The following is a 69,953-nucleotide window of genomic DNA, read 5'->3' as shown; positions in this document are numbered from 1 at the left end:
AGCAACAGTTTCAAAGTGATTAAAATGAAGCTGCGAGATTCACTCTGCTTCTTCCAATTGGCCACTTGCTCACCGCTAATAACCAAGCGGGTCCTTGGGCAGTTTGGCCTCCAAGGACCAAGACTAACCCACGTTGACATGGTCAACATCACAAACCAAAAACTAGGCTCTGATCTGCGTGATGTCCAATGCCCACAAAGCTCACCAACGTTATTCCAGTTCAGCCATCTACAAATGGCATGCAATCCCAAGTCCCAAAAAATACGCAGGATCAAGTAAAGAAGATCAGTTAAAGATTAAGAAGAATTCAAAACCTGCATATATAACAACATCAGTCTCAGACTTTCGTTCTATATCTTTGTTCTATTGGCCATAATATCTTAGATCTTTCCGAATCTTTGTAATATCAGAAACAATCTTTTCTTTCAATTTCCGATCTTCATATTCAAACCAAAGTTGACGTGTTGCATGTCCTCGAACCTCCATGATGGCTCACTCTTATGCAGCTAAGCTCATTCAGTTTTATATTACTGAATATTATTCATTCACACACACACACACACACAAAGGAAAAAAGAAAAAGAAAGAATGCAAACCTCAAAAGAAGAAACATACGCTTACAGACATACTATAAGGATTACGCAAGTAATTTGGTGAAAATCTCTATCAATTATTCTGCATTACAAGACATCTTATATAATACAAGAATGTGGCTATTTAAGGAATATACATTCATAAACGAGACAATGGCTATTTACGGAATATACAGCCAAGAAACGAGACAATGGCTATTTACGGAATATACAGCCAAGAAACAGAGTTGCTATACAAAAATTATTGACAGAGAAAAAATCGCGTGATTTATGTGGATTCCTTATACAGACAAGAACTTACCAATTGAAATGGTTTCAAGTATTCATGGAAGCTCGAGTTTCTCTCTTCTTATTACAACGGCAAATTTTGAAATGATTAGATTGATCCCCATTTTCTATTAACTTATAAGCTTTTGAGACTAACATGATAATTCTGCAACATCAATTACCATTTTATATACAGAAATTAACTTACCATTATACCTATGTGCTTATGTCTTGGGTTTAACGGCCCGGACTTGTGCATGAGCTAGCCTTCTGTTCATGACCAACTTATCATTACCATTTTATCTAGGCATAGGTTAATAAAATAGAGTCCATTAAACCGGACTTTCTATGAATTAGTTTTGAAAAAAGTGAATAAAATATGAGACATACGTAAAAAAAAATTAAATTTTTAATAATAGATTTCACTCTTTATCAAAACGATTACGTGATATTTATACACTTCACGATTGTATATAGAATTATTCATATATAAACCCCTCGAATTACCACCTAATTTGCAATAACAGTACCTTAAATCATCAATTTTGACGATCACCCCCAAACTACCAAAAAAATCTCAATGCCCTCCATATAAAGAAATGATATAAATACCAACTTTGAGAAAAATTCAAAAAATTTAAAATACACAAATTATAATATTTTTTATTTTTTTGGAAATTCTTTTTATTTAAGATTTTAAATTTACTAGGATATTTTGTCTTATTTGAGAATATTGAGGAGTACTTTCATCTTTTCAATGAAAGAACTGATATATTATAACGTCAATTAATGTTATTGTCTTATTTGTCAAAGGAAAATAGAATACACTGTAAATACTTAATTAACCAATTAGGTATTTAGAAATAAAAAATTCATTAATTTGTAGATTCATTTTGGATTATTTAATTTATCATATGTTTAATTTTTTTTTAATATAAGAGTGATAATCAAAATTGATAATATAGGAATTAATTATAAATTAAATAGTAATTCGAGAGAATTTGTATATCTTCATCTTGATAATTTGAATTTTGGACCCATAGAACTTATTAAGGTCCCGTTTCATACAGAAATACTCTCAACCTATCTTATCTCATCATTACAAATTTTTTAAATTATCATACAAAATATAATAAATAATTTAACTTTTTTAATTTTAAAATAACAATAATCTTAAAAAATAATATTTTAATAATATTTTATTTAATTTATTTAAAATTATTTTTTCTTATCTTATTTCACTATTCAAACCAGCCCTAAACGAGGTCCAATGAACCGAGCCGGGCCTCACACAGTAGATGGCCGACTTAAAAGCCAGAACTCGCACGGTAACCGCTGCACAGTGAGTTGGGCTTGTTTTAATTTGTGGGATTTCAATAGCAGAGGGAAAAACAGGAGCTCCCGACTTGGGGACCTGGGGTTGGGACTTGGGAGAAGAAGAACAACAGCAGCAGCAACAAGGGTTTAAGCATTTCTCTCTCCTTCTCTCTCACTGGTACGATATTTTACACCAATTCTAAGCCTAAACTACTAAGTTTTCACACGTTTTCTTACTATTTTCCTTGTATAATTCTGCTCCAATTTTTCAAAGACCTTGCAGCCCAAAACCCGTCAATTCTGAAACCATTTGTAGGTCCTAGATATTAGCTTTACCGGCTTTTTCTGTGTTCTTTGCGTATCTTATCCTACCAAGAATAACCCTTTTTGTTCCTCTGTTAATTTTCTGCTTTGTGTTGTATTTGTTCTTCCAGCTAGTTTTTGAGACTTCGAGTGACTTTAATTGAACTGCATGTATTCATCCCTAGTGTAAATAATGACATCAGTACCTTCAAAAAACATATGGATCCGGCGGCAACAATGCCCATGTGGGGATTGGAAATGTTATGTTGCGTATGAGGGTGATGCTGAAGAAACGTCCATTGCATCTCAATTGATAAAGAATGATACGTTGCCATTGGATGCAATGGTTTCTCCTTATGTTGGAATGATATTTAAGAGTGATGATGATGCATTTGAGTATTATGGCAACTTTGCTAGAAAAAATGGGTTTTCGATTAGGAAAGAGCGATCGAGGCTTAGCCCACAACTTGGTATCTATAAACGTGACTTTGTTTGTTACCGTTCTGGATTTGCACCCATGAAGAAAAAGCCTACTGGAGAGCACCACAGGGATAGGAAATCAGTGAGGTGTGGATGTGATGCAAAAATGTATTTGTCGAAGGAGATAGTTGAAGGGGTTTCTCAATGGTTTGTTGTACAGTTCAGTAATGTCCATAACCATGAACTTTTGGAAGATGACCAAGTGCGCCTCCTTCCAGCGTATCGTAAAATTCATGAGGCAGATCAAGAGCGCATATTGTTACTTTCTAAAGCAGGGTTTCCCATTCATCGTATTGTGAAGGTGCTGGAATTGGAAAAGGGGATTCAGGGTGGGCAATTGCCATTTTTGGAGAGGGATGTCAGAAATTTTGTTCAAAACCGTAAGAAGCTTGTTCAGGAAAATGACGCGTTGCTCACTGAAAAGAGAGAAACTGATACGATGGAACTTCTTGAGGCATGCAAGGCCACAAAAGAGACAGATGAAGACTTTGTTTATGATTTTACAGTGGATGAGAATGATAAAGTTGAAAATATTGCCTGGTCCTATGGTGACTCAGTTCATGCATACACCATGTTCGGGGATGTACTTTACTTCGACACTAGTTATCGATCAATCACATATGGAATGCTTTTTGGAGCTTGGCTTGGGATTGACAACCATGGTAGAACCATCTTCTTTGGTTGTGTCCTGTTGCAAGATGAAACACCACGCTCCTTCTCATGGGCTTTGCAGGTTTGCTGCTGATATCCTTTATTATAACGGTTTTAGTTACGCACTATTATATCCTCTTCTGCAATAATATTTTTCCTTGGATGCAGAGTTTTGTCCAATTCATGAGAGGTAGATGTCCACAAACAATTCTAACTGATCTTGACCCTGGGCTTAGAGATGCAATAAGAAGTGAATTGCCTGGCACTAAACACGTCACTTCTATATGGAATATTTTCTCCAAACTACCAAGTTGGTTCTCTCTCCCACTTGGATCTCGCTATGGAGAATTTAAATCTGAGTTTGATGACTTATATAATATGGACAGCGTGGATGGATTTGAACTTAGATGGAATCAAATGGTTTCAATGTTTGGACTTGGTTCAGACAAACACATTGCTTTACTCTTTTCTTTCCGGACATGTTGGGCACTGTCCTATATGAGAGGCTACTTTCTTGCTCAGATGGCAACACAGGCATATTCGAAGTCCGTAGATGCATTCTTGAAAGGGGTTTTTAGTGCACAAACATGTTTACGTAGCTTCTTTGAGCAGGTATATTAGTTAAAGGTTTCCTAAGCTCTTCTGCTTGCAATAATATATGCTCTGTAGTCCTTGCACTAATGTTTCTTCTTTCACTTGGAACTCTTTCAGGTTGGTATTTCTGCCAATTTTCAAAATCATGCACGTCTAGAGTTGCAATATATGCATCTTAAAACATGCATACCCATTGAAGAGAATGCACGAAGTATTCTTACGCCTTTTGCCTTCAATGCTTTACAAAATGAATTGGTTCTGGCCATGCAGTATGCAACCTCTGAAATGGCTAATGGGTCCTATATAGTACGCCACTTCAAGAAGATGGATGTAGAGCGTCTTGTAATATGGATTCCAGAAGATGAACAGGTCCATTGCTCCTGTAAGGAATATGAATCTTCAGGAATTTTGTGCAGGCATGCCCTTAGGGTAGTTATAGTAAAAAACTACTTTCAGCTTCCTGACAAGTATTTTCCAAGTAGATGGCGACGAGAAATCTCTCCAGTTGTTTATGAAAATAACGCTACTCAAAATGGTGAGGATGAATGGTTTCGAGAATATCAATGCCTTAGTGAAACTGTATTCGCAGAATCATCTATTACAAAGGAGCGTTCTGATTATGTTCGTAGCGAACTGACCAAAGAACTTGCAAGGCTTCTTAATGAGGTCAGAAATCTACCAGAGACTGATGTGGTTGCTATGGGTTTGACACTTTCACCGACTTGTTGATTTGAAGTGGTGGGTCTATGTATTCTAGCAAATGCAACCACTGGATGCTTCATCTTTTGGAGGCAACAGACATGTGGAAGAATGTATGAGTAAAAGCTGATGAAGGTGAAAAAGGGACAAAAATATAATGCGTTCTCATTAATACTTCCAATCAAAAGAGGCAATATTCTGGGAATGGCTAACCAGAAGTGTATATTGTGGCTTCCTGTATGAATAGCTTGGCTGAAAAGGATGCAGATGAGGTTAGTTAGATACACATAAGATGGTGTTCTTTGTAAAGTGTTAAGGTCGTTTTTTAATAATGAAGCAAAGTATAGTCTCCATCTTTTAACGCTCTTTTCTTTTCTCACCTTAACTTGGAACAGATTCTAGCTGCCCGATTTAATGAGGTATAGAAAGTGATTTTTCTTCAGTACAGCGGCCATATTTTTATCTGCTTTTATAAGTTGCATTTTCCCTGAATATATTTAGATGCTGAATTTGGAGTAGGTTTCACCATCACGGCCAATTTGTTTGTCGAAAAGGCCGCGTTGATGGAAGTGGTGTGCACCTTTAGGACATGTTTGGGAACACAGTTGTTCTTAGATATTTTAAAATTATTTTATTATTATTTATAAATTTTTTACTACTATTCATAAATTATTCACTACTTTCTCATTACTATTTCACTACTATTCACAAACTATTTCATTAATATTCACAGATATTATGAAATATTCTTAATATCCAAATGACCCATTAGTTTTTATGATTTTACAACGGACAACCTGAAGAATGAGGTGCCCAGTCAGTATTTTCTATGAAGTCTTATTCAAATAAAATTTCTTGATTATCAATATATAGTCTTTACTCATATTTGTCATCCGAAGCTTTGTGTTGACATTTCTTAATACAACTAAAGTTGAGAATACCAATGAGATTCAAGAAGCTTCTTTAACTAGAATTTCGTACCTCTATTTCTTTTTTTGCTAAATACCTAGCTGGCTGCCAATGTAGTTATGAGTCTTTTGTTTACACTAGTGATATAATTGGCTTTTTATGTTGATTGAGATGTATAAACCTATTTGTGATGGACCATGTCTTGAATGAGTGAAGGCATCTTGATCTAAGTTCTTCTGCGGATAAAAAAAATAATCTTAAAATAGATGATAATAGCTATAAACTGAAGATTCCTTTTTAATTGGCTATACAAAGTAGAAATTGTCTCGATTACTGGTGTCCTGAGATGAACTCTAAATTCATGAGTAGAGTATAATGCAGACTCAATGGACACACGTTTAAAACTGTACGACTAAAATGAAAAAAAAAAAAAAAAAGGGAGGGGTATGATTGCAAAGGGCCCCTCGTATTGCAAATGGGTAATAAGCTTCTACAGTAACTGAGTTACTGATCAAGACTGTTGTTTTTCTGGATACACCAGTCCTTGTTGCTTACCTGATCATGGACCCGCATTTGGATGACGACAGGAGGATACAAGTTGAACTCATCTTCATACAATCACAAGGCCTTGTTTCTTTCATACAAATTCATTTGTTGAACTGTACCATATCATCAACAGAACAATTGACAATTACTTGACACCCACATTCTTGTCACTACATGCAGGCAGACTAGGGTGGATTTCTTCCATGCATGTTGCAGTGGCCTTCATCAATCTAATGGCCTTTCTAGATCTAGATCTAGATCTAGATCTTTCCCCCCACCATACCTGATTTTTTGCAGGTAAGAGATTGATATTATTCATTCAATTTGAATCTGAACTTGAAAGAGGGTCCCCTTTGGGTCTCTGGAGAGACCCTGTCCATGATACGTGGCTCTAAAAATATTAATAACAAGAGAATGGACATTATGATTGCTGCAAACTTGTAGCCACGTGTAAGAACCACATCGAAGGGTCGGTTTCTGTACTGTACAACATGGCACATGACTGATAAGGACAAATATCAATTTGCCATAATGAGTGGATTACCCTCTTTATTTTCGAAGTAAAGATTGATCTCAAGACTTACGGCAGGAGGGTAGGTTTGGTAGGTGAGATGAGAATTTTATGTTTTATTTTGAAGTTTAAAATATTAAGTTTTGGTATTATTATTGTTTTGTGATTTGAAAAATGTGTATTGGGATTTGAAAAAGTTGAATTGTTTATTATATTTTGTATGGGGATTTGAAAAAGGTGTAATGATGAGATGAGATGAGATGAGATGAGAATTTTATGTTTTGATTTTGGCCCCAAACCTGCCCGAGTACAAGATAAAACATAAAATTTTTATCTCATCTCATCTCATCATTATATCTTTTTTAAATCTTCATATAAAATATAATAAATAATTTAATTTTTTTAAATCTCAATACATATTTTTCAAAATCTAAAATAATAATAATATTAAAACATAATATTTTAAACTTCAAAACAAAACATAAAATTCTCATCTCACCCCAAACCTCCCCTTATTATTTGAGATCGATATACTTTATGCTTAAATCACTTAAGACAGACCTACATGTTCTTTTTGGAAGGATGGGATTTGAACTGGGGTTCATGTCTTGTTGTAGCTTTGAATCTCTATAGTTCTTAGGTTGCGTTTGGATGTTGAGATAAGTTTAGATAAATTAAGTTTTTTATAAATAGTAGTGAGTTAAGATTGTTGAATGAGTTTGGTGGAATCTATTTAAGATGAGTTTAAAATGTGTTAAAATATTAAGATGAATTTAGATATATTTATAAGAAATTATAAAAAAATATCCCGCCATTAATTTTATACTGTTCATCTGACAGTAAAAATTTTTCTTTTCTCATCTGGCACCGAACACAGCATTGAGGGAGAGAGAGTCAATGGGCTACTAGTCAATGGGTCCCACAAATTAAAGAGAAAGAGAGATAAATAGAGAGAGAGTGTTAGTAGGTCTCACAATTAAAGAGAGAGAAATAGAGAGAGTTAGTGGGTCCCACAATTAAAGAGAAAGAGAGAGAAAGTGTCAGTGAGTCCTATTAAAGAAAGAGAAATAAGAAAGAGTTCCATCAATAAAATTTTAAGAGGAAATAGTTTAAAATGAAGATACATTGTATTTGTACATCGGAAGCACTCTAAGAGCATTGGCATTGGCTTCATCAAAGTCATCTTCAAAATTTGATGAAAATTACATGTTTTGCATAAATCTAAAACTTCCTTAGCCAAAACTCCACATTGGATTAGTCATTTGATTCATCAAAATAATAATATAATATTATTTTTTTAATAATATTATTTTTTAATTTTTTGGAACTACACTAATCATATGTTAATTAATAATTTAATTTATATTTAAATTATTGTTTCCCAACTAATTTTTTTCCTCAACTTAATTATCCAACAAATACATTTTTTCAATCAATTTTTTCTTGAAATAGAAAATCAGTTAGAAAAATCATTAATTCTTATTCAAATAGAAATTTAAAATATATAAAAAAAAAATCATTCGGTTACACTTTACTCCAATGACAAATGGGAGGAAGAGTGTCAAGTCATTTTACTCCAATGGCATTCAACTTGCAAGATTAAAACACAATAAAAAATACATTTGCTTGATGAATAGTAACACTTCAAATTTGAAGGATACTATGAATTTACTGTAGCTCACAACTTCCCATCTATCCTTTTGATGAATCCAATACAGCTAGATTTTGATCAAATTCATCAAATTTTACATTTGGCTAGACTTTTGATGAAACCAATGCCAATGCTCTAAAAATGAGTTCATCATCCAAACAAAACCTTAACGTGTCCATTTATGGTGGTCGCATCGGAGGTGTTTGGCAGAGAGGAAAAAAGTGGCGCGTGGAAAGTTTTGAGTCGGGAGTGAGGAGCATTTTGGTGTCTTTTATATGTCTAATTAAAGTAGAGATTAGATGCTTGAAGTCCGGTTAAAGGCATTCGGTGTCTTTCATTTGTCTAATAAAGGTCGCGCATTAAAGAAGAGATTAGATGCTTGAAGGCCGGTCAAAGGCATCATTTTCCTTCTTTTATCGGCTTCCACGCTGCTTAAAAAGCAGTAAGAAATACAGGTTCGATTGTGGCGACAACACAAAAGTTCGATATAGGTACTGCTTTCAAGTTTCTTGTCACTGTATTGCAGTACGGTGGTATCATATTCTTGGCACTAAATAGTATATATTTCGTCCAAATTCTTCACAGTACTACTGGACTTTACTTTTCTAGTATTTTCCACAAAACTCGCGAAGATAAAGTTATTAATATTTAATAAAAAATTCTTCTCATCAATTATACTATTTATTATGATATATCATACATTTTATAAAAAATATTCTTATAAAAATATCTCTACACTCTATAAAAAAAATTATAAATATAGAATATAAGAGTAAATAGTAATTGATATATAGTAAATTTCTTAAGCTTAATTTGAAGCTTAATTTTCTCAATTTGATGAAGTAAAAGAACAAGGAGAAAACATACAGTCACACAGCTTAAGATTAAAACAAAGAACTTAACGACAGAATTAAGCTAAGTTCTACGTGCATGAATGCAAGATACATGATCAGAAAGAAAAAGAGCTTCGTCATTTTAAAAAGAGACCAAAGCATTTTGGAGCAGGATAATACATCTGATCAGGATATACGTCATGATTAGACGGCAATTAGTTGACGTTGGGCTTCAATCCTGATTTCTTCCTTCATCTTCCTAATGAATTCTTCGAACTTTTTGTTCAATTCATCATTTGCTTCCGGTGGTACTTCTTCTTCTTCTTCTTCTCCTTCTTCTCGCCCAGCTTCATCTTGATGATCTGCAATGAAAGCTTCAATTTCTCTTTGTTCATTTTCTGCACCAGAAGACGACCCATCTTCTTGTACTTGTAGTTTTTCAGCTTGATCTGCTAGATTTTCTTCTTCTTCTTCTTCTCCTCCTCCTTCAGCTACAAGAGCGACATGGTTATCTACAAATCCAATACTTCCGACTTGGACTTCCTCAGCAACTGATGTCTTCGTTGCAAATACATCAGAAGCTGAAAAGTCACGGCCACCAATATCAGTCACAGATGGTGAAGAGCTGCTAGAAAATAAGCTCTTGGCTAGAATAGCAAGAATTGCATTACAAATGAGAAATATGTATCTCCTTTGGAGGGTGTGGGTGAAGAGTGAAAAAAGGAATGCGGAGAAGTAGACAATGAAGGAATGGGGCCGAAAGAAGCAGAAGCCAGAGGAGTAGCAAAGAAACAAAGAAAATAATGAGACTGAGATAACAGACTGCAAAGTCCTTCCCAAGAACTTCTTGTACTTCCTGTTGAACTTGTCAGCATTTTGCAGGAGCTTCTGGTCCCGATCATTTTGCTCCATCTTTAATGGGTTGATCTTGAAATGTTATGCTGGGTGACATGGAGTACCTCTTGATTTATAGTAGTCCTAAAACATAGAGTACTACTATGACTGAATTTACAAAAATGACCATAATAATTGCATAAAAAGGGGGCTTGAATAGGAATTTTCGAAACAATCACAAGTCTGTCCGTTGCCCCATTAGAATGATCTCCGATCTTGCAGAAGGTACCAAATGTTAAAGAAATGGATCGAAGGTGCTGCTACAAATTAAGGGCTTTATTTGAAACTTCTAGCTGACACCATGCAAACAGCAGGGATCCGCATGCAGCACTGCGTACATAACACGGCAAGAAGATTAAAGAGCAGCTTCATCATGTTTACCTACTATATATATACGTACGTATATATGAAGGTCAAGATCTGTGCATGTGTATTGTGCAACAACATGGACCCCATGCAGCAATGAATTAATGATCAAGGCCAGACCGCGGGGATCCACCTTCTTAATTTGTTCAATATTAATGCTACAATTTTCTTCTATTTTTAATAACTTTTCACTCTCAATAATTTGCCAATATTGCCAGCTGGTATATATATGACACATTTATTTTGTTGGATGCGCAAGGAGGTACTACTCTATATCCAACACATCATACGTACCAAATCTAAAGCCTTTTTAACAAGACTCTGTGCCGCACCATCACCGTCCGTTTAGCATCACTTGCCAATATTGCAAACAGTATGGGGGGATCTTCTTAATTTGTGTCATCAATCAGTTGCCCCGGCCATTCTACTCCAGCAAAACTTGTTAAAGAACTCGAACCACTTGATCAAGGGCATTACCCTCAAGTATTATTTTTTGTAAACCCAGAATATGGTTATTGGGTTGATGGAGATGCTTGAAGGAAAGGAGTAGTCTACTACTCCGAGTAGATAGAGTTAGGGGTGAGCACCGATTTAGTCGGAGTTGGATCCCCCTAAATCCGACTTTGACTTTGTTGGAGTTCAAATCTGAATTCCGACTCCGACTTGTGTCGGCTATAATCCGACTCTAACTTTTTGTGCTTCTTTTTTTTTTAACTTCATATTTAGCTCATTTAAAAAAGAACTTTTTGTAAGCTTCCAAATTTCAATTTTTCGAAAAAATTAAACACAAACTAAATCATTCATTGCTAATTTACTTCTATACTAATATCTAGCTTATTTTTATTCTAAACTTATAATATAGTGTCTAATTACATGTTAGCATACTAGCTATAGTATTAGATATTATTTTTAGTGTCTAATTACATGTTATTATATATATTATAATCGTGTCTAACTTATTTATAACTTATTTCTACACTAGACTTATTTCTAGTGTCTAATGACATGTTATTATATTTTAGTAAATTGATATTATGTGTTATTAGCTTATTATACTAGACTTATTAGTTATTTCTATACTAGTGTCTAATTTATTTTTATACAAGACTTATACTATAGTGTTTAATTACATGTTATTATACATTAGTATTACATGTTATTATATTAAGGTCTAACTTATTTCTAAATTAATTATATAATAAACTTTCTAGTGTCTAATTACATGTTATATATTATAGTACTTTAGTAAATTAATATATGTGTTTAATTGCATGTTATTATACATTAGTATTACATGTTATTATATTAATGTCTAACTTATTTCTAAATTAATTATATAATCGACTTTCTAGTGTCTAATTACATGTTATATATTATAGTACTTTAGTAAATTAATATATGTGTTATTAACTTATTATACTATACTCAGTAGCGGAACCAAGAATTTGTTGCGGGGGACCGAGCAAAGTTAAAATTATAATAAAATATTTTTTGTTCTATTTCTAGGTCAAAATAATCTGTAAGATCAAAATAATTTTATAGATGGGGCTAAGATAATTTTTTAGAGAGGGGACCAACACAAGATGAGATTAATCTAATCCTATTAAATCATAAAAAATTAATATATATATATATATATATATATATTTTCAAACCTTTGGGGGGCCATGGCCCCACCCTGCCCTGACTATACTTGTTTAAATTAATACTTGTGTCTAATTTATTTCTATATTTGATTATGTATGGAGTAATACTATGATGTTTATATATACTAAATTATCATTAATTAGTTTATTTATATTATAGTATAAGTAAATATTATTTTATAATAATTAGCTCATACTAGTATATTATTGAATTTAATTATATAAGTTCTAGTTATATAACTGTAATTAACAATATTAGTATATATGATAAATATATAAATAAATACATATTTTTATAACATATGTACCATATCGGAGTCGGATTTTAGAGTCGGAGTCAGAGTCAAAGTCAGTCAAACGACACATTTAACTCTAACTAAAAAATTTTAAAAAAAAAAAATCAATTAGATTCCGTTTTGTCAAAGTCGGATCAGTATAATCGAATTTTTGAATTTTTGAATTTTTGCTCGACCCTAGACAGAGTTTAAGGGAGGAAAAAGCTAAAAATCGCAAAACGTAGCATATATAGAAGAAGTAGTGACTTCGATCGGGAGACCCTCGCAGGACCTCCATGAGCAAGTACCGTACGTACAACGTCGAGCGAAAATCCCAAAAGGCTTGTTAGATTTCATTGGATGTTCACTAGATACTCGTGAAACCTTCGCTTTTTAACTGTATGGTGCCTTACAAACAAACTCTTTTTCTTGTCTTGAAACCTGATCTCCGTGAGCCCAAAATATATTGATCATCTCCATGATCTGGTCTAGATCTATTCTTAAATACTAGCACTAATTTCTTGCTAGCTAGCATGCATATCTGGTAATTAGAGATCGATGGCCAGTAATGGCACTTGATCTCAAGATTTAAATAATTTCTGGAATAACTCATCAACTTTAATTATTTTTCTAGTTGATCACAAGAATTTGTTCTCTTATTTATGTACGTTGTTCTTTGATTGTTGATAGGGTAAAACGCAGACAAAAGAGACTTCGATCGCGTGACATGCATGCATGTGGTCCAATCAAAATTTTACAGGACATTCGAGCCTTTCATACACATCATGAATTTATAAGGGCTCGCTTTCTTTGCAAGATTGAAGATGTTTCTATGAATTATCACGTCTCTTCATGTCCAGCCAGGCATCCCCCAATTTAAGCAACCAGGGGTTGAATTAATTCTATTTAATGCCTCCTTAATTAATTCGTCTAATCTCTCCTCCTGTAACGTACTCCAATTGACAGCCAGACTTGCATTTAACAATTCCCAAGTTTGATGCCAGTTTTATATATGATTCATCAACAATATATATTAATTAAACCTATATATATATTTTTTTATAACAAGAGGCCGCTCACAATCTCTTGGCAATCATTGTCGATCGAGAAGATTGCAACAAATACTACAAATGAGATGAGTGATTATAAGGAAGGATGTCATGTTCTTTTTCTATTCAAATTTAATGCAGCATGCACACTCATCTTATAAACATAAGTACACACAAGCGAAACGCCAGCTATATAAACCAGGAAATCGGTTCAGTTTCTGATTGCAGTTTTTACCAATATTAATGTCATTGATTCATTTCATCGAGCCGTAATTCTCAGCCACAGACATTTTATTTTTCAAGAAATCTTGATCATTAAGGCCTCGTTTGTTTTCATAGATGAGACGATCGAGATGAGTTGTTTTTATACATGAAACGAGATGAGTTGAGATTAATTTTAAATAAAATATTGTTAAAATATATTTTTTTTAATATTATTTTAATTTTAAAATTTGAAAAAATTGATGAATTGTTTTTGTGTGAGAATTTGAAAAAATTATAATGATTAGATGGGATGAGATGAGATGAGTTGAGAGGAATTGTGAGAACAAACTAGGCCTAAATGACCTGATCTCATGATGATGAATTGCAACTGAAGAAGTATATATGTTGTCATTTATTCTAGCACAATGGATAGGATTACAACTTTAAATATAATAATATTTTTTATTAAATTTAAATTCATATTAAAACTAAAAATCAAAAATAAAATTTATAATAATATTATTTTTATTACATAATCGTAAACAAGTAATAATTCTAATATCGTTTCTCCATGCACTTATAATGAAAACCATTCTACTTAGGTTGTACAGCATACGTTTGAAAAACACTACTACAAATTAAACCACAGTAGTTTTTGTAGAGATTGGGATCAGGTCATCCTAGCAGGACATATGCAGGCACATGATGCATGCAGTCCCTTCATTCTGAAACAGAAATATAACAGTCCATGCAGGCATGAAGCCATGCATGCACTAATTCGATTCACTAATATTGATCAGGCCATAAGAATGCACCCATTGCGTATGCCCTCTTTTCATCGAGATTGCCCTTAAACTTGAGCCCGTACTGCTTGAGAAGAAGGTCCACTTTCCACTCCTCCATCTTCTGGTAGTCCGCCTTCTTGTAGCGAGGGTAGTGGAGAGGCATTTGGAATGCTGAAGGATATATATTTCCTTGCACATGACAACGTTCTTCACTGGCGGGGTGGTGATGATCTATAATCTGGTTCCTCTGCATATTATTGTCCTTTGGCGTCCCAGCGAGAACATGGCATGCAGAATGTAGAATCCAGCTCAGGGCCATGTCTCAGCTCTGATCTCTCTCTCTCTCGCTCGCTCACCTTAAGGGAGAGACGAGATTGAAGACTTTGATGCAAGATCGATGTTTGATTGAGTTTTGAAGCAAATTCTTAAAAGGCTGGACTTGTTTATATAATAGAGAGCTAGGCACGTAATGCAAAAGACCCGTGAACGACAAAACTGCGTGTCTTGTGCATTAATACAAGCAAATTTCGACCTCATACGCAATTACAATATAATATTAAATCATGAAAGGGTTTGAAATTAAGTTGATTAGTGTTCCTGGTGATCATGGAGGGTAATCTTGGATCAATGGTTGTTTGGAGCGCCAAGCTGATCATGATGGGCACCTAGCTGATCTTGCTTATATTTTTGATGTAGTGGTTGTAATTAGTCTCTTTTCATATGTAACAATAATGATTGAGTTGCGTGTTTACATATATGCCAAATATTAATCTTGACGTCATTTTCAATAATTTTGATCAATGATGGCAATCCAACATTAATTAATAATATTTTCAGTGGTTGTGTTAAGATAGTGCATGGTTGTGTTAAGATGTTGAGCTAAATTGAATTTTTTTATAAATAATAGTAAATTTTAATAATAGAGTGAGTTTTGCGAGTCCACCTAAGATGAGTTTAGATGTATTTATAAAAAGTTTAAAAAGGTTGTGAGTTGTATGTGTAAAGAGATTTTAAGTTGAGATGAATTTAATAATTTAATAATTGAATATTTAAATGTTAGACTTAATTTAAAATTAGACTGAACTGAATTGAACTCAGATGAGTTTAACAACCAAACAGATCTTAATGTGACCAAAAGGGCTGTCTGTGTTAGATCTGCATATATAGGCTTCGTTAATTTATATTGGCCGGAGAAAACAAGAAATTAAGACCGCCGGGTCAGCTAAGAAGGTCCATCAATAATATTAGTGGCCGGTTAATCTTATTTCTTTCTTAATTTCATATGTACCAAGGAAAATCTGTACGCAGAATTAACCAATTAAGTTTTTTATATATCACATTAATGGTATATACCTTGAGAGAGAAGCTTAGGATTGGATGGGCGTGAAAGAATTATTCACACCAGCCAATAACAAAACGTCACGTAGGCGTTTTAAGACGAGAAATTCAGCACCCGCATATACTCGACGTCCTCTCATTCTTTTTCTCTCCCTCTCCCTCCCCCATCTGTGTTCGTCGTTTCGAAGCCAGCCTTCTCATTTCTTTCCTTTCTCTCCCTCTCAATCCCCATCTTTGTATATAGTTTTGTGAATAAGAGGCCTTTTGGTGCTTTCACCATCTATTTCTTGGTCCAGAAAAAAGAAAAAAGAAAAAAAAGAGGCTCGAAATAGAAATGAACTTGGAAGATTTTCAACCTCAGCCGTCATGTAGAATCTTCTTGAGGTTCTCTGTGGGTGCTTTTGGTCAATAACATCATATCTTTTACATCATCTTTCTAGCTTTCAAGAGTTTCAATCATGCGAACAAAATGTTTTGAAAAAAATAGTCATGCAGGTTCCATGACCACAGACCAAATAGAAGACGATGTTTTGGGGCTTTCACACCCATCCGAAACAGACCAAACAGACCTAAAGAAAAGATTGTCAAGAATGAAGGAAATCGTACAAAGAAGCCAAACATAAATTTTTTTACCTTTCAAACCAATTCGTCGGCGTCGAGTGCTGCTAAAACCAATGCAGATGGGGCTCGGGAGGGAGAGAAATGAGAGGACTGGCTTCTAAATGACAAAGATAGAAGAGGGAGACAAAGAAGGAGACGGCGTCAAGTGCATGCGGGTGCAGAGTTTCTCATCTTAGAATACCTACATGGTGTTTTGTTATCGACCAGTGTTAATAATTCTTTCACACCCATCCAGCTGAAGCTTTTCTCGTACCTAAATTCACCGTGCAACTCTTATTATATGGATTCAAAAGAGGGAAATGCTTTGGGTCCCGAATTCGGGATCCAAAGTGTCTCGAATGTTTTTTTTTTTTTTTTTTTTTAACTGAATGATTAAAAAAATATTTTTTAATAATGTTGTGATTTTTTTATTCTTTTAAAAAATATTTATGATGATTAAAAAAATACATAAAAAAAAAAAATTAAATTAAATAACCTATTCGGGACCAATAGCAGTGCCCACTTCAAAAGATTATCATTTTCTCTTCTTTTTTAGATCAAAAGGTGCAAAACACATTCACAACACAGACATTACGTAAGGATGACAATGTACTTTTAAGTGGATAGCTTGACGAGGTTAACGTCGGAAAAGGGTGGAGCGTGGGACAGACAAGCCAGTAAATTATGCCGCTAATAAAAAGCTAGCCTGGTATGCTGCTCCTGCTTTTGGCGGCTCTTCTGCATAAAAGCCCGAGTCTCTCTGACCCTATGCCTTTATTTCGCTAGACATGACACACCCACTGCAGGCCATATGCACTTTCATTTAATATGTAATTAACTGTAACTGTGAGTCTATAATTATGCAGTACATGAAGAGTCTCTATGTCATTATGGCAAAGAGAGTTAAAACATTGACAGCAACAAGAAAGCTGCATGCGGCACCTCTCTTGATTTGATCCTTTTGTCATACTTAATTCAAAGCCTATTAATTAAAGTGCATGCAACGTCGTCTTGGGAAAACTCGCGACGAGGATTTTATGCCATTAGATTTATGTCAATAATTATACTTCCTGCTGTTTCAACCCTCCTTTCAAATATGCATGCTGAAAAAACTGAAAAACCCGACCGGAATGTATTCACCGAGGACTGCTTTAGTTGATTATGTGACCCATATGAACCGGCCTGTTATAATTGCTCTCGCCTTTATCGTTGGGTTAAACTGCAGTTTTAAATTCAAAGTACTCCTGCTCCTTTAACATAAAAATCATACATCTCCAGACCCCATGTTCCTCTTCGAACGGAAATATTTAACACAAAACATAGATATTTGCATCGATCGCAAATATTTACAAAATATTTAGTGCATCCTTTTCATGTATTGGAACTAGTAAGATTACAAGATTGTTCACAATCCAAGATCGAATGAATACAAAAACTTGTTCTTGCTAGTCAACTTTTATTTGTTTAACTTCAATTTAATCCGGCAATTGGGCTCCAATGTCCGCCCCCCAAAGAGATCGATAACTGAGTCAGAGTACTACCAAAGAAACACTGAAAACCCTGAAAACCTTCTCTATACGTGTTGCAAGCCAGCAGTAAATACACTGGCAGGCTGCACCGTAAAAACATTTACAGGCTTTTGTCGTCTAGTACTAGTTCTCGATCTAGCTAGTGAGCTCGTGCTATAAATGTGGTCACCGCCCCCACATCATTTACGCCCCTTCAATATTAGATTTGCTTGTAGTTGCTCCGTGTGGCCACATCACTCTCCACCTATTTTCCTCTGCGCGAAGTATACAGTCTTTCTAACAAGAAGTTCGTTCAAGAACATCCTCAGCAGAGTCTACACCGGATTCTCCTGAAGGTCCCTACCAAGCTCCCCCTCTCCTCGACCCCTTTGTTCCTCTTGATCTCTTTTTTCTTCGTACTGCTAAAATGATGGGTTAGCTAGATACGTACCTAACTACTCCTAAACACCTATACTAAGCATTGTTAATTTTTCTATCCACTTCTTGAGCATATCTATCTAATGCACATTTCAAACGGGACGTTCTGTTTTCACTGGAATTTTTTGTGTATGCTTCGAACACGCAGAAGGAGGTCGGCCATGATGGGAGGTTTGCCAGGAAGCCTTGGTGTCAGGAGAGTGTGTCTATACTCTGCAGTTATTATCTTCGCTTTTGTTCTTGCTGTGCTTGTTGGTAACATCTCTCTCTCTCTCTCTCATTGTGTGCAACGATGTGAAAACGAACTTATATTTATGTGTGATAATTATGCACTAGTTTTGACCTTGTTTGCAACTTGAAGCGTACGTAATGCAGCCGTTGCATGCTAATTGTTTTTTTCCTGTTTGACCAAAAAATGTAAAAAAGAAATGACTTGAACAAGATTAATTTTACTGATCAGTGATTATGAATATATATATATTTATGTTGCGTTGTATTACATTTGGTGCATGCCCTTTTCCTTCATCATTTCATTGAACCAAAAAAAAAAACCTAGTACTAGTCTTAATATATCCTGTAATATCACCTAAAGATACGACTGAATGATAAAATAACATATTTAAAGAAAAAGTGCAGTGAGAGTAAAATCTTCCCACGTCCGATCCTCCTTTGAATGCTTCGACATTGTTGTCAGCCCAGCATGCAGCTCTAGTCAGTCGTAGCTTAAATGGCAGTGTGCTTTAGTTTTCGATATTGTAAGTATATACGTACTAGACGAGCATCCAAGTATATATGCAATATTGTTCTTTTTAGTTTCTTAAAACTCTTTGTCCAGCCGATGACCATCCATGCATGGGGAAACCAATGTTGGTTTCTCTTCTTATCGTTTTAAGGTGATTCAATCCAACTCTGATATTTTTGGTGAAGGACGTGATCACGTCCTAAATTTAAGTTCTACGGACGGTCTGTTTTTCTATACAGCTAGTTCTTGCTCTACTTAAACCAGAGGCTAGACCTAGCAGCTAGACTTTTTTTTTTTTGTCTGTGCATGTTTGTTCAAAATTTGAAATGGGACAGTGTTTATACAATGCAGTACTGTTTCACACGGAACATGTTGGTGAAGTTGGCATTAGATTGCTGGTCTTTCCCAAGAAGAATAGCACTGCCTTTAGTCGGAAGCTACTCCAATCACCTGGTAAGGGCAACTCTCCACCAAGCTCCTCCATCAGTCATTACTGACTGAAGCCTCTCTTTCTCTTTCACGGGTAGCTAATATATACCTGTAGACCCAGGGATGAAGCCAATCCTTTAGACATACAGCCTGACTGACTAGTATATATACGAGAAAAACTTGAATTTATGACCGGAATTTAGATGAATTATTTTCAATATTAAAAATGATTTAATATACTCATCTTGACAAAAAATACTCATTTTGGCTAGGTTTTTTTTTTTTTTTTTTTTTTTTTGTAGTGGTAGTACTAGACATGCAAGCTTTACATGATTAATTACCCTCTAATTGTGGTTGATAATATTCACTTGTCCATAATATTCTTGATTAGTCTCTCTTTCTCTCTCAATTTATTCTCATCTCTCATTATAAATAATATTTTTCATCATATAATGAGGCAAAAGTAAACCTGCATGCAGTTATATTTAATTAAAAGTATTATTATATACTATATTTATATCCTATTCGATTTTATTATATATATATTGGTGTGGTACTGTTGATGCTTAATTATAAGCTGTTTATTTTTATTCTCTTGAGAAAACAAGAGTTGATTCAATAGTTATGGATAGTATTATACGGTACAAATAAATATAAAAATAGAATAAGAATATAGCATATAGCGTTTTTAATTAATTAAATATGTATATTTATTACATGTCTACGAATACTTTGAAGTGGTGCAATTCAGTTTTTAACCCTCTTTTAAATTTATTTTATTTTATTTTATTTTGGGGGGGGGGGGTTTAAATTAATTTTATGGTTAAATGGTAAATGTAGTCTTTTAAAAAGAAAAATTATTTAAATTATACAAAGGAATAATTTTTAATTGGATGTAGAATATACTAAAAAAATCCCATTCACTAAAATAGATAAAATAATCTTGTATAGCTACTTTAAATAAAAATATACGTAATATATATATATATATATATAGTGGCAGTGGTCTCAGAGCCAGAATTCCACCCGGGCTTAGCATTTCTATATTTTTTTCTTGTTTGGGTCCATTAGGCCAACTTACATATACAATAAGGGCAGGAATAGTATGGGCTTAGGTCCGTAAGTTGGAAGGCCTTTTTAAGAGTCGAAGTTTAACTTCGCGTGGGTCTAGAAAGTATCCTTCGGGACAATGCACAGCAATCCTAAAGCATAACATCCATCATCTCAATCCTTGAGCTGAGCATGGCATGGGAGTGTGAGGTTGACTAATTAGCACGCTTTGGCTGCAGACGGAGGTGACATGAACCGGATCGGCACAGCATGCTCCAAGGATGACATTGCCATATTTCAAGGCCAAACAGCCCCACTTCCAGATGGAATCCCAGGCTACACTGTTCAGATTCTTAATGTATGCGCCTCTGGTTGCGGCATCTCCAACATTCACGTCCGTTGTGGGTGGTTCAGCTCGGCCAGGCTGATAAATCCTCTAGTTTTCAGGCGAATTTATTACGACGATTGTCTTGTCAACGACGGGGAGGTTCTTGGTCCTGGAGAAAGCCTCTCCTTCCAGTATGCCAATAGTTTCCGTTACCCTCTCTCAGTTTCATCTGTTGCTTGTTGCTGAAGCACACAAAGGCCGGCCACCTTGATCCCAATGGTACCTATTTTATTTTCTCTGATAAATATTGTGCTATGTAAATGGGAAAAGAAAAAGGACTCGGAACTCCGAGGGACCTTGGTTGTATTTGTGTTTAATGCTCATGTACTTATCTTTCTGTCCTCTAATTCTGTCATTTAAAATTTCTTTTTTGATTGTATTCTCTTTTAACTCATCTTCTATATATTAGATATTTAATAAGAAAACAAAATATAATATATAGTTTATAAAAATAATGAATAGAGTTTTTCTTTTGAGGAAAGATGACTTGAGTGAAAGGCCTCAACTCTGAACTCTCTCTTACGCTTTCGTCCGTATTCAACTCAAGATAAGTCTGATATATAAAGTGGGTTGTATTTATTATTGTTGGTATTTATTTCGAGGGCATTAAATAAGTTATAAATGTTATATTTTAACTTATTTTATATTTCTATTTCTCGAAGGCTTGATACCCAACTTGGGAAGATTTTTTCCAAACGGAAGGCATTGCTCCCTGTGGCTATATAATTAATTTTTGGGAACTTGGAAAGGTTTAAACATGAAATAAACAACTCCATTTCCCACAATTTGTTTCTGCTGAGGGAACAAACAAAAGGAACGTGGCATAATCAAGGCAAAGAAACCTTTTGAGGTACAAATTAACTTACAATCTAATATCCATAATCATAAGTGAAATCAGAAACACCAACCATGGCAGAAAGCACTTGGGAAACAATGAAAATACCTCCCCCTAAGATGGTTAGAACGAGAATTGCTGATATGGGGTTCTTAAGCAACTCCACTATGGGTAGGAAGATCGTGTAAATAGCTCCCGTACTGACTGTGAGAGCGTAAAGAGCATATCTTCTGACATTGTCCCAAAACTCTTCCATCAGAGGCCCCTCTGGACCAAGAGCCAACGCCATCTGGTCATCCATTCCCACAAGAAACAGCACCAATCCGAAAGAAACAGCTCCTAGTATCACCAACCTTGAATACCGATTGGGAGAACCTTTTAGAGGTTCCAGCTCTCTCGAGGGAATTTGGCATTTTGGCACGAGTTCTAAGATTAGGGGCTTGTTTTTCTGATTGGATTTTGTCGGGTGTCTTGGGATGGTTCTAGTTTTTGAAGGTAGGGTTGCTGTGGGAGAATTGATGGAGTACTGTTTCAGGTATGTTGTGGTTTTGATGGGAATGAGAGATGGAGGATGTGAATATGAATTGGTGAAACTGGAGCAATGAGGCAGGTAGAACTGGGATCTCAGGAAAATTGTATTCATTTCCTTGAGTTGTAGCATATCTAAACCTCCATAGAAGTGGTAAAGTTATGTGAATCATGGGTAAGAAGCCGTACATGATGCCACCTTATCTTTTATTGCGGAGATGAAGCTTGAAAGAAGTTCATTTGTGGTGAGGAAATGACCACGTTTCCACCCATAGATCTCCAAGAAAAGACTTCACCAACTGGCTGAAAAGTGGACAATTGTAGTCTATTTGTCTTTTATGCAATATTTATAATTTAAAGTCAATGACCAACAAAAGTTGCTTCGTCCTTAATCACTAACAGCAATTTATCTAAAACGACTTCTTAAATTAGTTTTTGTTTGGATAATGATATATTTTTTAAGTATTTTATAGATAATAATTAAAAAATATTAAATAATAATAAATAATAGTAAAAAATAATAAATAATAATGAAGTATATTGAAAAATATCTCACTACCAAATTTACAGTACATCGGTCTTAATATATAGCAACCTCAAACAATATGCCAAAACAATGGCAATACAACAGGCCCTGGTGCATAACACTCATGATATCTCAGCAAATCATGTGTTTATTCTGTATCCCAGACTTAGAGAAAAAGGCAAAAAACATCTTTCCTTTATGATTGCTGCTAGTCCTAGATTATGCAGAGAGGAGCCATCAATATCGAGTTTTAAGCTGACCATTTTCTTTTGAAGGCTAGCTAGGCTGCCAAGAGACGAGAAACGGCTTTGAAAATTTTAATAAAACATGATGCAATCTTAAATCAGTAAGAACCTTCAATGAACACCATTTCAAATGGCTTGGAAGGTTTTATGAGAGAAATTCAATTTATTGAGCCATTATTGCTTTATTTTACCAATGACTTGCAGTTGCAGCAGCTTCTGAAAACCCAGCATTCTCGATAACTGCTGCATTTTTCTGGGTTGCCACACTTCCCACAAAGATTAACAACCACTTCATTTATTCATTTTGGCAGCATTTGGACTTTAAAATCATAATATATTATGTATTTTCTTTTTATTTTTTTATTTGTGAAAATGAGATTGAAAATGTAGTATGTGTACAATGCTATTCGAAGTTTTGAAGTTACGTTCCAGGTTACAAGGATATCCCTACACGCTTCTCATAATTCCCTTTCTGCCCTCCTCCCCTTTGCCTCCGCCTCACCGTCACCACCTAATGTATCGGCCTGCCTACTCCACAACCTCTGTAAACCAGCCATTCTCTCTCTCTCGGTCGACGTTTTTCACAAATTTTACGAACAGATGTCTCTTCTCGGAACTTTCATTTCATAGAGATTACTGAGAGACGGTGAAACTCTTCAGCCAAACTGTACTCAGTTTTTTATTTCCGGTCCGGTTGCCCAATCATTGAAGCCCTCTTTTGTTCGTTTGTCTTCTCTGCTTCGTTCCAAGAACTAGAACAGCCTAACCCTTTTCCGTTTCTGGCGCCTATCTTCCTGTTTATGCTGCTCGAGTCCTCTGCTCAGGCTCTAGTCCTCTGAGTTCTTTTCACTTTGGCTAAACCCCAGTCCAAAGCGGCTGTTTGTTAGAGACATGGAGAACGCAGTGTTCTAAAAATAGATTGTGTTTTTGGTCATAGATATTGAGTGGGAGTAAGCTTTGCTCAACTGGGTTTTGTCTGTCTTTTTAGTTTTCTTGAACGGGGTTTGAGTTTTGTGATCATCTAGGTGCCATCTGAGGGTTTTGTGAACTGAGTTTTTTTGCCGTATATCAGAGGTTTTATTGCTGGAATTGGGGGTTTTCAGCTGAATGTGTTAAAAAAAGGGGCTCCTTGAACTTGTGGCTCTCTAAGTAGCGGGATGTCTGTGAATAATCCTAGTTTTGTGGAATGGGAGGAGCAAATTATATGCCATGAGCGTGGTAACCGTATGATTTATTTTTATCTAAAGGATGTGACTGGAGATTCAGTCCTTGCTGTTATAGGGACTGAGAGGAGTGTAAGGCACATGACATATGAAGTCTCGGATGAGTTTATGCAGTTGTCCCGTTTTGGAAAATCCGACAATGTGTGCATGAAATGGCGGGCGAGAAGAGAAGTCGTTGAATGGCTGACATCATTGGTCTCAAGGCATCGTGTTCCATACTCAGACATTTCAAGTATGTATTCAAGGAACTGCAATTCCATGTTCCTTAATTAGAACTTTATGTTTTAGGATTTAGCTTGAATGGATTAAATGAATAGCGTAATCCTTTATTCGATCAACTCTGAACTTACCATGAAAGCTGACAAAAATATTCCCTTGAGATGTTTTTTACACATAAATTTCAATATTTAATACGACTACCATATAGATGTGGGGCTTAGGACAGTAATTTGGATGTGATTTACGATTTAGTGGTTGGATGCAATTTCCTATGATGGTGAAATTTGAAAATCATGTGGTTTTGCCTTACATTTTGCTAATGTTGGCCCGGTATTATCCATCTTTGGGGATATTTGGAGTTTGTTCCACCTACATATTTATTATTAGATTCCTATGTAGAATGAATGACATTGATTCATTAATATTCCCGAACTCAATGTCGGTGTTGTCGCAAAAAAATTGCACCAAAAATATTTTCAATGTCAAAGAAGACTCATATTCAGGAATACAAAGCGCATGCAAGAATGTGTTCTACAGTAGGTAACAGTTCTCAGAATTATAATTTTTCTTACCCCTCAAATTTAGACAGCGTCCTTTATGTAAGTGTCTACTCTTGCATGAAAGCAACAATTGCACATAGTTGTTACTTGAAAGAATTGGTCTTACTGAAGTTGTGTTTGGTTCAGTTTTTTATAACCCCAATAGGTGTAGAATTTCATTAACGAAACATTTTCATTAAAGTTTGTCTGAAACCTTCAGATACATACCATGTATGTAGTCGTGGCAAATTATTTAAGTTTTTTGGCAATGTCTTGGTGCATAATTCATCAACAATATTTGGTATCTGATTTTCTTTTTATAAGTAAAATTTTATTGATAGGAGAAGGTATAGCCCAAGTACACAGGGAGTATACACCGAATATGCGTAATTATCACTAAACACTAGTGAGAGATACAAGCAAATTATGAAAATTGTCCTCATTACAAGTAATGACCAAAGCCCAAGAAAATAAAGTATTATAAAAGAATCTCTTCAGCTCATCCAAAGAATACTCCAGTCTTCAAAGCACCTCTTATTTTTCTCCATCCACAAACATCACATAATACAATGAGGGATCATTCTCCACACAGCAGCAATGTGAACATTTCCCCTAATACCTGTCCAGCGCTGAAAAATATCCATAACTCTTCAGGCATAACCCATGTCACACCTGTCCGATTAAGGATCTCATTCCTCAAACACCAGGCCGCTTCACAATGTAACAAAAGACAATCCACAGATTCCCCATCTTTCTTGTATAAGAAGCACCGTAATGATGAGACCACATTTCCTCAAATTGTTAGAGGTGGGAATTCTCCCAAGAGATACAGTTCATATAAAGAAAGCAATCTTAGGGGGTACCATACAATTCTAAATAGCCTTCCAAGGAAAATAATGATCATTAGAGAATCCTGAGAGGGCCTTATAAAAGGAATGCACCGAGAACCTTTTATTCCCACCAGGAGTCCAAATCATCCTATCCTCCAACACATTGCCAAACAACATAGCATACAATGAGTCAAAAAAATCTGCAAACATTCCCAATTCCCAATCATGAGCCGCTCTCGAAAAACTAACATTCCAATGGAAAGAACTATTGGAACACACCAACAAGTCACCCATCACGGCCTCTGTCACTAGAAAGTAGAGCATGAAAAAACATGCTTAAGAGTCCTTTCACCACACCAAACATCATGCCAATAATAAACTCCATGACCTCTTCCAACCGCAAATCTGAAACAATTGGAGAATCTCTCCCATCCAGAGCAAATATTTTTCCACAACCCCACACCACATGTCCCTAACTTCATTGGAACACCAGCCCCCCTAATACTCCCATATTTTGAATCTATGACTTCTCTCCACAAACACTCCCCTTCCCGATGATATCTCCACAACCATTTCCCCAAAAGTGCTTTGTTGAAGACCCTCAAGTTACGCACCCCCAAACCACCACAAGGTACCAGGGAACAAACTTTATTTATTTATTGATAAGTAGGAACAAACTTTATCCCAACCAACAAGATGAAACTTTGCTTCCTCCCCAACACTTTCCCAAAGAAAATTACGAAAAATTTTCTCAATATGAGAGGCCACACCTGTAGGTGACAAAAATAAAGAAATAAAGTATATAGGGAGGTTAGATAAATTGCTATTGATAAGAGTTAAACATAAAGTGCTGTTGATAAGAGTTAATCATAATGTGCTATTCGTAAGAGTTAATCTGCCACCCTTTGAAAAATAGATTCGTTTCCAACCTGCCAATCTAGTAACAATTTTTTCTAACACGCCCTCCCAAATAGATTTCGCCTTGAAAGCAGCCCCCAACTGAGGACCAATTCATCAAAGTTGTCAGAATGTATCTATTTCATCACAGTTGTCACAAAAGTTGTTTGCCCATTAGCAATGTATGCTGGCATTGTTTTCTTCTTTCTTTCATTCACTAAATAATGCATGTTGGCAATTTTTTCTTTTAATTCCACCGGAGAAGATTTTATCCACATTTCTTGTGTGCATGTGCAAGTGTGCACAATTATATGTATCTATTGGCGTAGTAAGTCTTTTAGAATTGATAACTCATCATTTTCCATGACTAAATGTTTGCGGTAGCACTTTTGTTGTCGGTCTTAAGGTTTGTACTGTAACGGATGGTGACTGATCAGATTGGAAGGTTTATAATTATAGACCAATATGGTAACTCGGCCTTTCATTAAGATTCTTCTGAATTCTTTTTAGATTTCGGTTTAGAGTATAGAAATTAACCTCATTAATTGACTTGGAATCATCTGGTAGAAATTTTTATTTTAAGAGCTTTATGTCATGTTTCTTTGTTCCAAGGGTTAGAGTCTAAGAAAGTATTTTTCCAATAAAAAAGTAATTTCTCACGATTGCGAAAATCTTATCAAATATACAATAGAGATTTTGGTATCTATCTATATTCCTGTCTTTTTCTTTTTTTGATAAGTACATGTCTGGATTTTGATGCAATCATAACCGCTGTCTGCCACATCATCTTCTTCTTAACTTCATTTATATTTAAAATTCCCATTTTACCCAGCCCGCTAGAGAGAGAGAGAGCTCAGCCTGTTATATTTCACCACATTTCCATGCAAGAGAGGTTGTTGTTACGTGTTCGTCTATTTTCATAAGCTCTTTCTGCCACATCCTCCTGCTATTTTTCGATATTTACAAACCACTGCATCCACTTGACAGAGAGATGCTATGAGTTTGTCAATATGATCTTGGGGACAATGACTAGGAAGAAGGTATTGTATTAAACCTGAAACCTATTATCTACCAATTTTATTTTCTTCACGCTTTGCGTTGTTTCTTTTTAGTTGTCTATGGATGTTACAGATTCTACCTATTCTTCCTAAATTTATAACCCCAATCCTTTTTTTTTTTTTTTGCCTTATTAAAGCCTTCACTTATCGCGCCTTTCTTCTTTTGTGATGCTCAGTATGAACTGAAGAATTCTCTTCCACAGCTTCTGTTCACAGGGTGGGCATACAATTCTTTGATTTCATTTCTCACCTGTTGCACTGTGTGATAACCAATTTCATTAATTTTCTGATTCGATCAGAAAGGTAGGGCATTTTCTTGTCCCATCTGGCAAGGAATTAGGTTCCAATAATTGTTCTGGCATTTTTCCCACCTGTTAAATCTATGGAATTTTAGCTCATGTCAACTGTGAATTTCTGAGTTCTGACCACACATATGAATAGACATTTCATCTGTGGTTTCCATAAATTCGTTTAACAGAGTCTGTAAGGTGCATGCCACTTATCTAGAATCTAGTATGATGGGGGTTAGCATGCTTCATTCATGTCTGTTAGGATTTGGTTCTCTCTTGTTTCAATTAGTCTAGATTAGCAGGTGCAATTACCAAGTAGGAGAAAGGCAGGAATTCAAATTAGTCCAGTTGTCAGGCTTGGTTTATTTGTTAGTGGAGCATAACAGGATAGTCTTTCTTTAATTCTGCCGAGTTCAGATATTGTTTATGGTAATCGCTTTCCCTTTACCCGGGAGACCTGGGTTTGATTCCCGGCAACAGAATAAAATTATTTTTACTGATAAAAAAAATTGCTTTCCCAATAAAAAACCACTGATAGCCTCCATTTAAAATCGGTTGTCTTAAATGGAACCAATTAACTTTGGGCTGTCATTAAAAGAAATTATGGTAAGTTTTTGCGAGCATTTAACTCGCAATTGCCCTATATATGTTATCTAGTTCGCCTAAGGTGTCATTATGGGATACCATACTGGAACTTTGTTTTCATTCCCCATGTTTCAGGTATAATTAGAATGAGAATGACAGGATATTTCCAAAGTGTTGAGCTACCCGTGCTTATCTAAAACTATGATTTATAGAGGGTTTAGTCCTGAGTGGGTTCAGTTACTGTGAGCATTTAAACCAGGCTGCTTATTCATTATTCAAACCTGCTGAAACCAAACAAAAAACAATTGAGGGGTTCAAATTGGCACATTTCGATCTTGGTCTGCACCTACACCCCTTTACATTGTCACTTGCCAGCAATGAATGGATTAGCATTTGATGGTTAATCTTTTATAACTTTATATGTTTAATTCTGCTTTTAGTCATCACACTTATTTTTGCATGGTCTTCTTGTCAACATCTTCTTTTTCATATTCCTCAAATTGATTTCATGAATTTAGTCTGGCCCGTTTGGATTCAGAGTTGATCTCAACTCATCTCATCTCATCTCATCTAATCATTACAACTTTCCCAAATTCCCACACGAAATATAATAAACAATTCAACTTTTTCAAATCCCAAAACAATAATAATATTTAAAAATAATATTCTAACAATATTTTATTCAACTTTTATCTCATCTCAACCCACTATTCAAACCTCACCTAGGTATATTATGCTGTAATGAAACTTGCCTTGTAGTAATGAAGTGTGTTTCCTTCCAAAGAAATCTCATCATGTGTGTTAACAGATTCACCAATGATTGACTCACGACAAACTTTAGGACCTCTCGAAGTATCAATGACTGGATCCTGTGCTCGTCAACCTTTCTTTCCGGATGATATGGTATCAGTTTACTGAAGTTTATTTTCTACTTCCTAGATTTAGTTTTTTTCCCTATCTTATCAAAATTTTGTATTCTTCATTTTAAATCCAGGTTGTAAGAAAATTGAGAGCTCAAAATTCTGACATTCTATGGTCTGGCGATGCTTGTATCTGTGCCAAACAGCTCAAGCACTACCCAGCTTTTTGCAGGAACAGAACAACCATAGCTGTAAGCATCAATGCATTGATTATTTATCCTATATCTAGTAGTGGTCTCGCCTATGTTCATATCCTCCAGATTATATTCTTCTTTTTGCTTTTGTTTTCCTTGGCGTTCAGGTTCATTCATTTGTATATATTATGGCTGAAGAAGGAAGTCAGTATCTTGGTTACTTGGAAGATATGTATGAAGACAAGAAAGGACTCAAAAAGGTTAAAGTGCGGTGGTTTCACCACAATAAGGAAGTTGAGCGTGTAATCCCTCAACTGGATTCCCACCCAAGAGAAGTTTTCATCACACCTCATGTTCAGGTGATCAGTGCTGAGTGTGTTGATGGTCCTGCGACAGTTTTGACTCCTAAACATTATGAAAAATGTGTGGCTACTGGTGCACCTAGTTCTTCATCAGGAATCCACATATGCTTTAGGCAGTTTAAGAACAATAAGATCAAGCCCTTTACTCTTCCTAAACTGTCTGGGTATTCTAATCAAGCTATCCTCTCTTCCATAGATGGTTTGCTCATCACCAAGCAAAAAGTTAAGTGCCATAAATTGAACATGGAAGATGAAGAAGAGTTTGCACAAGATGATCCTTTGAGGGTGGGTACTAAGAGGAAGAGAAGTTGCAAGGGTTATCAAGGACTTGAAACTGGTTCTGGTATTGGACATTCATTCCCTAGGAATCAGATAACAGAGTGTGAACCAAAGCTCCCAAAGTTGAAATTGAGATTTTCAAGGAGAACAAAGGGAATGAAGATTGTTGAACCCAAATGTCCTGTTTCTTTTAAGGTTGATGACAAGATAGAATTGCTCTGTCAAGATAGTGGCATTCGTGGCTGCTGGTTTAGGTGTAAGGTCTTGCGGGCATCTCAGAAGCTTCTGAAAGTTCAATATGATGACGTGCAGGATGCAGACGGATGTGGCAATCTAGAGGTATGCAAGTGGTTCAGAAAGTTATGTTTTGAGTTTTCCTTGGCTGTGTTTTGGAATGAGACATAGGTTGTGGCAGAGACAAATATCAGGTAGAGTAGTTTTTTCCTTTTGGGCACTGCCTCCATGATGCATCACACAGAAGTTTTGATTATTTAAATGAGTGGTAAATAGTTAACTTGGCAATCTTCTCTGCTTCATGGATGAGTTCTGTAATTCGTGTAATGACTGAAATATAATTGATAGTAGTTGTTGGGTATACAACCTGGGAGAGGGGGTCCGTCATCCCCTTGATTGGTATCAACATGTGCATATACATTGTACACTAAATGTTTCCTTTGTTGTAAAGAACTGGCCAGGAAAGAAATTCGAATTTTGATGGTTCTGTTTATATGTAGGAATGGGTCCCTGCTGCTAGAGTTGCAGCTCCCGATATGTTAGGCATGAGATGCTCAGGCCGCCTGACAATTCGGCCAAGCCCTCCAGAAGATTTTACCAACCTTGCATTGGAGGTTGGTACCCCAGTTGATGCATGGTGGAGTGATGGCTGGTGGGAAGGTGTTATAACTGGAGTTGACACCTCTGGAAATGACACTTGGCATGTTTACTTCCCCGGTATGTTCTAATGCAACAGTATCTGGCGCACTTAAGTTAGTTATTCTTGTGACAATTTAATGGGAGCACATGGCTCATTGAGCTGCTCTAATAAGTTGATGAACAATATTGTGTTTGGGTTCTGCCCATCAGTTACAGTAAATGATGTAACTTACTCTTTGATCTTAGGGGAAGACAAGGTTCTGCAGCTCCACAGAAAGAATTTTCGACCTTCCAGAGATTGGGTATGGGACAGATGGGTTGATATAAAGGAGAAGCCTGACATTCACAGTTTATGTGAAAATGCCAGTCGTAACTTGAAGCATTCAGTGTGTTCTGCTATGGCTAAAGCATCTGGGTGTGGTGGCTCTACACTCATGGAACCCGAAGTTTATGCAACACCCAAGCTTGAAGCAGTTGAAGAACAGCAAGAAATACCAGATTTAACCATTTCCAAGGAAGTCCTGGACAGAGTTGAGGTTCGTGGGGATGAAAATGGTGATAATAATGCCAATGGTGATCTTGGTTCTGACGAAGATGTGAACAGCTGAAGCCTGAGAACGGATAGCCTAGCGGTTTGTCTAATGTGAAGATTTTTGACTTTGATGATAGATGTTTAAAGTTGGGCTCCATCGAGTAAATTAGGTGCATGACTGCTGATCTAGGAAAACGTAAGAATTTCAAAGTCCCGAGTATCTAACATCAGGAGCATTGGCGGGGTGTACAGCAATACCTGTGGCAGGTTTTAACATTGCGGCATGAAGAGTAGCATTTTATTTGCAATCTAAGTTCAAGATAATTATGTCAGGCTAGACAGTAGCCACTCAATTTAGCTTTTAGAAGTCACCTGGTGTATTTTGTGCTAGCAAGTTCTGGCATAGTGCTCTTCAACATATAGTTTCAATATGTCAAGTATAGTCTTGAGTTTTCAACTGTAAAGCTTATTTTACATTAGGAGGAAATTATGGATGTGCATTGTTGCCAATGTTGCTCTCTCTCTCTCTCTCTCAATAAATATTACTGAGATGCTTTGTGGCCATAACCCATTTGGTACCCCTTCACGTTCATGTCCAAGAATCTGCAAATTCTGCTTTACGTTGTTCACAAAAAATTTCGGGTCTAGAAAACTCTTAACAAGGATCGTGATTTGAAATTGAACCCCAGGTTGGAGCAAAGCGGATCAACCCCTAGGAATCCTGGGGGACAGAGACGCACGTCGAACTTGCCCTAACCATGTTCTTGTTTGGAGATTTTAGTCACATTACTTTGCTGTGCACAAAAAAATAAATTGAAATTAAAAATGCCGCAAAAACGTATTAAATTTATGTCCTAAAGGTTGTCATGCAGGCACTTGCTGTAAACACAGTAGACAACTGAGTTGGAATGTACAAGGAAATTGCAGGTTCTGGACGCTAGTCTCCCTTTCAGTGAGCACACTATCTCGTGTGTTTGCAATTATTTCTGGTAGAATTGGAGTTCAAATTTCACTCTAAAGTATGTGGGGAGAGAGAGAGGTACACACAAACATGATAACTTGTACCAGCTACACCTTAGCTTTTGAGCCACATTGGTGAAGAAACGGATCTTCCCTTCACTAATAGAAGTCAACTCATTCCGAATGCGTTGAATATATACCCATTAACTATTAATAATTAAAAAAAGGCAAAGCAAAGATAGAGCATGTTCTTAATTTCCATGGAAAAACTGAGATAAATGAAATAATTTACCATTAAGATCAATAAAAATGTAAAGCACGGGATGGGATGGTTTCATGGTTGTGCAATCCCCTTTTTCACAAGCATATCATAAACCGTGTCAATTTTGCTAGGTTCAAGCTTGAACAAGTTATGGGCATCGGATTTCTTTGCGACATTACCCCTGATGATTTCGATTGACATAACCTCTTGCATCTTAAGATAAAGAGGTGGGGGTACCTGAATCTCGCTGCACAGCCGTTTCTCCTGTCAACACATGGAAGCAGAGTGATGTCAAGGATGTTTACTAAGCAGGCAGTCAATTTTAGGAACACGGCAAACAAACAGAAAGGTGCCCATATGTTTTCTTGTTAAGAATTAGGAATTAGGAAGTTGGAACTAGATACTTACACTCTCAGACAATAGATCTGCCCTATAACTGCCCATTATATCTAAATCATTCACAGAGCTTGGAGTAGCCTGTCCTGCTGGCCTGGAATTTAACTCCTTGCCAGCAGATTCTGAAGCCATGATCACATTTGGACCAGCCTGAGTGCTTGGACCAACCTGAGCGCTTTCTTTTGCTCTACAAGCATTTTCTTCAGATTCCCTTTTCCTTTTCTGTTCAAGGTATCTATCTGCCTCAGCTGATGTGCGGCAACCAGCAGCTCGAGCTTCCTGAAAATATTCTTTCGAGTTTCTTGAAAAGAACGTAAAATAAAAGTAATGCAAGGAAGACATTAGTTTCACAGAATGAAGCATTCTTTTAGTGTCCAGCGTTAGCGTGTGCGTGGATGGCATAGAATATGATATCATGGATGGCAACTTTCAAGAATAAAAGCCAATGCGGTATGCTTGTTTTATACAAAAGACTTTGGATGCAACATATAACTGATTTCAGGCACAGCCACGTTTATTTTCTAGTGGGGCAAGCCATGTATTATACCTTAAGTTCTTGAATTCTCTTAAGTGTCCGATGCTCTGCAATAACAGTCTGAAGCAGATCCTCATGCTCTTCTTTGGTATGAAAACGCATGAAGACATCATATTGCCGACAGATTGCCTTCTCTTCAGGTGAAAAGTCCTTCTCAAAAGAATTTGGATATAACAAGTTTCTTTCTAATATGAAATCCTTCCTACGCTTCCTCTCATCAAGCCTGCCAAAAAGTTTATACTAACCATAGTGAAGATAGAGGTGACTGAGTACACATTTTATAAGTATGAACCAGCAGGATTATGCCATATTATTAAATTGTCTAAACAAAACCTCCATACAATGAAAGCAAGCAGAAAAGAAAAACACTCGATGACCAGATGAAGAACATTATAGAAATTATGCAGAAAAATTTTCATCCTGTCTTCATAATGATTTTGTGATAGTAACGCCCCAATTTCAGTTCTCCTTTATTCTTTTTCATCTGTACCATTATGCAAAGTTGGTGTAAAACTTAAATTCCGTGTTATAAGTTTCAAAACTTTCTTCTTATAAGTTCTTAAATTATTTACTCCACAAACAACACTTTTTTATAAGTATTTACTTCACAACTTTTTTTTTTAAGTGTTTACTCCACACACAATATATATTGCTTGCACTATACGTGTAAATAAAAACCAATATGTGAAACTTATAACAAATTTATTTAAAAATTTTATTATATAAATCTGCCAATAAGAATTAAAATCAAATTATTTTTTTGATACGTAAAGGGAAAAGTAATATTAAAGAGAATTAAAATCAAATTATTAAGAACATTAACCTCTTTGAATAGATTCGTAGCACTCTCAACTTCAGCTCACGTTCATCCTCTGTGTCTGTTTCCTTAAATTCCATCTCAGCCAATAATTGTTCAGCGTCATTATCATATTCAGGATCAAACTCCTGCCTTTTGGGGTTATAGCCACTCAACTCAAATAAAGGACCCTCATTCACCGAAGTGTTCCGTTTCTTCCCACTAAAGCTCCTGTCTGCATGGGGATCTGCCAAGAGCATGAACGAACATAATTTAATATCCCATGGCTTTATCATAACCATATATAGACTATGAATGCAAAACCAATCTTTCAACCTTTTGGTACATGCAAAAAGAAAAGTGATGCATAGAAGGTATCAATCAGATACAACAAACAAACAAATTGCAATATTGCCTGTCGCATTCATTCAAGAAAATCCTTCAGCTACATGAATAGTGATATTTATATAAATTAACACAACAAAATCCATAACTACCAATAAACATATGCCATCTGTAGATTATGTGTCACACCTTCCACTCTAATAACACCAGCGCCATCTTTGACCTGGGCTATGTTTGATGCCTTCTTGTTAGCAGCTGTTGATGCTGCACTTGAGCCACTAGAGCGGACCCCAGATTCAACCTCTGAAGCACAAGAAACAAAGGCACAGAATCAAAAGATCATATACCCAACCTTTAATAGAATAAATCATTTGATAAAGCATTCAAAACTAGTCGGTTATATTTTGGCTCACCAGAAATTAAGCTTGACAATAAGCGTCCAGAGGAACCACCTTTATGTGAATCTTCAACTCTGAGTGAATCGATAAAAATCATATAAAACGGCATCTCAACTAAATTGCATAAAGCATCCATGGAAGAGAACGAGAGCATACTTGACTCTTGAAGGAGAAAAAGGAGATTCTTCCTTCAAATGAAGCTCCCCTATCATAGGAAATCCTGAATAGTCACAGGCAATTACCCATCACTAAAATGAATAATAGTCCCAATCATGCAAAATGTGCAGACTAACAACCAAGTATTGGCAACCTAATTGCTTCCCAAGTCCCCCCACCCCCAGAGTTACAAATATCTTATAATCACAAGGGACTATTCTATAAAGTGTGGCCTATGGCTATGACCCTAATTGGCCAGAGGGTCACGTACTGATTAGCATCTAGGACATGATAATAACTTTTCTTGCGTAGGACTCTTGCATAAATATGATAAACACCAGTTAAGCAAGATTAAGAAATGATAAACACAACAAAAAAGGATTAATGAATTGACGTAAACATGGTTACACACCTTTCTTGTCCTCACTATGTCCTTTAGCCATAGCAAGAAGCTCCTTTCTATTTTTTCCGACAACATGAGACATGTCCTAAAAAGATATGTTCCACAACTTACTCTTCTAAAAATTTGCAATTCTGAAGAGAATTCATTTTTACAAGATTTTCAAGATGTCATACCGGAAGAGGGAAGTATGGAGAGCTCATATATACATTTGTATAGTGTTCTATGCATTCTTCTTTGCTCTTCGTCCCTACATGCTCAGCAATTTCTGCCCAGTTACCCATTCCATACATTTCAATCCCCTGAAATAAAAATGTTGTTGCCACAAGTCAAAATTGACTCCTCCATGTACAAAATACAGTGCTGAAAAAATAACTGGGATCAGTCAAACCAAGATAGAAAGTACCTCTAGGAGCAGTATTTCATCATCTGCATTCCAGTCAGCGCAAATAAGAGGGAAAGATAAATTGTCCTGTTGAAATGAAAATACATAAAAGCTAAAGCACAAATCTACATCCTCATCATGACAAAATGGATACAAGTCTATATTAATAACTTAACACCAAGCAAAACTCGGTCTTCAAGGTATCATCAGGAGGAGATTTTTAATGATATCATTACTAACCATAACCCTGTAAGGGTGATTGTTCTTATGAGGTGTCATCTCAGCTCCAACAGAAAAACACTCAATACATAGGTCAAAATCAGGGCACATGACGCACTTGATTCGGATCTTTCCTGTAATGTCTTTGTTGCAATAATTGCAGTGGTATAAAGCTCTTTTCCCTTCACTTGTTCCTTGACCTGAGTCAAAAAGGGGGCCCAGGAGAAGAAAAGGAATTATCAGAAAGGATTGAAGTAAACAAAAAAAAAAAAAAAAGAATTAAAGAAATGAACTAAAAAGCATATGGACAGCAACAATCAGCACCTAGTCACTAAAAATGATGAATTGATTAGAAAACCATCAGCACCATCATATTGTCATGGCAGCTTCTACAATATACAAGTTTCAAAAGCAAGCCCTGTTCCTTTGCCATTGGAGCTGAAGCCTTGAGGCCAAGTACTCTAACTACTTATAGGAATATCAACAAGGACTCAAAACAAATGAGAAAAACCCGTGCCTGGGCAGAACCTCAATTGACTCTAACAATAAGTCAGTTGAGTTTTTGGCTGGCCTTCCACACATACTTTTAATAAAATGCTTACTACCAGATAAATGACATAGACATGAAGCGTGTAGGTATGCATGTAAGTGCTGTGGGACAAAAATGTGGGGGGGGGGCATCAAGAAAACCATGCCATCGGAGTTAACTTCTAAAAAGACTACATTTCAAGTTATGTAATGGTAGAAAAGTACCTGCAGCTGAAGATTCTGAATTTTCACCACTGGAGGCATTCTTTTTTCTCCTTGATCTGCATGGCAAAAAATTTCTGTTCAAAATAAAAAAACTACACCAATGTGCCAAATGTAAAATAAAATCAATGAACAAGTAATATGACACACTCATACAAACATACAAAGTGATGCAGAGGGATCCGGGCCTGATGATGCACAGTTAACAGATTTTATGTTGATAGCACTGGACTACCTCGAGAGGCAGATCAACAGAAATTTGCCAAGAAATGGTGAAGATTCCGAGGATTGGAGCAATATTGCGCACGTGTCATTATTTGGGCCATGACTTTGGCTATGGGAATCAGAATCTTTCATAAGACCCCCCAATTTGGAAAGCTCTTTTTGGAGCACTCGCTGTGGTCACCATGCCATGCCTGGTGGTCCATGTTTCAGCCTTGAAATTAGCCGTTTTCTCCATCAAATCGCAATTTTAAGTTACTTTTTGCCTTTCATGGAAATATTTCAGTTTCACTTTTAAAGATGAATTTTGTTCCGATTTGGGCCACAATTTTTGCAAAATCCTAATTTTATTACATATTTTATTTTTATGCAACAATTAGGATTTTGCCTTTTCGGGCAAAATTCTCATAATTTTGGATTTCCATAACTATTTGAGTCTGGTTTGTGGTCTATATAACTTGATTTCAAGTTTTATCAATAAGTTCTACTCTCACAGTTTTTTTCTCTGTTTTGAATATTTTCTCAATTTCAATCCCTAAGTTTCTATTAATTAACTAAAATAATCTTAATTTTGTCCTGCATCACAAAGCTTCAAAAAATGGTAATTTGGATCAGATAGACAATGCTCTTTGGTATCCTCCTGAGTCAGATTGGATCAAGATAAATTGGGATATTGCAACAAGGGAACAAGGCCATAGAGTTGGAGCTGGGATTGCAGTTAGAGACTCTGAAGGGGATCTATTGGTTTCATGCATGCAACCAATAATTTTCTGTACAGAAGCTACCATGGCAGAGGCTAGAGGACTAATCTCAGCTGTGAAGCTATGTAAAGAACTCGATTTACAGAAAGTTGTTTTTCAAGGAAATTCACTTCAGGTTGTTAATGCAGTTAGACATTATCAACAAGAGAATGGAATGCTCCAATGCCTTGTGCAAGATGTTACTCCATCATGGCAGATACAAGATGGGAAATTAGACATGTACGAAGGAGGGCCAACCAAGTAGCTCATCAGCTAGCTCAGCAAGCACTCCATCAAAGCTCTGAGGTTATCGATATTGAGTTTATCAACCCTTGTATTCGTGCTCTAGTTATGGCTGATAGAATTAGATCTGGTTTTTGTCCAAGTTTAGTAGATGTAGAACAATCTACTGTAAATAGTGAAGGTCTTGTAGTGTTTGATCATGTCATGAACAATGTAATGGCTGAATGCCACAGTGGTGGTTTTTGAAATGAAGTTTGAGGTTTCAAAAAAAAATGTAGCAGAGTTGATAAATCAAACTACTTCAGAATCTTGTGACGCCTGTTACTGCAACGACTAAATGTCCAATTGAGTGAAACAACAGTGGATAAAACTAAGTACCAAAATTTGTAGGAGAAAAGTATGAGAGAGAGACAGAGAGCTTATAAATCTTTTCATTATGAAGGCTGTCAAGCAGGCTCCCCTCCCCAACCCCCAAAAAAAAAACTAAGAACACGGAATGTATAATCAAATTTACGAAAAGAACAAACAAAACCAACTAACAATGCAAGCTCAAATGTGAATTAAACTTTGGAAAAATTGGAATTATTAGAAAACACATCAGAACCTTTGGGTGGGGTCCTCATCAGCAGAGTGGAAATTTCCACGTGAGCGGCCCATTGAATTCCGAAGCTGAAGAGCTCAAGAACACTAGTGTAATATAACACTGCCGGCTTCAATCGAAAGGCGCACGGAAGGATGAGCAGGAGACTAGCATCAATAGGGCCCAGTAAAACCCTAAATTCCTCAGGCACCGTGACTTCGTTTTGATCCTATAAAAAATGGGTAATCATGGGTCGAGCTCAAAATAACACATTTCTGAGATTTTTGCTGCTTTTTGAGAATTTTGGATTTGGGTTATCTCATAAAAGCTCAGATATTGTTGTTTCCTATTTTGGTGGGCCGGTGGCTGCAAAGAAAGCGCTAGCAAGTTACAAAACTGAGTTTCGTTACATTGTTCTAAAGTCACAGGTAAAGTCAATCTGAGTTTTGACTTATGAGTTATGCACTTTCTGCCTTCTGGGACCCGAACTCAACAACTAGGAAGAAAAACGATGTTTGTGTGGAAAGAAAGTAAATTGCAACAGCCATGAAAACTTTCAAATGGGCCACAAACAAAAACAGTTGGAGTTGATTTGGGCTTTGGGTGATAATCATTGTTTTGGGTAATTAAGATGGGGAGTTAATTTGGTATCTGATCCGCATTACAATTAGGGTTGGGCGGCCAGGCTATGAAATTCAACATGCCCCTCCAATTCGCCTTGTCAAGAAGACAAGAACAATGGTATTAGCTTAGCCATTTATCTATCAGTAATGAAATATTTAACTAATTTGAGAAAATAATTGTTTGCATTGGATTAGAAATCAGTAAATCATTTTAATTATTAGCTACAATAACTCAAAGAGATATAGCTTTAGGCATATTTTTTTTAATCTTTTCTCCTCTCCCTAACAGTAAGCTGATCCTCTCTTTCTACCACTCACTCTATCTTCAAGCATTTTGATCAGGGTCTTGTTTGGAAAGTGAGATAGATTTCATCTCATATCAAAATTTTTCATAATTTTCTTTCCAAACATCACTTAAATATAAATATTTTTTTATTTCAAAATTTTAATTTTTTCATCTAATTATTACCACTTTTCTAAACTTCCAAATAAAACACAAAAAATAATACTACTTTTTCAAATTTTAAAATAAAAATAATATTAAAAACTTATATTCTAATAATATTTTTATTCAATTTTATTTTTTTTCCTTTCTTAAAACTCAATAAAACATCTAAATTTAAATTATTTTATTACTATTTATAAACTATTTCACTATTATTTATAATATTCTTATATAATCTCACTTTCCAAAGGAATCCTAAGGAAATGACTAAAAAAATAATTTTTTAATAATATAAATAAAAGAATGACTTATTTTAAATAAATCTGGCTATAACTTTGCCCAATCCAATACCAATGATAAGGATATGAGACGAAAAGATTTAGATCTCGTTTAGTTATACAGATGAAATGAGTACTGTGATAATTTTTTAATAATAGTAAAATAGTTTGAGTTAAGATTTTTATGGAGTTTTAAGAAATAAAATAAAATGTTGAATACAAAAACTATAAAATTAAAAGAGGGTTAGAATATAATTTTTAATATTATTCTTGTTTTGGGATTTGAAAACGTTAAATTATTTTTTGTATTTTGTTTGAAAGTTTTGGAAAAATATAATGATTAGATGAAAATTTTAAAAATTTGAAATTAAAAAATATTTGTGTTTAAATTGATATTTGAATGTTGAGATGAGATCATATGATGAAATGATTTTAAAAGTTTGTGAAACCAAGTTAGTAGATGGGTGATATTATGTTTAGAGTTTTGCTACTCATCATCCTCACACACCACACTTACTTTTATTTTTTATTTTTTTTTATTTTATCATTCTTAACTTAATTGATTTCTTCTATCCATCATTCATACACCACACATTTGAAAAGATAAAAAAAAATTTGATGTGTGGTGTGAGGATGATGAGTATAATTTTTATTAAGATATCTCGTATTATCATTTCCACGCAATGCGAAAGTCAACGACTAGTTATTAATATAGCATTGATACCTAGACCCCCGACTTTGTTAATTTGGTCACTCAAAGAAGTTGATTTGTAACTATGGCTTAAAGTTCTTGGCGATTAAAAGACAATTTCAAGGATTCTGTCCATGTTACATACAATATTCTATACGCCAACATATTAACTTAATTACCCTATATCTAAATGATAAAAAGAAGCAAGTTTTTTTTTTTTTTAAAGAGAAAAGGCAAGTTTTGAAACTGAGCTTCGGTTTTCTTACCCTTTGTATATATTAAGAGCAGTGCTAAGTTGCTATCGAACATTGATTGTTGAACGGCACAATTCATATTTATATTTTTTTTAATTTTTTATTCATATTTTTTATCATTTTAAAATATTTTTAAAAAATATAAAAAAATATTAATATATTAATAGTTACTTATTACTAATAAGTAAATAAGAAAATTAAAATATATAAGGTGTAAAAGTAATATTTTTCATATATTAATATATCCTGATAAGGTTGTCATCTACACGGTGGAGTACTCGGCACGCATGGGTTACGCTTTGAACTTTTGACCAAAATAAAATTTATTACAACGATGATGAAACCAGTCGTCATACCAACGTCACTCTTCAAGGTCATGTGGCACGACCAAAATTTAATTGTTCTTCTCCTCTAGCTATTGTAATATTTTCTTGAATCTTCGGATCTCAATTACAATACAAGCACTACGTTGTTACCCAGAAATTTCTTGTTCTTTGCATGGTCAATCACTTCTTCACCTTGTATTTACTATATAGATCCCATACTTCGGCTTCCCATGGCATCCCAACCCTTCATTTCCTTATCTTTCAGCCACATTTTTTTTTTTTTTTTTTTCTGTGGTGTCTTCTTCTGATATATGTTCGTTTAATCAATTCTAGCCTCCATAACACACTGCAGAAAGTAATTGAGAGCTCCCTCAAACAATAATGGCGGCTTGTGCTGTTAATTCAAGAAGTGAAACTTCGATCAGTTCTTTTTCTTTGGACTCCAATCACTGCCAGGTGAGTAATACTTGTTGCCGGCCCCGATTTTGCAGACCCAATTCCTCAAATATTGTTTCATGTAAAGCCAGCAACCGGACCGCCGGGAATAAACTGTCAAATGCCTCGAAAATCGTTCTGCACAATGAGGATGAAGAAGAACAGGACGTGCTTTGGTTGAAAATTAGAGAGGAAGCTTTGCATGATATTGAACAAGAGCATGTATTGCATGAATACTATTACTCATCTATACTGTCACATGTTTCACTTGAGAGCGCGTTGGCGGATCACCTGGGGATGAAGTTGGGAAATGCACATATTGCTAGTGATACGCTTAAGGGAATTCTCTTGAGCGTTTTTGCTGAAGATCAGGAGATCAGGAGAGCCATCAGGGATGATCTCAGAGCTGTAAGAGAACGAGACCCGGCCTGCCTCGGTTATGCGCATTGCTTGTTGAATTTTAAAGGTTTTCTTGCATGCCAAGTGCATAGGGCGGCACATAAACTGTGGTCAAAAGGTAGGAAAGCCATGGCAGTTCTGCTTCAGAGTCGGACATCTGAGGTTTTTACCGTGGATATTCATCCTGGAGCTAGAATTGGAGGGGGGGTGTTACTTGATCATGCCACAGGAATTGTGATTGGAGAGACAGCAATCATAGGAGACAATGTCACAATTCTGCATAATGTGACATTAGGTGGGACTGGGAAACTTTCCGGGGACAGGCATCCTAAGATAGGCGATGGGGTTTTCATTGGTGCAGGAGCTAAAGTTTTGGGTAACATAGTAATTGGAGAGGGTGCTAAAATTGGAGCAGGGGCAGTGGTTCTAAAGGATGTGCCTCCTAAGGCTACTAGTGTTGGAAACCCAGCTAGATTGATTGGAGGGAAACAGAAACCCATTAAGCTCCATCACTTCTTGGAGGATTCGGTTTTCTGAGATATTATTGTTGAAAGCCTCTTTCACTTTCTTGGTGTAGACTACCTACACGACACTCTGTTTGAAGATGGCTGTTAATATTAGAGGGATTGAGTTAATAATGTATTGTAATGGATAATTTTTTGTCTTAAATCATGTGGTGATCATGTCTACTTTCCAAAATAATAGACGAGAAACTTACAAAGAAGTGATAACTTATCACTCTTCCTCGAATATGTTTCTCAAGTTTTGTGTATATATTAAAACAATGAGGATTCCAATGTCTTATGTACTATTATCTTTTCTTTTCTGTTTTGGGTTAAATTATCACTTGTTTGAGAGTTTAGTTGGTGGAAATAGGTGAATTCAATTATTTAATTTATATTCTAACACTTCAATGAGTATGCAGAATATTTAATTGAACAAGGGGTAGTGTGTATCTACACATATTATGTAAGGCCCAGTTTTTTTCTTTCTTTTTTTTTTTTCTTTTTATTTGTGAGGCCCGGATCATGCTCGAGGGCCCAGCCCTTTTCCTTGGAGGTGTGCGAACGGCGCCGTTTTGGGGGTATGTATCTTCTTCCTTAGCTCCCTAATTCTTTCTCCTTCTCTTTCGCTTTCGATTTTCTTTTTTCTGGGTTTCCCTCATTCAAACGCCTCTCTCACACGTAACCCACACCCACTTCCCGATTTCATCTCTTTCTTTTCATTTGGTTGGTTTCGTGAGTCCAAATCGCATGCCCTTAATTTCCTCCATTTTGTTTCCTTTTCCCTCATTTTGATTTCTCACCCTGTTGCATTCCACCATCTTTGCAGATTAACGTGCCTCGCGTGTACCTCTATTTTATTTTCTGCAACTAGTTTTTTTATCTTCAAGACGCGGCTCTTCCTCTTCCTTTTGGTGATATTTTTGCTACCTACAGGTATCTCCTTCTCCCTCTCTCTTACTCTATTTTTTTTTTCTTCTCTGCATTTTGCTTGGAGATTGCACGTAGGGCAAATGCGTTTAGTGGTTTTTTTTTTTCTTGCTTTCACTGTGTTCCTCTTAGTCACTCACTCATGCTCAATTCTCTTTTGCTCTCTCCCATCTGTGAAGTGTAAAATCTCAGTGAGTGACGCCGAGCCGTGTTGCGCGAAGGGAGATCCTCTTGGTTTCACAAACGCCACACACATATTCTGAGTTTATTCTCTCTTTTCCAGTTATCACACTCACTCACCTGCGTGATGTTCTAGCTAATTTCTAGTGCTACGTTTTTGGGTGGAAAACAAATATTTGACTGGTTGCTGAGAGCTACTTCAGTGGTCCCGCATTTTGGTGGTTTTTCATTCAGTGCACCTTGTGTTGGTCGTAGTGCTGTGAGTTCGAAGTTCTACTCGGTTTCACATAAACATTGAGCCTTCATCGTGAGTTTTTCACTTCGTTGTGTATTTTATAAATTTTGGTTTGTTGGTTTGGTGTTTTAGAAATAATTAGAAGGGAGTTTGTTTGTTGGGTGCCGATTAACATCTAGAAGTGTTACGATTTTTCTGTTGTGGAGTTGTGAACGGAGAGAAATGTGCATGTGTAGCGTCGTCTTGGTTAAATTGTTGGCGATTGCTTGGGATTATGAGCTACTGAAATAAGTGTGATTTATTGATGAATTGAGTTGACATTCGTTTTCATGGTTGTATTGGACAATATTAAGAATAGTATATTGTACTTTGGGTTGAAATGCGGGCTGTCCAATTTACTATATGGTTGTCTTGGTGAGTTGTTGTTGCTATTATATGGTTTGGGATTTTGGGTTTTAATTATTAGATGGAAGTTATGTCATTTGTCATTTAATACTCGGTGTATATATTTTGTTTCTATCAATAGGCGACAAGATTTTTAGAGGTCGAATTCAAGACATGGATAATACGTTGCAGAAGTCAGGTAAGCGGGGTTCCTATGCTAGGTTTTACACGAATTATTGAAACTGAGATTGATTTTCTGAAAACTTTGCATATTTTATGATGAAATGAGAATTTGGAAAAACAAAACCAACATCAGTCGTTTATTTGCATACTCATGAAATTTGTGTGGAAAAGGAAAATTATTTTCTGACATGCATTATGTAGACATGAGCTAAATTTTGTTATGATGTCTCTGAAATCTAAAAAAGAGCGATATTTGAGAATTCTGAAAAATTGTGCATTTATTTAGAAAGATGCTCCGACTTTTGTTTTCAGTATGTAAGAATGACCTGATTATGTTCTGGTATTATGTTCTGTTTTGATATGGCATCTGAAAACCTTTGGCATGATGTACTGATTTTGTATCTAACTTTGTCTCTGCTCTGCTCTGTTATGCTCTGCTCTGTTTGGGTTGGTACCAACTTCTCTGTCTCTGAGTGCATCCACTTTGGAAACAAAGTGGTTTTATTGTGGTCTTTCATGTGTGCACACTCGGGGCTCCGAGAAGAATAAGGGAAAGATTTCACCTCTGTCTCTGCCTGGTTTGACCACCGGGGATAGCACAACCCTACCATGGGAGTGAAACATGATCTCTGCTCTGTAAGATGCTCTGTTTTGATTTGATGATGATGCTCAGTTTATGTTATGCCAAAGTACTATGGGTTTTACTTGTCTTAAAATCATCGCTCTGTTATATTTGAAAATATGTTCTGTTCTGCATGATAACTCTGGAAAATATTTTGTTCTGCATGCTATACTTTGTAAATGCTCATGTTTGCACGCTAGCATATGTCCTCTGCTTACTGAGTTGTTGATAACTCACTCCCTATCATTATGATATTTTTCAGATGACGTGGAGAGTCCAACTGAGGACCTGGATTAGATTGGTGAGCATGATTAAGCTGAGGAGATGATGTTAGAAGAATGAATTCTGATGTCCTTTAGTTTTAATGTCTTTTAGATTTAATTATATCTTAGGTTTAAGAAGACTTATGAAATTATTAGTTTGGTTTGTTATGACTACAGGGAGATTGTGGACTCTTTAGTTTATTTTGCTGCGGAAATGATTTTGTGGAGTTTTTAATGTGGTTATTTAGAATATATGAAATTGAGTTTTGCTAATAAAGTTTTTGGAGTTTTATTTTAGTTATGTTGGAAAACATGTTCTTAAGTGACAGGTAGTAATTCTCCAGGCCACCCGAGTTTGGGGCGTTACATATTAAATCATCACTTATTCCAAAAATTTCAATTAATGGGAATATGTGAATCTGATTATTTAACTTATATTCTAACATTTATTAGTATATTTTATTTTCTCAAGGTTCCAGTGACTTTCAAAGCTGTTGCCTTCTAGCTTTTGATAAACTGCTAATAACAGCAATTGAAGTTCAAAATTTATCAAAGAACCTTTTAGAACAGTCACTGGTTTCTCTTCTATATTTCATAGGGCTCCACTATTTCTATGCTTTCATCACTTTGCTTCTTGTCCTCTCTTTGGTTTAGCAATTAGAAGGTGTGCAGAAGATCTAAAGTTCATAAATTGCCCCCAAGGCTATGGAGGTTGCCACCAATAGGAAACTTGCACAATTTCATAGGCTCACTACTGCTCTGTGCTCTTCAAGTACTAGCAAGGAAAATGGACCCCTCATGCACATACAAGATACAGCAGGATGAACTTTCTGCAGCTGTTATATCATCCCCTACGATGGCCACAGAGGTCACGAAGACCCATGATCCTACCATTGTGCAGTGACCAGAAAGCTTTGCCCCTAAAGTTGTGACCTATGATGGAACAAACATTGCCTTTTTCTCCATGTGGTGATTACTGGAGGCAAATGCAAAAAATATGTACATTGGAGCTCCTAATTGCAAAGATGGTCCAGTACTCTTCTGTTTAAGAAAAAGAGGTTTGTAATCTTGCAAATCTTCGGGTATCGAACGGCAACAAATGCAAAGATCAAGAGACATTACTATTGTTGACCAATGAAGTAGAATTCTATGACAGGAGTTTTTGATTATTCCCTTCACTCGTATTTCACCACATGATTAACTGGATGAGAGATTGATTAGAGGAGGTTTTTATCGAAACTGACAAGATCTTTAGAAGACATCATCAACAATCATCGAGAGAAGCAGACAAGTGCAAAGACTGGGAAGGGTAACCATGAGTTCACCATTACAACCAACATCGAAGCGGTCATTTGGATTTGTATTTCTTCTCCAAATCAATTTTTTAAGTAAAAAGAACTAAATCTCAATTACTTAGTTACTTGGCATTATAACCAACTTCGGGTATATCCCTTTTAAGGTAGAAAGGAGGATGTGTCCAAGAACATTGATAGGTGCAGCCAACGTTCCACTTCCCCTTTCTTGATCTCTCACTACAAATACCATTTCAACTCGCAACTCCTAGACAGAAACAAAGCCAGAGAATCTTGATACGACTCACAAAGCCGTTGGTGCAACTGTAGGAAGGAAGAACAACTTGTAGATAGCTACTCTTTGAGATCCTTCAATTGCCTGGGTGACACACAGATATATAAAGATTGCATAAGTGAAGGAAATATCATAGCAGAGAATCAATTTAGATCCCCCTAGATTCTCACCTCTCTCAGTGAATATTTATTTTCCAAAAAGCCTATTCTGGCAGTACAATATCTTCCTTCACATGCAGGGTACATATATACTAAAGCTATTTGAGAAGAACAAAGTGTTATTATTTCTTTCAGTTCAGAAGATATTACTATTGGCTTGATCTTTACTTGGCAACACCAGAACTGGCATAGATACTTCATATTAGACTGCAAGTTTAATTTTTACATATTTTATCAAATTGCAAGTAGTCACAACACAAATAGGAAATTGCTCTATTCTATACAATCCATTTGTTTGATTAATTATGTGATGGTAACTAATTATCTACTTATGCATAACTCAATAAAACATCACCAGTGTGAGATAAGATGAGAGATATAATAGATGATGTTTCTCTCAGTTGCATTAATATCCTGCAAAAATGTCGTAAATACCAGCATTCTCAATGTTCTAATTAACACCCTTAGAGCATTCTTTTTTTTTTTTTTAAAGGTAGAACAAACTTCATTTGTTCATAACGAGACATTATAACTTTGACTTGAGACATACAGAATACAAGCCAACTACTGCTTTTAAGGTTCCCCAATGTACAAATTTCTTTGTAGTTGACAGGATTTAGTCCATTAATGAACTCTATAGAAAAATCATCTGAGAGACAACACTCTGTCCTAAGACAGATTTAACAAACCCTACATTTTGTCCTAAGACAGAATTGAACAACCCCACACTCTGTCTAAGACGGAGTAGATGACACACTCTATGGACAAAATCCAATAGACTATGTGTATATATATATTAACCTAAAATAAAGGAAATAACAAAAAAACATAAAAAAATACATGAGAAAATAATGAATTACAACTTGAAAAGCTGTAGATCCTCATTTTCAACCTTAGAGGAAATAAAAAATGCAAACACTGAGACTATGGTGGCGTGTAAGAAACACACGCCACCTTGAAAGTATGGCGGAACGTCCGGTCTAAAGAAATCAATGACACTAGTCCTTGAAAAGCTGTACATGGTGGCAATAGAGCTCCTTGGCGCGTGGATGTCACGTGCGCACTTTGGGCCGCTTGCGTGACTCACGCGTTGCTTCGTTCGATGAGATTCTTTGTTTGTCTGAATGATCAACGCCTTGAAAATCTTGTGGTGGTCGCCTGGTTTCAGAGAACAATAAATCTACATTTCGCCCTACTATGAAAAAAAAAAAACTAACTAGAGGGAGGAGGGAGGGAGGAACCAAAGCTTCAACCCCCCTCCTCTGGTCTGAGATTTTTAAGGGGGAAGGGGTTGGGGCCGGTTGTGTAGAGAAAAAAAATGAGAGAGCAAAAGGGTTTTTTTCCTTATTTTACCCTAAAAGAATCATTTTACAAACATTCATGAGCACTGCTACATTATTGAAGACTAGGGTTGAATGCGAGCTATTTGGTTTTGATTTTTCTTGTTGGCTCTGCATCTCCAGGACCAGTGAGAGCATTCTCATTGGCTTGACCAAAGTTGAAAGATGACTAAAATTTAGATAATCTGTGCCAAAAAGATCTCACATTGGATTGAGCATCTTTAAAATAATTTAGATTTCAACTACAATATTTCACCAAATATAGCTAACTACAGTTGCTTCATCAAATATTAAAATACTAGTTTCTCATTCCAAGCAAATAAATTAAATTAATTAGAATATAATTAACATTTAACATTTAGAATATAATTATTATTAACATTTAATTGGTAGAAGTATAAAATGTGATAAAAATAAATTATTAAATTAATAATATTTTATTATTATATAGTGAGTAAATGGATAATCCAATAGGAGAATTTCTCTACCGAACACTACAAATCTTTTTTTTATTTTTTTTACTTTTATTTTCATCATTTTTTTAAACTATTTACATATTTTTTAAAAATAAAAAAATCACATATTCATTTAAAAACACTTACTTAATCACTAAATAAAAAAAATTAAAAAAAATTTGGTGGCCACCATTAGTGACAACTTTCTGTGAGAAAAGCATTTTCTAATTTAATATAGAGATTGAATTTAAATAAAATATGTAAATATAAATTCATATGATATTAATTAAAGTTTAAAGATGTATTTGATTAATCCAACAAGAATACTTCGCAATTGATCTTCACTAGATGGTTTTGGAATAATTTTTCTAATGGAGGTATTCTATTTTTAAATAGATTAACCAAGGTTCTTGGTCAATGTTGTACCAACCGCTGTTACGATAATATGTAAACTAATCAATCAATCATCGGAATGCAATAAGTGTTAATCCAGTGTATTATATTCTTCTCCCATCGTCCGTCTGTGTCACTGACAACTGCATTGATCATTGCATAAAACAAAAATAAAAAAGTTAACATTTCTCCACCGTCACTAAAAAACTAAAGAACAATTATATTATAATGATTGAAGTTAAATGTTGATAAAAGTTGTAGAGAAAATCCGGAAACTTATAGAGTTGCCTTTTCAGAATTGTTTGGGAGCTGACACGAATAATGCTGCCAAACTAAGGGCACTTTCCAGAGACATGACTGTTTGCAAAGAATTCGGATTTTTCCGAGTACAGATTGAATGTGATTCATCATTACTTGTTTATTGGTTGGTTTTGAAGGCATGTAATGTATGGTATTTATGGAATTTTTAGGAATAGCCACTTGAAGGTATGTGTTATTCTATTTCACATATTTATAGAAATGGTAATAAAATTGTCGATTTCTTTGTCTGTCAAGGGGAAGTCGGGATCATCAGGACTAATAGAGGTGGCATGTGTTTACCACAGAAGGTGCGAGGCATGATTCGACTAAAAAAGATTGGTCTTTCGTTTTTAAGAGATTAACTTTATTTTGGTTTTGATGGTCTGGGTTTAGGTTGGCTTGGCTATGATTTTTTATTTGTTTGATGTATGGAGTTTTTTATATACAACTTGGTGTCTTTTTGCTATCACGGTATTCTTTTATTACAAGTAATGAATTTTTAATAAATTTGAGACGGAGTTACTATTCAGGTGGCTACCGATTTTTTTTTTCTTTTAAATAACTGTAATGCAATAATTGTAGTAATCCAGTGTATTTTATTCTTCTCCCACCTTCTGCATGGTTGGCTATCAACTGTATCGATCTTTGCATAAAACAAAAATAAAAAAGTCATTTCACCAACCGGCTCGTGGAGAAACTGCATGTTTGGGACCATAGTGAAAGAAATCAGAAGAAAAATCACTTTCTTTCTAACCTTTCTTCCATGATGCTCCAATATTATTCCTTGGCTCTCATCACTTCCCTCTTTCTCCTTCCTTTGATTTGGCTCTTAAAGAGATTCATAAGATCAGCCAAAGTTCAGAAATTGCCGCCGGGTCCCAGGAAATTACCACTTATTGGGAACTTGCACAACTTGGCTGGATCCCTACCACACCATGCTCTACGAGAACTGGCTAGAAAATATGGACCGCTCATGCACCTGCAACTGGGTGAAGTATCTGCAGTTGTGGCGTCATCCCCCAGGATAGCCAGAGAGTTCTTAAAGACTCACGACCTCGCCTTGGGGAAGAGGCAAGAAGGTTTTGCTGTTAAGACATTTACCTATGATGGCTCAGACATTGTCCTTTCTCCGTTCGGTGATTATTGGAGGCAAATGCGAAAAGTTTGCGTCATGGAACTCCTGAGTGTCAAGAGGGTCCAATCCTTTTCTTCTCTACGAGAAGATGAGGTTTCTAATCTCATCGAGTCTATCCGCTTATCTTCAGGATCAACGATCAATTTTACAGAAAAGATTTATTCTTTAACAAGTACCATCGTATCCAAGGCAGCTTTTGGTAGCAAATGCAAAGATTTTGATGTATTTATATCGTTGACTAGGGAAGCAATATCCGCAGCAGGAGGCTTTGACTTGGCCGATTTCTTTCCTTCACAGAAATTTCTTCGTGTGATTACTGGAACGAGAACTAAAGTAGAGGAGATACATCGGAAGCTTGACAAGATCTTGGAGAACATCATCCATGAGCACAAGGAGAACCAGAAGAGTGCAGCTATCAGCGAGGTTGAACCGGGGCAGGAAGATCTTGTTGACTATCTTTTGCGCCTTCAGCAAAGTAGCGGCCTTGAGGTCCCCATTACAGCTAAGAACATAAAGGCTGTCATCTGGGTTAGTGTGTATATCTGCTATCATTTTTATACTTTTTTTTTTTTTTTGTGAAGAGGATCCAATTTTTATACTTTTTATACTTATAATAGAAAAACATCGTTATTACAATCGGATATCTGGAATTGCATATAATCATAAAATTCAAACCCATTCATCAAAATAAAATATAGAATAACTTTTTTTTTTTTAAACATGACAATCTAAAATACGGCAAACCCAAATAATCCATTCTCAACAAACCTCTCACCGCCAGCGGCAACTCCATGATGTTATCCCAAGATCTCGGCACCCATACGTGCCGAATAATCCGCCGGGCTATTCCCTTAGCGATAAACATGTTGCACACGATAAACGATCAGATTTAACATAGCCATGATTTCGTCCTGCACTAATCTTCTACACACCAGAGATTACAAGGTGCTCCTTTGATCCAGTTAACCACAACCAAAGAATCAAGCTCCAATATCACACGAGATGCTCCCAGTCTTTTAACCTGTCGAAGCCCATGCAATAGACCCATCATTTCTGCATAATTATTCGAATCTGTCCCCACTGAAACTGCAAAAGCACAAAACAGTTTTGCACCATTGTTCCTCAGCACACCACCTGCACCTGCACAACCAGGGTTCCCATGACTGCAGCCATCCATATTGAGCTTAATCCAACCTTCCTCCGGCTTCTTCCAGTACACCAGTTTTGGAGGCTTCCGCTTCGTCTGTTTAAAAGGGATATTCAAAGCTACAAAAATTTCTTCATCTCTACGGGAAAGACATCGTCCAGCACTTAACTTCTCCCCAATTCGAGCAGCCCAGAACAAAATATATCTCCATACCTTATCAACGGAATCTGCAATGACTTCCATACGAGCTCTACATCTCCTCATCCATAAACACCAAATGATTATTTCCGGCAACAGGCCAAGCAGCTGACTCGCTTGAGACTTCCGAGATGCTCTACGAAACCATACTTCCACCATATCCTTACAGCTCCTCCCTTCCACGACCCCCTTTAAAGAAACCTTTGGATACACTATTCATTTCCACAGAATACCAAGGCGTTGTGACACATTGTCGAAACAAATTGCACACCACCTCAGAGAAACAGAAACCTGCCAGCACATGAAACAAAAACTCTCAATCCACCACGCACTGGTTTATTGATGCAATGAACAATATTCTGGGTAAGACTAATATTTTCAACTATGCTCCTCCCCTTAATTCTTGAGTATATCTGCTATCATGCTAGAGTTGAATCCTAAGTAATTCTTGGGTTCATTCACACTTGTTGTCATTAACATTTCTCTTTTCTTAAGAACAATCTGTGAATATTTCCAACTTCATTCCAGGACATGTTTGCTGCCGGAACTGATACTTCATCAACCACAGTTGTTTGGGGTATGTTAGAAATGATGAGGAACCCTACAGTTCTGGAGAAGGCACAAGCTGAGATAAGAAAAGCCTTCAGAGGAAAGGAAAAGATCCATGAGAAAGACTTTGGGAATCTAAGTTACTTAAAATTAGTGATTCAAGAAACTCTGAGGTTACACCCACCTTTTCCCGTGTTAATCCCAAGAGAATGCACAGAGCCATGCGAAATTGATGGATATGAGATACCCGTCAAAACTAAAGTCATCATAAATGCATGGGCAATTGCAAGAGATCCTGTATATTGGAATCGTGCTGAGAGTTTCATGCCAGAGAGGTTTGCTGGTAGTTCAACTGATTTCAGAGGGAATAGCTTTGAATATATCCCTTTTGGTGCAGGAAGGAGGATTTGCCCGGGAATATCATTTGGTCTTGCCAATGTTGAACTTCCTCTTGCTCAACTGCTGTATCATTTCGATTGGGAACTCCCAGGCAGGACGAAACCAGAGGATCTGGACATGAGTGAAACCATTGGTGCTGTTGCCGCGAGGAAAAAGCCCTTGTATTTGATTGCAACTGCATTTACTCCTTCACTTGACGAATCCCGCGGCTGACTTCCAGGCTCACTACACGATCTGGAAAATGAAGGAGGTATTATATCACATAATCCGTTTATATCGAACTCCCAGGATTTTACCCTTCACCACGTTTAATTAATCGCTGTACTAGAAGTTAAAAGTGTATTCCAGAGTGTATTTTCTTGAAGAATCTCTAGTGTTGATTGCTGGAAAAATTCATCTTTCATGAAGGATTGTAAAAGTGAATAATGTATCTGCATGCCCTGGCAAGGTTTTAATCTTACGTGATCTTTTGAGATTCATGGTAATTGGTTGCCTTCACGTTAGTTCCCAACTCCAAATCTCTTCTGGCCTCCTATGATCTGATTGTGTAATATTAGCAGGGCGCCTCTGTAAAGATCTGACAGCATGTGCAACTAGTCACAAAACAAACAGGAAATTGCTCTATGGACCTTTGAATTTGGTTTTCTATACAACAACGTATAGAAGATAATGATCACCAATTAATTATTGGATAAGGCTCAAGATGATCCCTGGAGTAGTTTTTGGAACACGACTCAATATCTCAATAATTAGACCTAGTGCCGGACTCCATTAAAACAGAGTAGTATTTAGTGTAACTTAAACTCTGTTCTCTGTTATATATATATATATATATATATGAATGGAGAAATTTAGTAAGCATATTTAAGAATCATACTATCATTTTCTGTTTGATTAATTATGTGATGGTGACTAATCATCTACTTTGTTGTTATATCTGAACTTATTATGCATAACTTAATAAACCATCACAAGTATGAGATAAGATGAGAGACATAATAGATGAAGTTTCTCTCAGTTGCATTAATGTCCTGCAATAGTGTCATAAATACCTATGCATTCTCAACGTTCTAATTTACCCTAAAAGAATCATTTAGAAACATTCATGAATCATGAGCACTGCTGCATTATTGAAGAGCAGGGCTGAGTGCGAGCTATTTGGTTTTGATGAAGTCCTCTGCCAGTTCCGCTGAGCAGAGGGCCCGTTTAGTCTGATTGAAGTCCCCACGGTGAATGGTGAGTTCCAAACTTCAATGCCATACTGCCGACAATCTTTGGTATACTCTCAAGAATTGCACAATGAAATACAAAGGAGGCCCACGACTTCCCCTGAACCACCTTCCTAAAGAATTTTTAGTTTCCTTCAACAATCAGACCTGTAATGCCTTGAGTAGGCAAGACTTTGATGTATGGGACCTTAGACTTGGACATTTTTCTAAGCAAATGATGAATTTAATTCCTTCTCATTGTCCAGATGTAATAGGCCATGACCATACTCATTGTACCGTCTGTTTCTTTAGCTAAACAGAAGAGATTGCAATTTCAATCAAGTATTACTTCAACAAATTCTGTGTTTGACCTTGTTCATTGCAATATTTGGAGCCATATTCTCAAGCTTCTTTGCATGGGCACCATTATTTTTTTACCATTGTAGATGATCACAACTGGACCACATGGGTCTATCTCATGAAATTCAAATCTGAAGCAAAATCTCTTTTCCAGTCCTTCATTCTTATGATACACTCAATTTGATTCTAAGGTCAAACAAATTAGAACTAACAATGTTTAGAGTTTCACATACCCGAATTCTACAATTCTCATGGAATTCGTCACCAAAAATCTTGTGTATACAGACCCCAACAAAATGGAGTGGTTGCAAGAAAACAACAGCACCTCATTACCGTGGCCATGGCACTTCTTCTTCAAGCTTCTCTTCCAACAAAATTCTAGGGAGATACTGTTTTGACAGCACCCCACTTAATCAACAGAATTCCTTCCTCACTTCTTGACAATAAACCCCCTTATGAAGTGATTATCTCATCTAAACCGTCTTATCTCCTACTAAGAGTATTTGGTTATCCTTGTTTTTTGTCTACAATCAAATGTGATAGAACAAAACTTGATCCTAGATCTAAGAGGTGCATCTTTGTCGGGTATCATGTAGGGATTAAGGGATACAAGGTATATGATCTCACTAATCATATAATCTTTGTCTCCCGAGATGTAGTCTTCATAGAGTCTGAATTTCCCTTTACAAATTCAACTCATGGTTCTTCCTCCTCACCCACTCCTGCTCTCACCCTGCCTCCTATCATTCCTGACATAGTTTCTTATCCCACATCTTCTCCATCAAACAGAACAGAATTTAACTCTCCTTCATCTGATCCTTCTTCTACTTCACCAGCCCCTTCATCCTCTAATATTGCTCCATCTCCCTTTGTCCCTATCTCACCGCCATCTTTTCTTGCATCAAACAACCAAGATTCCACTACACCAATACCACTAGCTCCACTTCAACCTTCTCAAACCATACAGGTTAGGAGATCTGAACAAGTCAAACACACACCCTAATACTTGCATGATTATCACTGCCAGCTTATTTTCTCTCTCCCTCATCCTTCTTTTCTTACACACTCCACTGCTCACCCTTTAAACCACACTCTTTCTTATTCACACCTCTCTCCTTCTCACCAAGCATACGCACTATCTCTCACACTCACATCTATACCTAAAAGTTATGAAGAGGCTGCTTTGTATGACCATTGGCGCGGTGCTATTGTTGATGAACTTAAGGCTCTTGAGAAGAATGGCACTTGGTCAATTGCTCATCCCCTTGCTCGTAAGAAAGCAATTGGCTGCAAGTATGTGTTTAAAGTGAAGTTGAAATCAAATGGTACTGTAGATAAGAATAAGGCAAGGCTGGTGGCTAAAGGGTATACTCAATAAGAGAGCTTCGATTATTAAGAGGCTTCCAGCCCTGTACCAAAAATTACTACTGTCAAGTTGTTTCTTGCTCTTGCTACTATTTATCATTGGCATTTAGAAGAATTGGATGTTCATAATGCATTCCTCCATAGTGATCTCAATGAGGAGATTTACATGGAGCTTCCACCTGGTTTTCAGCTCAAGGGGTCCCAATCTGAGGGAAAGAAACTGATATGCAAGCTTCACAAATCCTTATATGGCTTGAAATAAGCCTCAAGGCAATGGAATGAAAAATTCACTGCCTCACTTGTTGTTGCTTGTTTTTGTCAATCAAAATCAGATTATTTATTGTTCACTAGGAGTGACAAGGATGGTTTTCTAGGAGTGACAAGGATGGTTTTGTGGTCCTTCTAGTATATGTTGATGACATCATCTTAGGAAGTAGTAGTTTGGTTGCCATTAACTTCGTGAAAGCTTACTTGCGTGATCAGTTTAAAATCTGAGACTTCGGGATCCTTAAATAGTTTTTGGGATTAGAGGTTGCAAGATCAATGGATGGCATACATATATGTCAAAGGAAATATGCTTTGAAGATTATTGAGAGTGTTGGGTTACTTGTTTATTGGTTGGTTTTAAAGGCATGTAATGTATGGTATTTATGGAATTTTTAGGAATAGCCACTTGAAGGTATGTGTTATTCTATTTCACATATTTATAGAAATGGTAATAAAATTGTCGATTTCTTTGTCTGTCAAGGGGAAGTCGGGATCATCAGGACTAATAGAGGTGGCATGTGTTTACCACAGAAGGTGCGAGGCATGATTCGACTAAAAAAGATTGGTCTTTCGTTTTTAAGAGATTAGCTTTATTTTGGTTTTGATGGTCTGGGTTTAGGTTGGCTTGGCTATGATTTTTTATTTGTTTGATGTATGGAGTTTTTTATATACAACTTGGTGTCTTTTTGCTATCACGGTATTCTTTTATTACAAGTAATGAATTTTTAATAAATTTGAGATGGAGTTACTATTCAGGTGGCTACCGATTTTTTTTTTCTTTTAAATAACTGTAATGCAATAATCGTAGTAATCCAGTGTATTTTATTCTTCTCCCACCTTCTGCATGGTTGGCTATCAACTGTATCGATCTTTGCATAAAACAAAAATAAAAAAGTCATTTCACCAACCGGCTCGGGGAGAAACTGCATGTTTGGGACCATAGTGAAAGAATTCAGAAGAAAAATCACTTTCTTTCTAACCTTTCTTCCATGATGCTCCAATATTATTCCTTGGCTCTCATCACTTCCCTCTTTCTCCTTCCTTTGATTTGGCTCTTAAAGAGATTCATAAGATCAGCCAAAGTTCAGAAATTGCCGCCGGGTCCCAGGAAATTACCACTTATTGGGAACTTGCACAACTTGGCTGGATCCCTACCACACCATGCTCTACGAGAACTGGCTAGAAAATATGGACCGCTCATGCACCTGCAACTGGGTGAAGTATCTGCAGTTGTGGCGTCATCCCCAAGGATAGCCAGAGAGTTCTTAAAGACTCATGACCTCGCCTTGGGGAAGAGGCAAGAAATCTTTGCATCTAAGACTTTGACCTATGATGGCTCAGACATTATCTTTTCTCCGTTCGGTGATTATTGGAGGCAAATGCGAAAAGTTTGCGTCATGGAACTCCTGAGTGCCAAGAGGGTCCAATCCTTTTCTTCTCTTCGAGAAGATGAGGTTTTTAATCTCATCGAGTCCATCCGCTCATCTTCAGGATCATCGATCAATTTTACAGAAAAGATTTATTCTTTAACAAGTACCATCGTATGCAAGGCAGCTTTTGGTAGCAAATGCAAAGATTCTGATGTATTTATATCGTTGACTAGGGAAGCAGTATCCGCAGCAGGAGGCTTTGACTTGGCCGATTTCTTTCCTTCACAGAAATTTCTTCGTGTGATTACTGGAACGGGAACTAAATTAGAGGAGATGCATCGGAAGTTTGACAAGATCTTGGAGAACATCATCCATGAGCACAAGGAGAACCAGAAGAGTGCAGCAATTAGCGAGGTTGAACCGGGGCAGGAAGATCTTGTTGACTATCTTCTGCGCCTTCAGCAAAGTAGCGGCCTTGAGGTCCCCATTACAGCAAAGAACATAAAGGCTGTCATCTGGGTTAGTGTGTATATCTGCCATCATTTTTTTGTTCTTTTCAAGGAAGAGGACCCAATTTGATTGATAGTCTCACTTGTAAAAAAATATCGTGATTTAGACATCTAGAATTACCTATAATCATAAAATTCAAACCCATTCATCAAAATAAAATATATAATATCTCTTTTTTTTTTTAAACATGACAATCTAAAAACGGCAAACCCAAGTAATCAGATTTAAATTCCATCGGCACCCAAGATCCAGCGGCAACTCCATTATGTTATCCCAAGATCTCGAAATCCCATCGGCAGCCATACGTGCCAAATAATCCGCCGGGCTATTCCCGTAGCGATAAACATGTAGCACACGATAAACGATCAGATTTAACATATCCATGATTTCGTCCCAATAATCTTCTACATACCAGAGATTATAACGTGCTCCTTTGATCCAGTTAACCACAACCAAAGAATCAAGCTCCAATATCACACGAGATCTCCCAGTCTTTTAACCTGTCGAAGCCCATGCAATGGACCCATCATTTCTGCATAATTATTCGAACCTGTCCCCACTGAAACTGCAAAAGAACATAACAGTTTTGCTTCCTTGTTCCTCAGCACACCACCTGCACCTGCACCTTCACAACCAGGGTTCCCATGACTGCAGCCATCCATATTGAGCTTAATCCAACCTTCCTCCGGCTTCCTCAGTTTTGGAGGCTTCCGCTTCGTCTGTTTAAAAGGCATATTCAAAGCTACAAAATTTTTTTCATCTCTACGGGAAAGACACCGTCCAGCACTAAACTTCTCCCCAATTCGAGCAGCCCAGAAAAAAATATATCTCCATACCTTATCAACGGAATCTGCAATGCCTTCCATACGAGCTCTACATCTCCTCATCCATAAACACCAAATGATTATTTCCGGCAACAGGCCAAGCAGCTGACTCGCTTGAGACTTCCGAGATGCTCTACGAAACCATACTTCCACCATATCCTTACAGCTCCTCCCTTCTACGACGCCCTTTAAAGAAACCTTTGGATACACTATTCATCACCACAGAATACCGAGGCGTTGTGACACATTGTCGAAACAAATTACACACCACCTCAGAGAAACAGAAACCTGCCAGCACATGAAACAAAAACTCTCAATCCACACTATGATAAGCTTTCGCCATATCAATTTTGAGAATAACGTTTCCACCACGCACTGGTTTATTGATGCAATGAACCATCTTCTTGGTAAGACTAATATTCTCTACTATACTCCTCCCCTTAATTCTTGAGTATATCTGCTATCATGCTAGAGTTGAATCCTAAGTAATTCTTGGGTTCATTCACACTTGTTATCATTAACATCTCTCTTTTCTTAAGAACAATCTGTGAATATTTCCAACTTCATTCCAGGACATGTTTGCTGCCGGAACTGATACTTCATCAACCACAGTTGTTTGGGGTATGTCAGAAATGATGAGGAACCCAACAGTTCTGGAGAAGGCACAGGCTGAGATAAGAAAAGCCTTCAGAGGAAAGGAAAAGATCCATGAGAAAGACGTTGGGAATCTATGTTACTTAAAATTAGTGATTCAAGAAACTCTGAGGTTACACCCACCTCTTCCCGTGTTAATCCCAAGAGAATGCACAGAGCCATGCGCAATTGATGGATATGAGATACCCGTCAAAACTAAAGTCATCATAAATGCATGGGCAATTGCAAGAGATCCTGTATATTGGAATCGTGCTGAGAGTTTCATGCCAGAGAGGTTTGCTGGTAGTTCAACTGATTTCAGAGGGAATAGCTTTGAATATATCCCTTTTGGTGCAGGGAGGAGGATTTGCCCGGGAATATCATTTGGTCTTGCCTATGTTGAACTTCCTCTTGCTCAACTGCTGTATCATTTCGATTGGGAACTCCCAGGCAGGACGAAACCAGAGGATCTGGACATGATTGAAACCGTTGGTGCTGTTGCCACGAGGAAAAAGCCCTTGTATTTGATTGCAACTGCATTTACTCCTTCACTTGACGAATCCCGCGGCTGACTACCAGGCTCACTACACAATCTGGAAAATGAAGGAGATATTATATCACATAATCCGTTTATATCGAACTCCCAGGATTTTACCCTTCACCACGTTTAATTAATCGCTGTACTAGAAGTTAAAAGTGTATTCCAGAGAGTATTTTCTTGAAGAATCTTTAGTGTTGATTGCTGGAAAAATTCATCTTTCATGAAGGATTGTAAAAGTGAATAATGTATCTGCATGCCCAGGCAAGGTTTTAATCTTAAATCTTTTGAGATTCATGGTAATTGGTTGCCTTCACGTTAGTTCCCAACTCCAAATCTCGCCTGGCCTCCTATGATCTGATTGTGTAATATTAGCAGGGCGCCTCTGTAAAGATCTGACAGCATGTGCAACTAGTCACAAAACAAACAGGAAATTGCTCTATGGACCTTTGAATTTGGTTTTCTATACAACAACGTATAGAAGATAATGATCACCAATTAATTATTGGATAAGGCTCAAGATCTCAATAACTAGACCTAGTGCCGGACTCCATTAAAACAGAGTAGTATTTAGTGTAACTTAAACTCTGTTCTCTGTTATATATATATATATATATATATATATATATTTATATGAATGGAGAAATTTAGTAAGCATATTTAAGAATCATACTATCATTTTCTGTTTGATTAATTATGTGATGGTGACTAATCATCTACTTTGTTGTTATATCTGAACTCATTATGCATAACTTAATAAACCATCACAAGTATAAGATAAGATGAGAGATATAATAGATGAAGTTTCTCTCAGTTGCATTAATGTCCTGCAATAGTGTCATAAATACCTATGCATTCTCAACGTTCTAATTTACCCTAAAAGAATCATTTAGAAACATTCATGAATCATGAGCACTGCTGCATTATTGAAGAGCAGGGCTGAATGCGAGCTATTTGGTTTTGATGAAGTCCTCTTGACAGTTCCGCTGAGCAGAGGGCCCGTTAAGTCTGATTGAAGTCACCACGGTGAATGGTGAGTTCCAAACTTCCAATGCCATACTGCCGACAATCTTTGGTATTCTCCATGAACTTGGATCTACCATTTTCTGTCAAGAAATTTCAAAACAAAACAAAATATTTGAAAAGCATGTCTACTCTCAAGAATTGCACAATGAAATACAAAGGAGGCCCATGATTTCCCCTGAACCACCTTCCTAAAGAATTTTTAGTTTCCTTCAACAATCAGACCTGTAATGCCTTGAGAAGGCAAGACTTTGATGTATGGCACCTTAGACTTGTACATTTGTCTAAGCTAATGATGAATTTAATTCGTTCGTATTGTCCAGATGTAATAGGCAATTTCCATACTCATTGTACCGTCTGTTTCTTAGCTAAATAGAAGAGATTGCAATTTCAATCAAGTATTACTTCAACAAATTCTGTGTTTGACCTTGTTCATTGCGATATTTGGAGCCTATATTCTCAAGCTTCTTTGCATACCATTATTTGTTTTTACCATTGTAGATGATCACAACTGGACCACATGGATCATTCTCATGAAATTCAAATCTGAAGCAAAATCTCTTTTACAGTCCATCATTCTTATGATACACTCAATTTGATTCTAAGGTCAAACAAATTAGAACTAACAATGGTTTAGAGTTTCACATGCCCGAATTCTACAATTCTCATGGAATTTGTCACCAAAAATCTTGTGTATACACACCCCAACAAAATGGAGTGGTTGAAAGAAAACAACAGCACCTCATTACCGTGGCCAGGGGACTTCTTCTTCAAGCTTCTCTTCCAACAAAATTCTGGGGTGATACTATTTTGTTAGCAACCCACTTAATCAACATAATTCCTTCACCACTTCTTGACAATAAATTCCCTTATGAAGTGATTTTCATCTAAACCGTATTATCTCCATCTAAAAGTATTTGGTTATCTTTGTTTTGTGTCTACAATCAAACGTGATAGAACACAACTTGATCCTAGATCTAAGAGGTGCGTTTTTGTCGGGTATCATCTAGGGATTAAGGGATACAAGGTATATGATCTCACTAATCATATAACTTTTGTCTCCCGGGATGTAGTCTTCATAGAGTCTGAATTTCCCTTTACAAATTCAACTCATGGTTCTTTCTCCTCACCCACTCCTGCTCTCACCCTACCTCCTGCCATTCCTAACATAGTTTCTTATCCCTCATCTTCTCCATCAAACAGAGCATAATTTAACTCTCCTTCATCTGATCCTTCTTCTACTTCACCAGCCTCTTCATCCTCTAATATTGCTCCATTTCCATCTGTCCCTATCTCACCGCCATCTCTTCTTGCATCAAACAACCAAGATTCCACTACACCAATACCACCAGCTCCACTTGAACCTTTTCAAACCATACAGGTTAGGAGATCTGAACAAGTCAAACACACATCCTCATACTTGCATGATTATCACTGCCAGCTTATTTTCTCTCTCCCTCATCCTTCTTTTCTTACATACTCCATTGCTCATGTGATATATCTAATTTTTGCTTGTTTTTTAAATCCATATTATTTTTAAATTGAGGTGTTATTTTGTTATTTTAATTAAATGTGTTATTTTATTGTTATTATAATTTATTTTGGCATGTTTTTATTTCCTTAATATTTATTTATTTATGTTGTTTATGTTATTTTTTGAGGTGTTTTATTTTATTTTTATTAGTGGGCCGTGGGTGTGTGAGTTGGGAGAACCATATCTGGCCCAACCCGTGTGCTGAACCCAGCCCAAACCTTTTAGTTAACCTAGCCCGTATAACACTTGGAGCCCAGCCCGTGCGGCTTTTGGTACCCAGCTCCCCCTTAGTAGAACGGCGCCGTTTTGGATGGAACTTAGGGTTCCATCGTTTCCTTCCTCCTACGCTGCACGTCTCTTCTTCTTCTCCTTCCTTCTTCTTCTTCTTTCTTCTTCTTTCCTTCTACTTTCTTCTAGTTCCTTCTTCCTCTTGCTGCTTTCAATGCCGAATACTTCCTCCAATCATGGCTCGGCATCACAGAAAATTACTCACCCCCATCACCGGCCACCTCCTTCTCCCACTTTCGTCTCGGTGTCGTTCGGCTAGGGACTCCGAAAAGCTCACTGTCGACCTGCCGCTACTCACGGCCACCACCACCTTCCACCTTTTTTGTAAGTAGCTCCATGTTGTACTGGTGGAGCACTCTGTGTTGCGCTGTCAATCGCTGCGCCACGCCCGGCTTGAGCTGCCATTTTTCTTCTTCCACCCGTGCGACACGCAAAGCTCCTCAACCGCCATTTTTAGTCTATAAATAAGCACGGGTTCTGCTATGAAACATATCGAGTTCATCTTTTCCCTCTCTGATTTTAGGCATCTTCTATTTTTGTTGTTGGTTCTGTATTTTTGTTGGTGAAACTGTAAGCTTGTGTAGTTTGGCCGAGTGTTATTTTGTTTCTGAAATTGTGAAATTTTGATGTTAAATCCGAGAGCTCTTAGAGTTGTGCCGTGCTCGGTTTGTTCTTAAAATTTGAAAATTCTACTCGGCTTCTTGGTGAATTTTTGTACTTGCCGTGAGCTCCACCGTGTGCCGCCACTTTTGGCAACACCTTATTTTGCACGATCTTCCAGAATTTTTCCTATCTTCGTGTGTATGTAATTTTCCAATTTTATAATATAATTGTTGTAATTGTATTTTGTAAACTGTAGTTTCTGTTGTAACTATTGATTGTACTGATCTGTTGGATTTGGGCCATGGGCTGTTGAAGCGTTGGGTTGTAACTGTTGGTGTGTTGGAAATTGGGCCTTGGGCCGTTAAAATGTTGGGTTGTGGTTATGGTTGGATTTGGTGTTGGGCATTGGGCCGGATTGGAGGACGGGATACGCGTGTAGATGTGAAACTGTATTTCTGTATTTGTTAAGATTTTGTAAAAGAAATATTTAAATGTGTATTCCAATAAATTGTGAAATGTATATTTATCATTTTTATTAAATTGTGCGGTGATGTCACGTTGTCTGTTGGAAATTGAAACTGTTGTTATTAATTGTGTGGGTGCGTGTGTATCACGACCCCAAGTCGAGATGAGGCATTATCTCGATGGAGCTCCTCTGGTCACTCGGGAGCGTAACAGACTGACGTGACGTCCCCTGAGTTGTCGCAGGGCGACGACGAGAACGGACGAGACGGTAACGCTCTCGTACCAATTCCGTAACCTTTTGGCTGGCGAGGTTAGAGGATGCTTGGCCATGTGCGCTGGGCCGGGAACTGGGCATCGCTCGTTACGAAATCTCATGCACGGACGTTACCCGTGATGTGACGATGAGAGCTAGGTCGTGTGGACGATCTATAGGGGAGACCGTTGCGCATTATTTTTTAATTAATAGTTATGATTGGACCGAAAATGGGATTTTTGGCGTGAGTGGTTAAAAATGGTATTTTGGGAAAAAGAACATATGGTGTTGTTTTATGTGGATTATGTCTGTATGGGGACGCGTGTTATTTTTTATATATCTCTTGGATGTTATTTCGGTTAATTACTTACTGAGATGTCATAATCTCATTGTGATATTTTATCCTACGGTTCCGTCTTATGGTGCCGTAGAGTCTGACGCAGAGGCTGAGTATGAGCCTGAGGGATCAACTCCGCCGGAGGTTTGAATTGCTGAGTTACTGTTCAGCGTTATAGGATTTGTTTCCCTTATGTTATTTACTGTCTTTAATTTATCTATCGGATGACTATTTAATCCTTGTAAAGTTACTTTACTGTTTTTGAACAATTTTGGTACTTAATAAAGAAATACCTTTTTATTTCTCCACTGCGAATATTATTTTGTACACTTATTGCACGATGTACACACTCTAAGCACTGGTCGTTGGGGTGCATGATCCCTATGGTCATTATATCGGTATCACGAACTCCACTAAAATAACACGTGGGGGTCGAGGGCACCACAGCTCACCCTTTAAACCACACTCTTTCTTATTCACTCCTCTCTCCTTCTCACCAAGCATATGCACTATCTCTCACACACACATCTATACCTAAAAGTTATGAAACGGTTGCTTTGTATGACCATTGGCGCGATGCTATTGCTGACGAACTTAAGGCTCTTGAGCACAATGGCACTTGGTCAATTACTCATCTCCTTACTGGTAAGAAAGCAATAGGCAGCAAGTATGTGTTTAAAGTGAAGTTGAAATCAGATGGTATTGTAGATAAGAATAAGGCAAGGCTGGTGGCTAAAGGTATACTCAACGAGAGGGCTTCGATTATCAAGAGACTTTAAGCCCTGTAGCTAAAATGACTGCTGTCAAGTTGTTTCTTGCTCTTGCTGCTATTTATCATTGGCATTTAAAACAATTGGATGTTCATAATGCATTCCTCCATAGTGATCTCAATGAGGAGATTTACATGGAGCTTCTACCTGGTTTTCAGCTCAAGGGGGATTCCCAATCCGAGAGAAAGAAATTGGTATGCAAGCTTCACAAATCCTTATATGGCTTGAAACAAGCCTCAAGGCAATGGAATGAAAAATTCACTGCCTCACTGTTGTTGCTGGTTTTTGTTAGTCAAAATCAGATTATTCATTGTTCACTAGGAGTGACAAGGATGGTTTTGTGGCCCTTCTAGTATACGTTGATAACATCATCTTGGGAAGTAGTAGTTTGGTTGCCATTAACTTTGTGAAAGCTTACTTGCATGATCAGTTTAAAATCTGAGACTTCGGGATCCTTAAAAAGTTTTTGGTATTAGAGGTTGCAAGATCAATGGATGGCATTCATATATGTCAAAGAAAATATGCTTTGGAGATTATTGAGAGTGCTGGGTTACTTGACTATAAGGTTGTAACCACTCCGATGGACTCAAACCACAAATTAACACATGCTTCTGGGGAGTTTCTCTTGGATATTATTGGTTATCGAAGATTAATAGGAAGGCTTATTTACTTGAGCATTACAAGGCTTGATATCACATACTCGGTTGGTATCCTTAGTTGGTTCATGGATAAACCTACTCACACTCATATTCTCACAGCTCATAGGATACTTAAGTATCTTAAAGGTTCAGTAGGCCAATGAATCTCATTCTCTTCAAAGTGTTCCTTGCGTCTTAAAGGATACAGTAACTCGGATTGGGTAGCTTGCCCTGAAACGAGAAGATCTATAACTCATTTTTGTGTATTTATTAGTGATTCTCTGATTAGTTGGAAATCTAAGAAACAAGCTGTGGTGTCTCGGTCATCGGCTGAGGCAAAATATAGGGCTCTAGCATATAAAAGCTGTGAAGTTGTCTGGTTGAAAGCTCTTCTAGAGGATTTTAACATAAAGCATTCACAACCTGCCCTGTTGTATTGTGATAGCCAGTCTGCAATACACCTCACTAAAAATCTCATATTTCATGAAAGGACAAAGCATGTAGAATTAGACTGTCATTTTGTTCAAGAAAAGGGGTTGGCAGGTATCATTAAACTAGTTCATGTGATTTCAAAATTTCAGCTAGCAGATATATTTAGTAAGGCCTTAACAACGCCTTTTTTTCACTCGTTATTGTCTAAGATGGGTCCATCTTGAGGGAGAGTCTCAAGAATTGCACAATGAAATACAAAGGAGGCCCACGATTTCCCCTGTACCAGAGGCCTGAAGAAGTCTGCAGTTGCAACCTAGCCACAGAGGATTGGGACTACTGTTCTAGAAGCTAAATGGAATATTCTCCTTGCTGGCTTGCACGGCTACACCAGAATTAGTTAGTACACAGCTGTATATTGTAACAGATTTGAATATTCTTTGATTCCTTTTTCTAGGTCTAGAAGCGACATTGAATTGTATATATTTCAGCAATGTATAGAGCCTTTGCGGCATGATGAATGAGAATTGCAATTTATCCACTTTCACTCTCTTTTATTCAACTTTCTAACATCTACCGCCACCACCACCCTTAATTGGAAGCAGGAACCGTAAACCACTGCCTTGCACCACCACTATCCACCCTCTGTAAACCATCGAGAGCCTATGTTTCACCGCACGAAAATAGAGCAAGCGCCTCTATTGCTAAAGCTTCTCCACATCGTTGCCACCCTACACCATGAACCCTAAGCCACCATCACACATCTAGGAGGCCCCTGTTTCTCCTTGTCAAAAATAGAGCACTTTGTTCCCCGTCAGGAGCACCCACTATCACCTTAAGCAACCCCTTAAGCCACCGCTCTCTCACAGAAACTTCCACCACTGCCTTAGTCCTTAGCCAGCCCAGTTGCCTGCTCCGTCACGTGTCCCCTTTTCTCTCGGTGAGTATGGACTCTCCTCTTGTCGCATGGATTTAGTCTGGAGGTTTGTAATTTCAAATTAAGAAATGATATTTGCAATTGTGGAATATGCAAGTATCATGCAATCTTTTTGAAAAAAGTAAATAAATATGAAACCCACATGAAAAAGAAATTTTTTTAATAGTAGACCCCACTATTTTTCAAAAATATTACCCGGCGCTTGTGCACTCTACGACTATATTTAGTATTACTCTTTCAGATTTTCTTGTTTTTCCAGCCTTCACAATGAGCCATGCATGTTTATGATTAATTCCCTAAACGCCCTTGTCATTAGGATGTTTCCATGTTGGGCCTGATTTTTATATTAAACTTTGTGTGGGCTTTGTTTTAAGTATAAGAATTTATATAGAAAATACTTATGGATTCAAATTAAATTACTAAGTATTTTACAACTAATTTTAGTAGTAAATAATAAGATTTTAATATTATTTTAATATACTTGCCCTTCAGAACAGGAAATTAAGGATGTTTTATTCTCAATTCCGGTCAATAGTAGTCCATTCCCTGATGGCTTTGGGTCAGGTTTTTTCCGTCACTGCTGGTTTCTGGTGAAACCCGAGCCTCTGGAGGCTGTGAGGGAATTTTTCTTGGGGTTATCTCTTCCCAGGTATTATACTTCTTCATGCCTTGTTTTAATTCCTAAGGTTCCCAATTCTTCATCATTTGATAAATTTAGACCAATAAACTTATGCTCAGTGGTTTATAAAATTTGCTCTAAATTATTGGTTGGAAGACTTATGTCTGTCTTGAGTCGATTAATTTCTATGGAGCAAGGTGCATTTTTGCCAGGAAGATGTATATTTGAAAATATTAGTCTTACTCAAGAACTGATTCATGATATTAACAAGCCGGTGAAAGGAGGTAATATTATGATGAAGATTGACATGGCTAAGGCTTATGATACGGTTGATTGGAACTTTTTATTCCAAGTTTTGCATGCATTTGGGTTTTCTGTTCATGTTTGTCATCTCATTAAATAATGTGTCGGTACTACTTGGTATTCGATGGTAATGAATGGTACAGCAAAATGTTTCTTTAAGGGTGAAAGGGGTCTTCATCAAGGAGATCCTATTTCTCCTTATTTATTCTTGTTGAGGAAGTATTCACGAGGTTGTTACGTTGTAAGTTTCAGGATGGTCAGATAGGTTTATTTTCCCAACCATGTTCTAGCCCTTTGATCTCTCATTTACTTTATGTAGATGACATGGTGATTTTTCCTAATGGCGGAAAAATGTATGTTAAAATGATAAGAGATACGCTTAATGTCTATGCCAGCTGGTCGAGACAGGTTGTTAATGCAGAGAAATCCTCTATTTTTTTTTCTTCAAAAATTTATTCGTCTCAAAGACGAGAAATTTTATCCATGACATGCATCATGGTTGGGAGTTTTCATGTTAAATACTTGGGTGTGCCTATTATTTCTGGTCGTATGAAGTCCTTGTACCTAGAGGATTTGATTATAAAAATAAGAAAGAAAATAGAGGGATGAAAGATGCAATTTTTATCTTCCATTTGTTATTACTCTTAAAGCATGTTTCATTTGTTAGCAATGTTACATGCCCCGAAGTTTGTTCTTGTTGTGATTAATCTGTTGTTTAGCACATTGTTTTGGGGCTCGATGGAAGGGAAGCCAAAAAAAAAAAAGAGGGTGAAATGGGATTTATTGTGTAAACCAGTCGATGAAGGCGGAGTGGGACTTCGTAGTCTTAATGATGTTAAAAAATCCTTGCATCTTAAGTTTGCTTGGAAACTTCTCACATAAAATTCTTTGTGGACTAATTTTTTTAAGGCCAAGTATGTGAAGGCGCAACACATCTCT

General features: G+C 36.7%; 9 protein-coding genes across 11 annotated transcripts; 6 read left to right on the top strand and 3 right to left on the bottom strand.

The window, feature by feature from the left end:
- The first annotated feature begins 2,222 nt into the window (after positions 1-2,222).
- LOC109019634 (putative protein FAR1-RELATED SEQUENCE 10) lies at positions 2,223-5,346 on the top strand. Its single transcript, XM_019001974.1, has 4 exons — positions 2,223-2,355; positions 2,612-3,693; positions 3,780-4,223; positions 4,323-5,346. The coding sequence occupies exons 2-4, from the start codon at positions 2,674-2,676 to the stop codon at positions 4,932-4,934; spliced, it is 2,076 nt and encodes a 691-aa protein (XP_018857519.1). The 5' UTR covers positions 2,223-2,355; positions 2,612-2,673; the 3' UTR covers positions 4,935-5,346.
- A 4,212-nt stretch (positions 5,347-9,558) lies between these two features.
- Positions 9,559-10,266, bottom strand: LOC109015697. The gene has a single exon (XM_018998168.2). The coding sequence runs from the start codon at positions 10,264-10,266 to the stop codon at positions 9,559-9,561; it is 708 nt and encodes a 235-aa protein (XP_018853713.1).
- Positions 10,267-18,225: 7,959 nt separating this feature from the next.
- On the top strand, positions 18,226-21,521 carry LOC109007941 (TPD1 protein homolog 1-like). 2 transcript variants are annotated; one of them, XM_018987851.2, is made up of 4 exons: positions 18,226-18,375; positions 18,606-18,712; positions 19,551-19,652; positions 20,918-21,521. In XM_018987851.2, exons 2-4 carry the CDS (start codon positions 18,619-18,621, stop codon positions 21,250-21,252), a joined length of 531 nt encoding a protein of 176 aa, XP_018843396.2. In that variant the 5' UTR covers positions 18,226-18,375; positions 18,606-18,618; the 3' UTR covers positions 21,253-21,521. The 2 variants fall into 2 exon arrangements, with proteins under 2 accessions (XP_018843396.2, XP_018843398.2); XM_018987853.2 differs by lacking the exon at positions 18,226-18,375 and adding an exon at positions 18,382-18,462 and having other exon boundaries at positions 18,602-18,712; positions 20,918-21,448.
- A 295-nt stretch (positions 21,522-21,816) lies between these two features.
- Positions 21,817-22,623, bottom strand: LOC109007940. The gene has a single exon (XM_018987850.2). It carries the CDS (start codon positions 22,560-22,562, stop codon positions 21,936-21,938), a length of 627 nt encoding a protein of 208 aa, XP_018843395.1. The 5' UTR covers positions 22,563-22,623; the 3' UTR covers positions 21,817-21,935.
- A 1,022-nt stretch (positions 22,624-23,645) lies between these two features.
- LOC109007936 lies at positions 23,646-32,451 on the top strand. 2 transcript variants are annotated; one of them, XM_018987841.2, is made up of 6 exons: positions 23,646-24,655; positions 29,650-29,744; positions 29,836-29,952; positions 30,063-30,875; positions 31,271-31,487; positions 31,656-32,451. In XM_018987841.2, the coding sequence occupies exons 1-6, from the start codon at positions 24,358-24,360 to the stop codon at positions 32,015-32,017; spliced, it is 1,902 nt and encodes a 633-aa protein (XP_018843386.2). In that variant the 5' UTR covers positions 23,646-24,357; the 3' UTR covers positions 32,018-32,451. The 2 variants fall into 2 exon arrangements, with proteins under 2 accessions (XP_018843386.2, XP_035544542.1); XM_035688649.1 differs by lacking the exon at positions 23,646-24,655 and adding an exon at positions 27,756-27,948.
- A 696-nt stretch (positions 32,452-33,147) lies between these two features.
- Positions 33,148-40,079, bottom strand: LOC109007937 (transcriptional adapter ADA2-like). The gene is made up of 13 exons (XM_018987844.2): positions 39,353-40,079; positions 37,547-37,602; positions 36,815-36,993; positions 36,596-36,661; positions 36,366-36,491; positions 36,202-36,277; positions 35,790-35,853; positions 35,649-35,707; positions 35,425-35,538; positions 34,918-35,137; positions 34,107-34,317; positions 33,572-33,838; positions 33,148-33,427 (listed from the first exon to the last, which is right to left on the bottom strand). The coding sequence occupies exons 1-13, from the start codon at positions 39,403-39,405 to the stop codon at positions 33,236-33,238; spliced, it is 1,683 nt and encodes a 560-aa protein (XP_018843389.1). The 5' UTR covers positions 39,406-40,079; the 3' UTR covers positions 33,148-33,235.
- A 1,996-nt stretch (positions 40,080-42,075) lies between these two features.
- LOC109007939 (serine acetyltransferase 1, chloroplastic-like) lies at positions 42,076-43,576 on the top strand. Its single transcript, XM_018987849.2, has one exon. The coding sequence runs from the start codon at positions 42,327-42,329 to the stop codon at positions 43,314-43,316; it is 990 nt and encodes a 329-aa protein (XP_018843394.1). The 5' UTR covers positions 42,076-42,326; the 3' UTR covers positions 43,317-43,576.
- A 7,409-nt stretch (positions 43,577-50,985) lies between these two features.
- Positions 50,986-54,219, top strand: LOC109007938 (premnaspirodiene oxygenase-like). Its single transcript, XM_035688225.1, has 2 exons — positions 50,986-51,975; positions 53,321-54,219. The coding sequence occupies exons 1-2, from the start codon at positions 51,076-51,078 to the stop codon at positions 53,951-53,953; spliced, it is 1,533 nt and encodes a 510-aa protein (XP_035544118.1). The 5' UTR covers positions 50,986-51,075; the 3' UTR covers positions 53,954-54,219.
- Positions 54,220-57,811: 3,592 nt separating this feature from the next.
- Positions 57,812-61,098, top strand: LOC109018238 (premnaspirodiene oxygenase-like). Its single transcript, XM_019000405.2, has 2 exons — positions 57,812-58,829; positions 60,217-61,098. The coding sequence occupies exons 1-2, from the start codon at positions 57,930-57,932 to the stop codon at positions 60,847-60,849; spliced, it is 1,533 nt and encodes a 510-aa protein (XP_018855950.2). The 5' UTR covers positions 57,812-57,929; the 3' UTR covers positions 60,850-61,098.
- Positions 61,099-69,953: the final 8,855 nt, after the last annotated feature.

This window comes from Juglans regia, chromosome 3 (genome assembly GCF_001411555.2).
Source record: "Juglans regia cultivar Chandler chromosome 3, Walnut 2.0, whole genome shotgun sequence".
In the NCBI taxonomy this organism is placed as follows: domain Eukaryota; kingdom Viridiplantae; phylum Streptophyta; class Magnoliopsida; order Fagales; family Juglandaceae; genus Juglans; species Juglans regia.
Note: the sequence above shows the minus strand (reverse complement) of the source record. Positions and strands in the feature narration are given on the sequence as shown.

What these genes read in the sequence shown, in the direction of transcription:
- LOC109007939 (XM_018987849.2), top strand. Translation starts at nt 42,327, where the DNA reads ATGGCGGCTTGTGCTGTTAATTCAAGAAGTGAAACTTCGATCAGTTCT.
- LOC109007937 (XM_018987844.2), bottom strand. Translation starts at nt 39,405, where the DNA reads ATGGGCCGCTCACGTGGAAATTTCCACTCTGCTGATGAGGACCCCACC. An exon ending in TTCAGAATCTTCAGCTGCAG is followed by an intron (nt 36,994 to 37,546) that starts GTACTTTTCTAC and finishes TTTTTGACTCAG; the next exon opens with GTCAAGGAACAAGTGAAGGG. An exon ending in ATGAAATACTGCTCCTAGAG is followed by an intron (nt 36,492 to 36,595) that starts GTACTTTCTATC and finishes TTTTTATTTCAG; the next exon opens with GGGATTGAAATGTATGGAAT.
- LOC109007941 (XM_018987851.2), top strand. Translation starts at nt 18,619, where the DNA reads ATGATGGGAGGTTTGCCAGGAAGCCTTGGTGTCAGGAGAGTGTGTCTA. An exon ending in TGTTCTTGCTGTGCTTGTTG is followed by an intron (nt 18,713 to 19,550) that starts GTAACATCTCTC and finishes TATACAATGCAG; the next exon opens with TACTGTTTCACACGGAACAT. An exon ending in GAAGCTACTCCAATCACCTG is followed by an intron (nt 19,653 to 20,917) that starts GTAAGGGCAACT and finishes CTTTGGCTGCAG; the next exon opens with ACGGAGGTGACATGAACCGG.
- LOC109018238 (XM_019000405.2), top strand. Translation starts at nt 57,930, where the DNA reads ATGATGCTCCAATATTATTCCTTGGCTCTCATCACTTCCCTCTTTCTC. An exon ending in ACATAAAGGCTGTCATCTGG is followed by an intron (nt 58,830 to 60,216) that starts GTTAGTGTGTAT and finishes ACTTCATTCCAG; the next exon opens with GACATGTTTGCTGCCGGAAC.
- LOC109015697 (XM_018998168.2), bottom strand. Translation starts at nt 10,266, where the DNA reads ATGGAGCAAAATGATCGGGACCAGAAGCTCCTGCAAAATGCTGACAAG.
- LOC109007940 (XM_018987850.2), bottom strand. Translation starts at nt 22,562, where the DNA reads ATGCTACAACTCAAGGAAATGAATACAATTTTCCTGAGATCCCAGTTC.
- LOC109019634 (XM_019001974.1), top strand. Translation starts at nt 2,674, where the DNA reads ATGACATCAGTACCTTCAAAAAACATATGGATCCGGCGGCAACAATGC. An exon ending in CCTTCTCATGGGCTTTGCAG is followed by an intron (nt 3,694 to 3,779) that starts GTTTGCTGCTGA and finishes CCTTGGATGCAG; the next exon opens with AGTTTTGTCCAATTCATGAG. An exon ending in TACGTAGCTTCTTTGAGCAG is followed by an intron (nt 4,224 to 4,322) that starts GTATATTAGTTA and finishes GAACTCTTTCAG; the next exon opens with GTTGGTATTTCTGCCAATTT.
- LOC109007936 (XM_018987841.2), top strand. Translation starts at nt 24,358, where the DNA reads ATGTCTGTGAATAATCCTAGTTTTGTGGAATGGGAGGAGCAAATTATA. An exon ending in GGAACAGAACAACCATAGCT is followed by an intron (nt 29,953 to 30,062) that starts GTAAGCATCAAT and finishes CTTGGCGTTCAG; the next exon opens with GTTCATTCATTTGTATATAT. An exon ending in TTGGCATGTTTACTTCCCCG is followed by an intron (nt 31,488 to 31,655) that starts GTATGTTCTAAT and finishes CTTTGATCTTAG; the next exon opens with GGGAAGACAAGGTTCTGCAG.
- LOC109007938 (XM_035688225.1), top strand. Translation starts at nt 51,076, where the DNA reads ATGATGCTCCAATATTATTCCTTGGCTCTCATCACTTCCCTCTTTCTC. An exon ending in ACATAAAGGCTGTCATCTGG is followed by an intron (nt 51,976 to 53,320) that starts GTTAGTGTGTAT and finishes ACTTCATTCCAG; the next exon opens with GACATGTTTGCTGCCGGAAC.